The 71738-nt window shown below is 39.8% G+C and overlaps 4 protein-coding genes and 1 pseudogene across 10 annotated transcripts; all 5 read left to right on the plus strand.

Moving 5' to 3' along the window:
• Positions 1 to 1956, plus strand: part of LOC115662565 (protein ACCELERATED CELL DEATH 6-like) — a 2649-nt pseudogene extending 693 nt beyond the window's left edge.
• A 31114-nt stretch (positions 1957 to 33070) lies between these two features.
• LOC115662842 (protein ACCELERATED CELL DEATH 6-like) lies at positions 33071 to 35208 on the plus strand. Its single transcript, XM_056315409.1, has 3 exons — positions 33071 to 33615; positions 33843 to 34384; positions 34477 to 35208. The coding sequence occupies exons 1-3, from the start codon at positions 33099 to 33101 to the stop codon at positions 35191 to 35193; spliced, it is 1776 nt and encodes a 591-aa protein (XP_056171384.1). The 5' UTR covers positions 33071 to 33098; the 3' UTR covers positions 35194 to 35208.
• A 3235-nt stretch (positions 35209 to 38443) lies between these two features.
• LOC115662844 (zinc finger BED domain-containing protein RICESLEEPER 2-like) lies at positions 38444 to 43262 on the plus strand. 7 transcript variants are annotated; one of them, XR_008817392.1, is made up of 4 exons: positions 38444 to 38628; positions 38810 to 38867; positions 40105 to 42410; positions 42498 to 43262. XR_008817392.1 is itself a non-coding variant. In XM_056315652.1 (2 exons), the coding sequence occupies exon 2, from the start codon at positions 40463 to 40465 to the stop codon at positions 41864 to 41866; it is 1404 nt and encodes a 467-aa protein (XP_056171627.1). In that variant the 5' UTR covers positions 38444 to 38867; positions 40105 to 40462; the 3' UTR covers positions 41867 to 42456. The 7 variants fall into 7 exon arrangements, 1 of the variants encoding a protein (XP_056171627.1); XR_008817394.1 differs by having other exon boundaries at positions 38837 to 38867; XR_008817391.1 differs by lacking the exons at positions 38444 to 38628; positions 38810 to 38867 and adding an exon at positions 39278 to 39505.
• A 3361-nt stretch (positions 43263 to 46623) lies between these two features.
• Positions 46624 to 48978, plus strand: LOC115662845 (protein ACCELERATED CELL DEATH 6-like). Its single transcript, XM_030584933.2, has 3 exons — positions 46624 to 47279; positions 47492 to 48039; positions 48132 to 48978. The coding sequence occupies exons 1-3, from the start codon at positions 46649 to 46651 to the stop codon at positions 48819 to 48821; spliced, it is 1869 nt and encodes a 622-aa protein (XP_030440793.1). The 5' UTR covers positions 46624 to 46648; the 3' UTR covers positions 48822 to 48978.
• A 13446-nt stretch (positions 48979 to 62424) lies between these two features.
• Positions 62425 to 68236, plus strand: LOC115663579 (protein DOWNY MILDEW RESISTANCE 6-like). The gene is made up of 4 exons (XM_030585571.2): positions 62425 to 62842; positions 63331 to 63578; positions 67052 to 67376; positions 67851 to 68236. The coding sequence occupies exons 1-4, from the start codon at positions 62645 to 62647 to the stop codon at positions 68097 to 68099; spliced, it is 1020 nt and encodes a 339-aa protein (XP_030441431.1). The 5' UTR covers positions 62425 to 62644; the 3' UTR covers positions 68100 to 68236.
• Positions 68237 to 71738: the final 3502 nt, after the last annotated feature.

Genomic DNA, 71738 nt, shown 5'->3' on the forward strand with positions numbered 1-71738 from the left:
ACAGGGGACTTGGAGGTTCTCAAGCTCTTGCTGGAAGCGCCAAACCCAGTCAAAACACTGTACTTGGACTCGGAAGTTTTGAAGATCTTGCTGGAAGTGCAAAACCTAGTCGAAACAGGGAACTTGGACTTGGATATGTTCGAGTTCCAGCTCCGACTATGGATTCCAAGTTTTTTTGGCATGTCACCTGCACATGTCGCTGTAACGTACCGGAAAATGGGTAAACCCTACTTTCATTCTCTCGCACATTCTTTGACCTTCTTGTTCACTCTTTCCTTTTTTTTTCTTTTTTTTTTTCATTTTGTTATCCATTGGTGGTGGAAAAATCAAGTTGCCCGAGCAAAGTATAGTTTGATGAGGCACGGGTGTGATAGCTTACTATCCTAAGGGGCAAGATTGTGAGTCAACTCCCGATACTTTGGATCGTCTAGAACGGGATCAACCTCCTATTAACGAATTACAGGACTTTGCGTTCATCCCAAAATGATTAACTTCTTGCGTTGGATTTAGATATGCTGACAGAGATGTGGAAAAAGAAGCCGGGGCTATTTCGATTGAGAGATGAGGGATACGGCACTCCACTCCATTTCGCAGCGTACACGAATTATCTTGATGGAGTCAAGTTCTTGATTGAGAAGATCCCATTAAGCGCCATGGAGCAAGACCAGGAGGGCTATCTGCCCATCCATGTCGCTTGCATGATGGATCACGTGAGGATCGTCGAGTTGCTACTTCAACAATGGCCAGACCCTGCAGAGTTTCGAGCTAGGAGAGGAGAAAACATTCTTCATATTTCAGCGCAGCACGGATGCATTTCAACTGTCAAATACTTACTGAAAAGTCCGAAATTCGGTCACCTCATAAATGCGAGAGATTTCGGCGGGAATACGCCTCTGCATCTGGCTGCATTGAACTGGCAACCTTCGGTCTTACTTCTTCTTGCACGAGAAAGAAGAGTTGATCTTAAGCTGGTAGGTGAGAGAAACATGACGGCTCTAGACATGGTAGAGGAGGACATGAAAGAAAAGGATGCTCCACTTCGGAAGGTACGGCCTTTTACACTTTTGTCGCGGGTAGTCATACATTGCAAGTTGTTGCATCATTCAGGGACAGACCTAGAAAATAAGTTCGTGCAGTATGTGATTTAGTGTGCTCTCAACTAGATCTGCAGTTTAGTCTTGGCCACAATCATAATATTTTGGTTTCTTTGTTTATCCTTTGACTCACTACTTGCAGAGGTTAACGCGGATAATTTTGGCATCCGCTGGAACACCGAGAAGTGGAGAGTCAGCTATCTATAAGGGAATCGGTTGGAGCCTAGGGAAAGAAATGAAGCCACCGGAATTGGATAGACTCAAGGAGGAGGCAAATACTCGCATGGTCGTGGCGGCGCTCGTAGCCGCTATGACTTTCGCATCTGGTTTTTCCGTTCCCGGAGGATACAATGGTTCTGACCCAAATGCTGGAATCGCCATATTGCTCCACAAAGCCATGTACAACGTCTTTGTGATTTGCAACTCCGTTGCCATGTATAGCTCGATCATCGCACTCGTGATCCTCCTTTGGACATAGATTAATGATCCTTATGTGGTGCAAAATGCCCTTTCGAAATCAAGACTCCCGTTGTTGGTAGCCCTTGCCGCGATGCCTCTGGCATTCATGGCGGGTGTCTACGTTAGCATAACCAAACTCGCTTGGCTTGCAATTGTTGTCTTGGTCCTGGGTTCCGTCGCCCTCTTCATTATCTTAAGCTTCTACCTTTTGTTGTATATCCCGCTTGGGTGCAACCATCCTCTCGTCCATCGCTTCACTGACTTAATTATCTTTGTGGGCATTTCAATGTCGGGGAGTGTGACTGCAGCCAGTGGGACAGCGGGACGAGCAACAACATCTACCGATGCCAACCGTGACGCTGGTGACTACCGCCTCTACCCCAGAAGTCATATCCCTACTTGAATCTATTATCTTCCCACTAATTATGTGTCCATGTCTACACCTGTAGCTCCCTCTTAATTACATTAGCTGCTGCTGTTTCAATTGGGCTGGCATACCCGTCTGTTGTACGAATAAGTGAAATTTACAATTTTAGTCACCCAAAATACTTGGTGATTAGTCTCACATTCCCGTCCCTCTCTTGTTGATTTTGTTTTAGTTTTCTTGTTCTTTTCTTATTTTTCTTCTCTCTGATCTAGATCTGGAGCTCTCTTCTCCCGATCTAGATTTAGATCGAGAGAGATCAAACTCTCATATCTAATTCTTGATTTAAGAGCTGTCATCTCCCGATTCAGATCTGGGAGTTTAATAATGTTACGGGGGATTTCATACCCATGTGCTCTGTTCGTGTACAGTTTCTCTACCTCCAATTTCAATGGTGATGGCAAGAGCTCTAACGTCTTGCTAAACTACGAAGATGTACTTTTACCAAATATTAGATCTGTATTTGTTGAACTTGTTTTGATTGTCTCCGTGCGGTGATGATGTAGAGAAAGCCGAACCTATGCACGCACTGCCAACTAGCAACATCGTAGTTATTGAATTAGGAATTTCCGGCGTATGCTCATCACTGACGATAATAAGAGATCCACTGATCGGCAGCCGATTAATTTAATTGACAGATCCATTCTTATGGAACGAGTATGTACTTAACCCTGCTGGTACTTTGTTGATCCTTTTTGTTTCTTGGATTTGGCTTTGTTTTGTAGTATTTTGGGCTTTACACTACTTCGATTTGCTTTACTATTGAAGTTTATGTACTTCTTATGTATTCTTTAGTAATGACTATAATTTTATTTCGACAAAAAAAAAACTTTCGTGATTACTTATTCAATGATATCAATACGTAATGAGTTTGGTAAAATGGAGTTTTGGGATTGAGCTACATCATCACAACGTCTATTCCCCCTCACTTCCCTCAACATTAGCTAGACACATTGATTTACATTAATTAGATAAAAATTAATACGATATAAATAGCTAATAAATCTAAACTCACCAACTAAGAAACATAATTTGTTTTTCTCTTATATATTATTGTCGTGACCAACCTACGATTTTTGTAAACATTAAAAAGAGGGTATCGCCTGGTACGCGCTAAGTCTAGATTTGGGACTTAACTCGGGCTCTCCTAAGCTCATACCATATCATGACTTAGGATTTAGGTTTTTAACCTGCAAATGATTTTTATCTAGGAGTCGCCACTAATCAATTTGGGGTTAGTTGATTAGAACCCAAGTAAGGTGACGGGAGAATCACCCTACTCCTACGAACCAGAGATTAAGTGAATTTGGAGACTTGGTTACACTAATTGAGTGGCCCTTTCGGTACCTTTCATCTTGTTCACTTCAGAAAATATTTGTCAGGTAGTTTGGATTAATTTTAGGACCTATCTCCTAACATGTGGAGTGATCAAACGAGTCCACAATCATTAACGATTAGCAGTCAAGATAAATATGCAGCCTAGGGTTCTAATCCTAATTTAAGGCAACAAAATTCAAAACGCAACAATTTATGCAATTATATTTAATTTAAAAAAAAACAACACGCGTAATAATAATACAACAATAGTAGAAAATAACATGCAAAATAACATCGGATAGCCCTATAGGCTTGTCCGATTTAAACATGATCATTAATCAAATAATTCACATAATTTAGAAAAATATTCAAAAATACTAATTTCTAAACTTTATTCTTTTTTTAAAGAAATAAAAAAAGATTTTTTTATATTTTTTTAGAAATAATAATAATAATAATCACGATTACAAAAAACAAAAAAAATTGATTTTTTGATTTTTTTAATTAAAATTTGTTAAAAAAATTTTTAATTAAAAATAATAAAAATATTAATATAATAATCAAACCGAGTTGGATTGGGTCGGCGGATCCAGGTCGGGTTGGGTCAGCGGATCCGGGTCGGGTCGAAATCGACCCGGGTCAACAGATCCGACCCAAGTCGTTGACCCGGGTCCTAGATCGGATCGGACTCCTCGCCTGACCTGGATTCGACTCGAATTTGCCCTTCACAGACCCGGCTGCCTCCCCTGTTTTGCCTTGCACCGTGTGGGCTCGCCGGAGGCGGCTGAGAAGCCGCTCGTCTCGGCCTGGTAACGCCTGCTCCGACGTTCCCCCGGGCAGCCCGGACCGATACTTGACCTCACCTGAGTCGCCATTCGATCACCCGGTCGCCGCCCGACGACCAAAACTAAATAGGCTTCATTGAGGCATTTCAACAAACACCCAGAGTGCGCGACCGAAACAAGGAAATTTTGACCTCTTTCGGGACTCCGACCGGCTCGCTCCCGACGGCGAGTATGAACCGGGATGAGGATGGATATGGACCGGGATTTTTGCCTAACGGCCGGCACAAGTCCCGGCCACTCAACTCACAAAAACAAGGGAGAGACAAGGGAAAACAGGGACCAGGTGGACTTACAGGTCGAGGACGTCGGCTCGGTGGATCTCCGGCGGCTCTAGCTCACCTGAGGAATTCCTGGGGCTGTGTTCTTCCACCTGCAAGCCAAAGATCGAAATTTTTTTACACAATCCCTCTCTTTCTCTCTCGGTCTCTCTCTATGCCCTGTTTTGGCTGCCAAAAGACCGTGTGAACCCACCCTTCTCTCTCTCTTCTCCGCCGCTTATATAGCCACCGTCGGTCGCTGATCTTGCCCAGAAGTCAGGGTCTTAATGGCGCTGCACCGGCTAACCTGCTCCGCGACTTTGGTGGCCGCGGAAAGTCCACAATCTCCAGGCGGCCGGTTGGGGCTGAAGCGAACAAAGGAGAGAGGAGAGGGGGACAGTCGGGCCGGCGGGGGGAAGAAGAAAGGAGCGGGCTAGGCCCGCGGGGGAAAAAAAAGTGAGGGCCGGGTCGACCCGACCCCTACCCAGCCCATTCCAATTTTAAAAAAAATAATTAATTTTTTTTAAATTTTTTTAATTAAAAGAGGAAAAATATATTCTAATATTACAAAATGCACTATGTGTATATGCAATGCAATTGAAACTAAATGATTTTTTTGCTTTAAGAATTAAGGACATTAACCCCTCAATTTTGTGTAATTAATTTTGGGCAATTAAAAATAGGTGTCAACAATTATTGCCGTATAATTTTTCTATTATTAAATAAATAAGGGCTATGAGAATTGTGTAAGATAATATCTACTTTTATTTTCAAGTTGTCGATTTACCAATAAATTTATTTATGCACATTTTTACTATATTATCTCGTATATATTTATTGCATTTTACATATAAAAGAGGATTTTTTTCAATCAATGAGGATAATTAATTAGCTTATAGCTATAGCTATTTTATGTAGCTTTATTTTACTTTTAATTTGTTTTGTGAAAATGATGAGGTCAAATGAGTTGAGAGCTCAAATGAGTTATGAGAAGATGCACTTCTCTTCGAGGGCTAAGGTAAATTTAATGGGAATAAACTATTTCAGTACATCAAGGTGCTTGCAACGATAGGTGACAAAGTGAAAAAAATAAACTAAATATAAATTAGTAAACCAATGTAAAATACAATTTTTCGAAGCTAGGACAACTATTTAAAAAGTCTTAAAACTATTGTACGACGGCCAATTCAGTCCTAAATTTTTCAGTTTGACCAATTTAGTTATAAACCTTTTGACAAATGTAGTTCCGGTCAATTTTGGTCGAAAATTGTTGATACAGATGTTGGCTGTGCCACGTTGCGTGGAATTTTGTTTGTTTTTATTTATGTTTTGAAGCTTTTTTCTTTTTTCTTAAAAGATTAAAAAAGGAAAAGGAAACAAAAAATTATAAAAATTATAAAAAACTCAGAAAAATTTGAAATATAAAATTGCTAAAATTGTCCACATCGACCGTGGCACGTTGAACGGCCGTCGTTCACGTCAGTAATTTCTGAATAAAATTGGAAGGAAGGACTATATTGACAAATCATCAAAATATTTAGGACTAAATTGATCAAATTGAAAAGTCTAAGACTGAATTCGTATCCGTACAATAAGTTTAAAACTTATTTTTGGTAATTTTCCCCAAGAATGTTAATAATGTTAATCCGTTTGATGATAGTTTAATTATTTTTAACACTTGGAAGCAGAGTTATATCTGCTTAATAATTTTTACTCTGTCAAGATGGAAACAAAAATCAAATCATTTTCACAAATGAACTAACTTTCGATGACCCCGCTCACAATTTTCTACTTTTTTTGTCATTTTTGAGAAAGAACAATATTTTCACAACAAGAATCTCTTTTTGAATGGCAAAATCACCGTCAAATTTATGCTGCGTCAGGCAAGATTTTTTTTCTCGACCAATGAAATGGGTTTTAGCATCTTTTCAATCTAGAAACGTGGCAAAACTCATTTTCATTAAAGCAAAACAGTAATTCTTTTCCCCCTAGTTCATAAGATTTTTTTTTGGTCAAACCCAAGTTCATAAGATTGAAAGGTTGTTCAACGAGTGTTTAAATAGTCAGGCTTGTGCTCCTAGATTATTGAAAAAAAAAATTAGCTCCAAAAGTAAGAAAGCTTGATAAGTGATTATAACAGGCACGTCTAACGCCTTCAGATTCGCTTGTGAAAAGCCATGTCATTAAACAACACTTGCTAATGCTCTCATATTTAAACACATATATTTCCTTCAATTCCTTCCAAATATATAATAAAATTTGTATCAAATTCAACATAGGAATTGTGAAGAAACAAACCTTAAGTCAATGAGAATGAATAGTAGATCGATGAAATCATTCAATTATACGACTAAATGAATTACCTAGTTTTATCTGTTTGAGAGAAAGTAATCTTCCGATTCATGTCTGTTGACACCTAAATTTTGGCGTATCATTTAGTCGTAATTTGTATAGAAAATTAGGGATTAAATTTTTAACCCCTAAACAAAAATATTTAGGTTGCATAACATATAGTTTAAATTCATTTTAGATTAATTACATTTTGCATCAGATCGGCGATGACGAACGAGCTTAAATTTCATCGAATGGGACTCGGCTCGCTTGGAATGCAAGGGCCGGGAATTACAAGTCAAACGAGCTCGGTTGTTTTAATTTGAGCTTAATTCAGCCCATTATCCTTAATTAATTCAGCCCATTTAAATTAAATTAAAATCTAAGCCCAAGCCTAAGCCCATTAGGACTAGAGAGCCCATCTAATTGACCTAGATTAGTGTTATATATACATCATTAGGTCAGGATTTTAGGGGGCTTTCATAATTTTGAAGATCAGAGTTTTTAGAGAAATAGCTTGAGAGAGAGAGGGGCCGTAGCTTTACAGAGAGAGAGACCAACAGAGAAAGAAAGTTGACGCCCATTCTTCATCAGCACCTCACCTTCATGCACGCGGAAGTGGATTCAAGTGAAGTTTTGTCCCTGTGCTCTCGCTACTTCACGTTTCTGCATCCTCCACAAGCTACCACGCACGGCATGCTCAACAACCGTCACGCCTCAACATTCCAGCGAGGTTCCTCCGCGACAAGCAACTTCACCGCAGCAAGTCTAGTCCAAGCAGCATAGCCACGGAGCCCAGCAAAAAACCCCGACGCATCCTGTTGGTCAAATAACTTCTCGGCCGTGGTCCGCCGTTGTAACTCTGTGCGGTCCCCTCCCGGCGTCTCGGCACCCGATCATCAATTCCAGCGGTTTTGGATCGCACCGGTCACGAGCCTCACCACGCATCGTCCCTTCCCCGACGCACGCGCGAGTTTCCATCCACGGCCGGGACTCTCGCTTTGTGCGCTTCAGCAAGCACCGCCGCGACAAGCCCGTGCCGCGAGCCTCGTCGCGGCTAGACAGAGCCACACACCGCCGGCCCACCACCGTGAGCCGCCCTACCGTGCCGAGCACCACCGCGAGCGCCATCGTCGCCACCACCGCGCGCTCCACCGCGCCCGTCGCCGGACGCCACCGTGAGCCGCCGCGCCGACGCCGCGTCGCCCGTCGTCCGAGTCCATCCCGATCCGTAAACTCGATCCCGAGTCGATTTGAATTTGGGAATTATCTGCAAATTAGGTAATTCAACATTATCCGATATTTTCAGAATATTTAATTTCCTAATATGGGTGTTTGAATATTTCGTGAATATCATGTGGATATTTAGATATCTTAGGATAATGTTCGATATATCCGCAATATTTTTAAATATTCAAAATTAGGAAAACTTCCTAATTTAGCAACGTATCTGGACGACTATCCGACCTTATCCCTAAGGTTCGATACGCGGCGATACGGAAAATTATTATCCTATCCATAACCACTTGGGTACGATAATGATTTTTATCCGCTTTCCAAATTTGAATAATCGGCTTTCCGTCGATATCTATAACCCTATAGATATGACCGATAGTTTGATTTTTGTGCCTAATCCGAGTTTGAAACAAATATGGCGGATCGCGTGGACGTTTTGAATGTGGTTGCTATCCTTGTTTATTTAATTGCTTTCCTTTTTCAAATAAACAGAAAATTCAAAAAAATATTAATTAGATTTGAATTAGAGTTTTCACATGTCTAGGAATCCTAAATATATCTAGAAGATAGAGTAGTTATTTAATTTAAATTAGGACTTGAGATGATCTATTTCCTAGTTTAAATTAAGTAATATTCTAATCTTAATAGATTATTCAGGTTATTTTATTATTTCGAATTTTAACAAAAATCCTAAAAAGAAATCATGCTAGGGTAGATTAAGTCATCATAGTTTGCATGTTAATTTAGGCATTTTTATTATTCCGAATTTAAATTGAGAAAATACCAAAAATAATCATTCGTCTTGTCATTAGAAATAGGTCACGTCGTCGCGCGACATATAGTTTGCATGCTAGGTTGCATTAATCGCATGTCATTTTCGCATGTCATTGCATATAGGCTAGATTTCATTTAAATAAGTGAAAATCCAAAAAAAAGAAATTGAGTGAATTGCTTGTTAATTAGAAATCATATTAGGGTGTCAATGTGATTTTCTAGCTAACAATGCAGATGCTTACGTTGCTTCCAGGTAAGTAATTCTTCCAAACTTGCAATTTATTTAATGCTTTCTGGGTGTTAAATTGGTGGTTTGCGCACTCGCATGAACACCTCACATGTTAGTAGCTAAGTTGAAATGGATCCAAACTGCCTGCCAAAACATTTTTGAAAAGAAAAGGTACCGAAAGGGCGTTAGACCAGATCTAGCGTAATCAAGTCCCCGGGCTTAGAATCTCTGGTTCGTAGGAATAAAACATATCTCCCTATGTTTTATTTAGGTTTCTAATCAACCTACCATAAATTGATTAGTGGCGACTACGAGCATAAAAACTTTTGCATGTTAAAAACTTAAACTCTAAGTTGCGAATTGGTAGGGCTTGGGAGGGCCCGAGTTAGGCTTAGTCTTAACAATCCATTAGCCTGAGAGAAATTTTAGGTCGCGACAATGTCCAAAGTGTAAATTCTTTTTCTGCCTGTGTTATCTTAATCAAATGCAACTTTGAGAATCTGAGATGTTGAGGGGTTTACTTTACTTGTGTTAAGGCCTAAACCATTTCACTTAGCTAAAATGTCTTGACCCATCTATCTATGATTATATATATTTGGAAGGATTTCATATGCCATAATTATTATTATCATCTTCTTTTTGTGTGTGGTGGGTTAATTTGTGTCTCGCCGTCTCCAAACGAAAAATCACCTTTTTCTCAATAAATCGATTCCAATGCAACATAAAAGATACATGAAAGTAAAAAAAAAAACAAAATCAAGGTTGCAATTGCTATAAAGCGAATACAAGTTTTTAATAAATAACTGCATACTCTCGTGCAAAATTTGATCTTAAATAAACTTATAGATTTGAGGATTTTCTTTATCCTGATTAAGCGTTCTAGAAAAATACTATTAATTTCTAGGCGCAATGCATAAAACACAAAAAGAAGTCCTTCATTGATCAATTTGTAACAATTTGGGTCATACCACGTGGGTCAAAGCTTCAAAAGGAGTACTTTAAGTAAGAGAACCGTATAAGGAGGTGACCATTTCGGGTTTTTTGTTAGCTTATAAAGTTGTTTCAATTTTTTGTGGGTTTTATCAGGTGGACATAAGAGGCAAAGGCCGCAAAGAGTTTCCTTACATGTGCTTATTCAGGTTTTTTCTTTCTTTTTTTTTTTGGTTGACCGTACTGAAATTTACCAAGAATGGCAAAAGTTGGTAGACTAGTAGATGGACAAATACAGTGCTCCTACCTCCTACCAGACAAGCGCAAGAAAAAACGATATGTTGGGAGGAGGGGCTAATTGAAGTTACTTAAGAGTTGAGACAGATCAATCGATTTTCACAGTTTGATTCACATGAATTTCGCTATATTTAAGAGAGAATGAACCCATGGAGAGGAGTTATGATTAAAAAAATAAAAATAAAAGCCTGCATTTCTCCGGATTTTATTATTATTCCCGGTTCTTTTGTTTAGTGGATTAATTTTCTCAATTCGTGGATTACTAATTTAGGGTGAAAGTTCCTTTCAACGATGGGGTCAATATTATTCAAGGTGAGTCAATAACATTCTCGAGATTGATAAAAAAAAATTACATAATAGACTCGTTTTATCATGGACAAAATCAATCATTGAGTAGAAACTTTATTAAAACTCAGGGTGTGTATGTTTCATTGAAAATTTTATGATAAATGAAAATATTTTTAAGGAAAATTTTTAGTTTTCATTTGTTTGATGATTTAAGAAAAATGATTTTCTTCTTGCTAGAATGGAAAGTCGTACTCCCCAAATCTAAGTCTATTGTTTTCAGTTCATGGAAAACTTTTTTCATAGATCGATTAGTTTTCCGTAATCGAAACATCGGAAAGTTGAAAAGAAATTTCTTATAAATAGTTTTCCTTAAAACAAATGGACCCTTATGTTTTTTAAAACACTATTGTAACAATTAAAATTACTTGCTATACCAATTTATGTATGTTAAGTTAGATCGAATAATATTTCTATATATATAAATCTGTTTCCATAAAGTAATGAATGAAATAACGTTTTGCTAATATTATAACTTTTACGGGAATACTCATATCCATGGTTGTTTAATTTATACCTGTGCAAGGTGATAGCACGGGCTTATCCTCTAGTTTGTAAAATGTTCTAGTCTGTAACCCAATCAGTATACATTCGGCGAAGAGGGCTTGCAATAGAGAAACCAAGAAGAGCGGGATTTGTGACCAAATCAGTCTTCCAGGTGGTGCAAAACATGTAAATAAGCTTTATGTTCACTTAGGTAAGGGCATCGTGGAATGACTCACGCGTTAAAACATTGTACAAAATGCCTTTAGGAATAGATTCAGTACTCATTCGGCTTCGTTGAGACGAGAATCACTATCACTTTGTTCTTGTCTCATCATTCTCTCCAAGTTGCAGGAAAGTTCAGCATCTTGTATATGTTGTAATTCAGTGGCTTGTAATAGTCATCCTTGTAACCTTTGCTGCTACGTAACTTGGTACGCAACAAGAACAAGTCGAGACACTGTAGAAACTAATTTTCCATTCTTCTATGAGCAGATTTTAGACAAGACCTGCTTTTTTGTTGAAATCTGAGTGTGCATTGTTATCGTCCTAACTTAGTTCCAATCTTCCAATATCACAGGAAGCTTGTTGATGAAAAAAAGAGGAGTGCTTGGCTGCTTTCTCGTAAAAGAGCACAACAATGAAGAGGGCCTGCCCTGAGAAGACCAAGAAATGCTGGATTTGTATCCGTAACAGGTGGTGCTGTAGAAGAACATGTCAGCAAGCTATATGTCCCTTTTAGATATGAAAATTACGATTTTGGGGGTTTTCAAGCCTCTTGGAAGCTGATACGCCGATCCACAGGTATTCCAAAACCTTTTTCTTCTTTCGATATGTAGGAAAACTGTACAGTAGTTTCCACAAAAGTAACTTTTTTTCCCATTCCACCAAGAGGTCCAAAGCGTCCAAGGCTCAAATAAAACCTCGACCATATATGATCTAAAGGAAAGGAAATGCATTTGAGACAATGATCTTAGCCGAACATGCCGGAGATAGATTGCCAACCAATACCTTGTGGTCAACGAACACCTGCCACTAACTGATGACTCTAGTCGCGTCGTCATTCTCAGAAGAAAAACTCCTTTCTGCCCTCATTATCATGCCCGAACTATTCTTTTGTAACGGGGTTTCAAGTATTGAGACGTTATAAGGGGAAAAGGATAAACCACAATACTCAAGTCAAGGTAAATTTGATGAGTTGGCCGGGCAACTGGATAGAGAGGAAAGAGGGCATTGCTATTCTTTATTAAATGCAGTGTGGACAATGGCTGCTCGTACCGAGGAGAGAAAATAATTTTTAAGTCAGACACATCAGTGCATTAAGCACATGATTCATTTGTGCGAGGAATGATAATAATAAGACATGCCTCTTTTCTAGTCAGTGAGGATAAGGAAATTGCTAGTAATCTGAACGGTGAAAATTCAGCCCAGTCAGACTATCTGGTGGAGCTCGAGTTTCACTAAAAGTTTTCTCTGCTTCTTCCTGCTGGTGAAATTATACTCGATTACCCGAAAATTTGCCGAACCAACTTCAAAGGAGATCGGGGCATTTATCCAGAAGCGCAGAAGATGGACATGAAATTATCAATAGAGAGGACCCTTAATTGTGGAAGCAGAGAAGGCAGAGGTTGGAAGCATTGTTGGGCACCGATATGAGCCAAAAGCGATACGAGCTAACGGAGTACAACATGATGGATCCTCTGCTGCACACAGCGGCAAAGGAGGGTGACATCAATAAATTCATCAAGGCCCTGTCGGAGTGGAGAATTAGCTATTTGCGAGCCATCTGGTTGGACACTGGCGAAAGACATGGGACTGCCAGAATTGGACAGACTCAAGGACGAGTGGAATACCCGCATGGTCGAGGCTGCCCTCATGGCTGCCATGACTTCCACTTCTGGTTTCGCCGTTCCTAGAGGATACAATGGCTCTGAACCTTATGCCAGGATCGCCATACTGCTCAAGAAAGCTATGTATGGTGTCTTTGTGATCTGCAACAGCATTGCCATTTATAGCTTGATCATCGCACTTGTGATCCTCCTGTGGTCTCAGATAAACGATCCTTACACGGAGCGAAACTCACTGCTGAAAGCGAGGCTCCTGTTGTTGATGCCTCTTGCAGTAATGTCAGAGGCATTCACAGCAGGCGTCTATGTGACCGTGACTAAACTTGCTTGGCTTGCCATTGTCATTGTGGTCATGGGAACCATTGGCGTCCTCATCATCTTGAGTGTCTATCTCATGTTGTATGTCCTACTTGGGTACACTAATCCTCTTGTTCGTCGCTTGACCGACTTAATTATTGTCGCTAGTATTTCGTTATCGGGGAGTGTGACTGCTGGGAGTGTGGTATCGGAGCGAGCAACCACATCTTCAGGTGGCCCGTGTGACGATAATCTCTGTCTCCACCTGAACAGATGATTAACCTGCAGGGTCATATCCGATCTCCTCTTAGAATCTATGATTGTCTCGCTTATCATTTACCAGGTCATTAGCATAGTGCTTGTTTGGTTTGGCTAGTCAATTTGTAGTAAGAATTGGTGTGTCTGCAATTTTTAGTCATCCGAATTGTCCTACCACTTCCTCGGTTAGGCAAGTACGAATTTCTAATGCACCAACAATAAAGACCCATCTTGTTTATTACTTTCGATCTGTTGCAAGAGAAACCTGCAATTAGGAGTGTTCAGGAAAACCGAGGATCGATAATTGAACTGAACCAGACTAACCAAGTTAATGTTTTTGTAAGGTCAGAATTGCCTCTTCAAGAGGACGTAATTACATTTGATATGACGGAATGAAAAAGGAGGAGGAAATGGAGTGGAAAAAAGAGTGGAATAGAACGCAATCGATAGGATGACGATCTTGATATCTTTGTTTGGTTTAAGTATGAATGCAACATAATAAGTTTTCTTTTGTTTGATTGTAAGACAAAAATTCTGGAATAGAATGGGATGGAAATTTAAAAAGAAAATAAAATTTAGTCAAATTGCTCTATGATAATTTTAAAAAACTTTTCTCAAACGTATATAAAGGTTAATTAGAATAATTATCAAAATCATTAGATACTTTCATATGATATACTTTTATGATAGATTAATATAAAGAAATAACCAGCAATATGCACAGATAATATAATTATAGTAATTATATTGATTAAATTATTTAATTCAATATTGTCAATAATTGTTTGATATTCACAATATCTATTACTATTAATTTATTCAATCAATAATTTAGTTATGCATAATTATTTAATATTAACTACTAATTTTCGAAGTTTCTGTGGAGAAGGAATGCCCATCCTATTTGGAATGAGCACTCCTTCAGATCTAGCTCCAGACATTGGAGTTGAACTAAACCTTGAATGACCGTCTCATTCTTACCTGATTCCTTTGTACCAAACATACCATAAGTGCTTAAATAAGATATCTTGTAACATTCGAAGTCCCATATTGAATAAGAGAAAATTTATAAAGTGATTCATAAGTCGAGACCTATCGCGTGGTGTCATCTTAAACACTCTTTCTTGGAGCTTGCCACCTCATGGCGAGCCAAGTCGTTTTCGTATAGTGTTAGGCTCAAAGTCCACAACCTCTACTGTAACATGGGATGCAAGAAAGAAATAGAATAAAATGTGGGGTCTCACAAAAAAATAAAAATAAAAAGGAGATGTGGGGTCCACTTGAAAAGCGAAAAACATGATACTGTCTCAACTTTTCTTAAATGCTATAATATACCCTTTCTACAACTCTATATTTACAACATCATTGGGATTATATATAGGCATGACCCCTTAGAAATTGTCCATTGAATCTCATATACTAATTGAAATAAATTTGAATCTCAAGATTTGATGTGAATCACGGGGGGTCTACTATTTTTAGTGATTTAGATTCAGAATGTGTTTAAATAAACTTTTAGTTTTTATATTTTACTTAATTTAATATTGGGACATGCGTAATTTAGATTTTTATTTATTTATTTCTAAGCACTTGAAACTTCCACGGTATACAAAGTTTGAGATGTAGATTCACATGTATTTCTTGTATAGTTTTCAAAATTTAGATAATATTTTAATTTTAACGAAAAAGTAAAATAAAATATTTTTATGAAAATGTAATTCTAAACAAGCAAGTCCTTGCTAAAGTTGTGTAACGAGTTTTTCCCACATGGTGGCCTAACTGACATTACTCGTAAAGGACAAAAAGGACAAAGAAGCAATCATGTACGGACCACTGATTTAAGCCTTCTCTTTTAATAGTCTTGTGAGGCAATCGATTCTTACGGTAAAGGAACTCTTATCTTTTCACTTTTCACAATTTGTTGCTTTGGAATTAGATTTTTGTTCGACGTGAAATATCTAATTTTTTTAAAATAAGATAAATTTGTAAATAATATCTAGAACTTTGACGAGAAAGTGTGTTTTGCTATTTCTCTAATTTTTTTTTGCTTTCTTATTTCTGCTCGGCGTAGGAAACATTTGTGGCAGAAGTGAACATGTTACCTAGAGGGGGAGCTGATGTTGGCTAATAGTATTACCTAGAGGGGGTGAATAATATTAACAAACTTGATTAAATATTGCGGAATTGATACAATCAAGTTTGATATAAGCGTAAAAGCTGATATAAGCAGTAGGTGATAGACGCAGGAGCATGTCATATCAAGTAGTGCAGTGTACTTCTATCAAGCATAAATGAATATAAGGAGGGAGATAGAGAATGATGCACTTAAGGCTTTATACTGGTTAGACTTAGTGTAAGCCTACGCTTACTGTCCCAAACTAACAAGTGTGCCGTTTATACCCAAGTGCTTCTTCTCAAAGCTAGTTCTGATTTTATCCAACTCACTATCTCACACCTATGTACCGATTATAATAATGACAACACTTCTCAAGATATTACAATTTCAATATACTCGAAAAGGCAAAGTAAAAATGTAAAGCTTTATTTGAATTTGATTTTTGCACTTTGAATCTTTTGTTCTCTTCTTGGCGTCTTGTTGATTTTCTTTTATCCTCCTCAACATCCAATCTTCCCATTAGACAATTTTCAAAAGGATCAATCTCTAAACTGACTGTTGAACGATTGTCTAGTCTATCAATTTAGTCGTTGGAGTCAATCAATCAGAGATCTCGTATATTTGATTGCCCATACAATCAAATCTTTGGTTTTCCAAAATAGAGTAGCTCGGCCTATGGAAATTAACTTGTCTCGAAGATGATTGTCAATCAACCAAGATATCATGCATAATGGATATCTTTCGCATAGATAATCTTCGAGATTGATGATCAATCGTTTTCTTTTATATAAGGAATCCATACTAGATCACAAGTTCTCAATTAATAAGATGTAATAATTCGTCTTAAGATATTATCGTCAAAGCGCGAGACAAGGTTGTTATCTTGGGTAGTGAAGTCGCTTCACTTACATCAACAGTCCCCGATTATATCCAGCATCTCGCAAATATCAAACTCCCGCTTATATCAGGCTTTTGGTGATATCAGCATTCGGTTATATCAAGTTTCTTGGTTATATCAACTGTATCTCATTAGGTACTTCGAGTACAATGTGATGTGGATCCTCTTGATTTTTCACCCTGGTACCTCAAAGTCTTTATGAATTCCATATACTTCTAGACTTGTTCATGTAGGCCCTTCCGGCTATCAAGCTTGTAAGGACTCATGGATTGTTTTGTCAACATTAAAATAGATTATGAGGTTTTCTCAATCGGGGCAATCCCAATGAAAGGGTAATAGATGTATAAATACCTGTGACACATAATGCAGTTTTGTTTGAGGGATTAGAAGCATTATTGAATCCGAGCTAACTATGATTTGAATGCGAAGAAGATAAGAGTATGAATCTCGTGATGATTCGTATCACCGAAGAAAAAGTTGACTTCAAAAAATTCATCGAAGCCCTAGAAGATGAATCTAGAAAACTAGGTAATAACATTGCATAAAATTATTCAAAACTTGAATATGAAGGGAAAAAGCGACAAGTAAAATTATAACTAGATAACCCCTCCAATCCTTCTACAAGGGCCGATGATTGGATGGATTACACACATGGTCCTCATAAGGCTAGAACAAGGACATCGAGTGTCAAATTCGTAGGAAATCACTACAAAAAAACTGGATTTTTGCCACGAAAATTTGCGACGAAAAAATTTTCGTTGCAAATTTGCGACAAATTTTCCAACTAAAAGTAAAATTCGTTGGAAATTTCCAACAAAAAATTTTTCGTCGTAAAATTCGTTGGAAATTTCCAACGAAAAAATTTTCATTGGTAAATTAGTTGGAAATTTCCAACGAAACAAAATTCGTTGGAAAATTCGTTGTAAATTTCCAACGAATTTTTTTCCGTTGGAAATTTCCAACGAATTTTCCAACGAATTACAAAAAACCCGGTACTGTTCTGCATTTTTATATTCGTTGGAAAATTTGTTGGAAATTTCCAACGAATTTCAATTTTCCAAGCAATTATTTCAGTGTGTGCAATTTTCGTTGGAAAATTCGTTGGAAATTTCCAACGAATTTTCCAACGAATTTCAATTTTCGGGCAATTATTTCATTGTATACAATTTTCGTTGGAAAATTCGTTGGAAATTTCCAACGAATTACAAAAAAAACCGGTACCGTTCGGCATAAATTCGTTGGAAAATTCGTTGGAAATTTCCAACGAATTTTCCAACGAATTTCAATTTTCGGTCAATTATTTCATTGTATACAATTTTCGTTGGAAAATTCGTTGGAAATTTCCAACGAATTTTCCAACGAATTACAAAAAAAACCGGTACCGTTCGGCATTTTTAAAATTCGTTGGAAAATTTGTTGGAAATTTCTAACGAATTTTTTTTCGTTGGAAATTTCGTTTGTATATAATGAAATAATTGCCAGAAAATTGAAATTCGTTGGAAAATTCGTTGGAAATTTCCAACGAATTTTCCAACGAATTTCAATTTTCGGGCAATTATTTCATTGTATACAATTTTCGTTGGAAAATTCGTTGGAAATTTCCAACGAATTTTCCAACGAATTACAAAAAAAACCGGTACCGTTCGGCATTTTTAAAATTCGTTGGAAAATTCGTTGGAAATTTCCAACGAATTTTCCAACGAATTTTAATTTTCCGGGCAATTATTTTAGTGTGTACATATAACCCCCCCGCATCAGGTCCTTGGAGATCGGGCAGCGGTACTCCTCGGGGCAGGCCAGCGTCCGGAGCGAGAAGGACGACCTCCTTCGCGCCCTCAGCTCCCGCAGCGCGAGCAGGGCATCCCTGGCCTGGTCGATGGCCTCGGCGCCGCACTCCTCGTCGTCGGCGATGATCCTGACCAGCCTCTGCAGCTCCTTCTTCACCTCGGTGGCCCTCGCCGCCGGATCGGCGTCGAACACCCCGGTCTTCGCCATCGCCGGCAGCGCTTCCCGCTGATCGGAACGGCCGGAACGCGCGCCTAGAGGGCGGGAACGGGTACGGGAACGGGACCGGCGGGCATCATCCTCGGGGCAACTTCTCCGGCGCCACCGTCCGGGCTCCTCCTTCCTTCCTCCCTCCCTTCCTCCTCCTTCTTCCTCTTCCTCTTCTTCCTCTTCTTCAGTGAAATCCTGCGGGACGGAGAGAAGGAGGAGAGAAGGAGAACCACCGCACAGCACAGCACTCTCTCTCTCTCTCTCTCTCTCTCTCTCTCTCTCTCTCTCTCTCTCTCTCTCTCTCTCTCTCTCTCTCTCTCTCTCTCCCTCGCCATGGCCGGCGAGGCTGCCACCCATCCCGCCTCACCGCCACCGTCCAACCGACCTGATCTCTCTCTTCCTTTCTCGGCCGCGTGAGCTACTTGGAACCGCCGCTCGCTGGTCCGCGGGCCTCGCCGGCCATGGCGAGGGCCATTTTTCGGCCAAAAAAAAAAATTTTGAAATTGAAATTTTTCGACCAAAAAAAAAATTCGATGGAAAAAAACTTTCCACAATTTTTCGATCAAAAAAAAATTTGTAATTTCCAACGAAAAAAAATTCGTCGGAAAAAAAAATTCGTTTCCAACGAATTTAGCCACGAGTTTTCCAATGAAAAAATTTTCGTCGCAAATTTCCAACGAAAATTGAAATTTTTCGTCGGAAAATTTTCCAACGACCTATTACCAACGAATTTTTTTTCGTTGGAAAATTTGTTGGAAATTCGTTTTCCAACGAATTTTCCAGAATTTTTCGTTGGAAATTTCGTCGGAAAAAATCAGTTTTTTTGTAGTGAATGCATCCAATTCTTCATTTTTATTTTGTTCGTATTTGAATTCATAATAATAGTAAAAGAGAGATTTTCCTGGTCAATAGTACCCTCATACTGACTAGCAAATATCTATGTAAAGTATCAAAGTTGGTGTGCAAACACTACTTGGGTGCTTTATTCTTCCTCTTAACCTAAAGCAATCGTTATGCTGGAATCTCTTTTTATTGGACAAGTAAAAATCCAGGATGAAGTAACTTTGAAAGACCATCATATAGAGAAAATCTTTCTGTGTGTGTAGGTGAATACATACTACATCTTATTAAAGTCATTTGCTTCAAGTTCGGGTAATCCCAGTCACAAGGTAATGAATGTATAAAGACCTATGGCAGATAATGTAGTTCGGTTTGAGAGATGGGAAGCATCATTTCTTGGACCGAATTTGAGCCAACTAGAAATCTGAACACGCAGAAGATAAGAGTATGGATTCTGCGCTGAATGCATATTGACGCAGAAAAAGGTGACTCCGATAAATTCATCGAAGCCCTAGAAGATGAATCTAGAAAACTAGCTAATAATGTTTCATAAAATTATTCAAGACTTGAATATTAAGGGCAAAAGTCACTAGTAAAATTATAACAAGATTACCCCCTCTACTCCTCCAAGAGGGGCCGATGATTGAATAGATTACAGGCATGGTCCTCATAAGGGCAGACTAAGGTCATCGCGTGCCAAGTTAGTAGGAAATCGATTCAATCCTTCATTTTTATTTTGTTCGTATTTATATTTATCAACTAATCATCTAATAACGTTAAAAGAAAAATCTTGCTGGTCAACAGTGTCCTCACAACAACTAGCAAATATCTATGTAAAGCATCGAAGTTGGCGTGCAAACACTACTCAATTAGGTGCTTTATTGTTCCTCTTAACCTCAAGCAATCATTATACTGGAATCTCTTCTAATGGACAAGTAAAAATCAATGATAAAGTTCACATATTCCGCACCTTGCACTTTAACAGACCAACATATAGTTAAAATCTCTCTCTGTGTATGCAAATACAAATTACATCTGATTAAAGTCATTTGCTTCAAGGGCAATCCCAGTCAGAGGGTAATAGATGTATAAATACCTATGGCAAATAATGCAGTCCTGTTTGAGAAATTAGAAAAATTATTTCTTATACCGAATCCAAGCCAACTGCGATCTGAACACACAAAAGATAAGAGTATGAATCCTGTTCTAAGTGCATGTTGCCGTAGAAAAAAGGTTATTTTGACAAATTCATCGAAGCCCTGGAAGATGAATCTAGAAAACTAGGTACTAACATTTCATAAAATTGTTCAAAACTTGGATATTAAGGGAAAAATGGTCAAGTAAAATTATAAGTAGATAATCCCCTCCTTTCCTCCAACAGGGGCAGATGATTGGATAGATTACACGCATGGTCCTCATAAGACCAGACCAAGGACATTGCATGTCAAGTTAGTAGGAAATCCAACCAATCCTTCATTTTTATTTTGTTTGTATTTGAATTCATCAATTAATCATGCAACAACGGTAAAGAAAGATCTTACTGGCTAACAGTGTCCTCACGCGGACTGGCAAAAATCTATGTAAATCGTTGAAGTTGGCGTGCAAACGCGACTTAATTACGGTGGTTTTTTCTTCCTCTTAACCTCAAGCAGTTGTTATGATCCATGATAAAGTTCACATATTTCGCATCTTGAACTTTAAGAGACCAATATATAGAGAAATTCTTTTTCTGTTGTTGACACCTATTTTCTAATTTTTGCCCAAAATTAACTATGCAAAATTTAGGAGTTAATTTTTTAATCAATTCCTAAAACAAAAAATATATTTTTTTATCTAATTGCATTGCATATAGACATTAGGCACATTTACATTAATAGGGCCTATTAGAGCATATTTTCTTAATTAACTTTCAAAAAAAAATTACAAATTAATTACAAATTAAAAATTAAAAAAATCCGGGTCGGGCCGGGTCGACCCAGCCTCTTCTTTTTTTCTCCCCCGCGTGGGCCTAGCCCGCTTCCTTTTTTTCTCCCATCCTCGCGGGCTGGACCCGGCCCGGCCCAGCTCTTTCTTTTTCTTCTCTCCCCGCTACCGGTCTTCCTCGTCTGTCTTCACCTGTTTTAGACTGTCGAAATCGACGGACGGCCGAGCGGCCGTGACGTCCCCATCGAGGCAGGTAAGGGAGCAGCAGGGGGAGGGCATTGATGGCCAGTCCCATCCCTCCCCCTTTCCCGATCTCTCCCCCTCTCCTCTTCCCCTCATGGTGGCCAGGAAAGTCAAGCAGAGGTGCAGGACTTTTTCCTCCCTGCACCGGCCTAGGATGGCCACCAAAGTCGTGGCGCAGGCTATGGCCGGCGCAAGACCATTAAGGTTGTGACTTCTAGGGCGGAGCAGGTGGCCGGCGTCACCTACAAAGGCCGGAGAAGAGAGAGAGAGGAGGGCAGTTTAGAACAGAGCACAGTGAGAGAGAGAGAGAGAGAGAGAGAGAGAGAGAGAGAGAGAGAGAGAGATTGAGAGAGAATTAGAGAGAAATAGAGAAGAGAGAGGAGGCTTAGAGTGTTTCCAGGTTCCAGTAGCCCTGTCGCATTCCGCAGATCAACCGGGAGCCCCCCCAAGGCAAGCTTCCGACCGGTAAACTCTCCCGGTTCTGTTCGCCCCTATTTGGCCCTGCTTTTGTGTGCGGTTTGGCTGGGACTCACACGGGCCGTTTCGCGCGAATCTCGGCCCATACCGTCTCTCCCTGTAGCTCGTATGTCGTCACCGAAGGTAGGCACAGGTCACCAAAGGACGCTGGAGCTCCGAAGTAGGTCGAAATCCCTCATTTTTATCTACGCACGCCATATATTTGTTGAAATGCCTCAATGAGGTTGAGTTGTTTTTGATCGCCGGCCGGCAAGTAGGCGATCGGATGGCGAGTCAGGCGGCTGGGGAGGCTAGTGGCGACCTTTAGGGCTGAGAATCAGGTCGAAATCGGCTTGGGTCGGCCGGGGGGACGGTGAATCCCGCTTGGCCGGCGTCCTCGCGTTCTTGTGCACGCGAGAGCCGATCCGACCCAGTTCTTAACCTGGGTCAACGATTTTGGATCGGATACGTTGACCCGGGTATGTTCCAAACAGACCCGACCCGGTTATTATTATATTAATATTTTTTAAAAAAATTTTAAAAAATATTTAATTTTTTTCCGTATTGTTATTATTGTTATTATTATTATTATTATTATTATTATTATTATTATTTCGAAAAAAATGAAAAATATATATAAAAAATCTTTTTTTAATTATTTCTTTTAAAATTAGGAAATAGTTGGGAAATTAGTATTTTTGAATATTTTTCTAAATTATGTTAATTATTTGATTATCAATCGTGTTTTAAGTTGGGTAGGCCTATAGGGCTATACAGTAGTATTTTGTATGACATTTTTACTACTGTTATATTATTATGCATGTTGTTTCTAATTAGAATATAATTGCATAAATTGTTATGTTTTGAATGTTGTCGCTTTAGTTAGGGTTAGGACCCTAGGCTACATATCTATCTTGATTGCTAATAATTAATAATTGTACACTCGTTTGATCACCTCACATGTTAGGAGAAATGTCCTAAAATCAATTCAAACTGCCTGACAAATATTTTCTCAAATGAACAGGATGAAGGGTACCGAAATGGTACTAGTCACTTTAACTAGAGTAACCAAGTCTCCGGACTCATTTAAATCTCTGGTTTGCAGAAGTAAGGCAATTCTTCCATTGTCTCACTTGGGTGTTTAATCGACCCACCCTAAATTAATTAGTGGTGACTCCTAGATAAAAATCACTTGCAGGTTAAAAAAAAAAACCTAAACCCTAAGTCGCGATATGGTATGGGCTTTGGAGAGCCCGAGTTAAATCCCGAACCTAAACTTAGCACATACCAGGTGAGACCCCCATTTTTATGCCAAAAATCTGAAGGTGGGTCGCGACATCTGTGTATAGGTAAATACATACATATGATAAAGTCATTTGCTTCAAGTGGGAGGAATCCCAGTCAGACGATAATAGATGTATAAATACCTAAGGCAGATAATGTAGTCCGGTTTGTGAGATTAGAATCATTGTTAATTTGACTGAATCCGAGTCAAATGCGATCTGAACGTGCATAAGAAAAGAGTATGAATAACATGTTTAATGCATGTCGCCGTAGAAAAATGTGACTTCGACAAATTCATCGAAGCCTTGGAAGATAAATCTTGAAAACTAGGTAACAACATTTCATAAAACTATTCAAAACTTGAATATTAAGGAAAAAAGTCACGAGTAAAATTATAACTAGATAATCCCATCACTCCTCCATCAGGGGCTGATGATTGGATAGGTCACACGCATGGTCCTAATAAGACCAAAACAAGGACATCGCATGTCAGGTTAGTAGGAAATCCATCCAATCCTTCATTTTTATTTTGTTCATATTTGAATTCATCAATTCATCATGTAATAATGGTCAAATAGAGATTTTGTTGGTCAACGGTGTCCTCACATCGACTAGCGCATCGAAGTTGGCGTGCAAACACTACCTAATCAGGGTTCTTTATTCTTCCTCTTAACCTTAAGCAATCTTTATGCTGGAATCTCTTTCAATTGGACAAGTTAAAATCCAAGATAAAGTTCACATATTTTGCACCTTGAACTTAAGAGACCAACATATAGAGAAATATTTTTTCCGTGTAGGCGAACACAAACTACATCTGATGAAAGTAATTTGCTTCAAGTGGGGGCAATCCCAATCAAAGGGTAATGGAAGTATATACCTGTGGCAGATAATGCAGTACGGCTTGGGAGATTAGAAGCATTATACTTATACCGAATTTCAGCAAATTGCAGTTGGAACATGTAGAAGATAAGAGTATGAATCCGGTGCTGAATGCATATCGCCGTTGAAAAGGCGACTTCTACGAATTCGTCGAAGCCTTGGAAAATGAATTTAGAAAACTAGGTAATGATGTTTCATAAAATTATTCAAAACTTGAATATTAAGGGACAAACTCTCAAGGAAAATTATAAGTAGATAACCCCTCACTCCTCCAATAGGGGTCAGTGATTGGATGGATTACACGCATGGTCCTCATAAGGCGAGAACAAGGGCATCGCTTGTCAAGTTAGTAGGAAATTCATCCAATTCTTCATTTTTATTTTATTCGTATCTGAATTCATCAATTAATCACGTAATAATGGTAAAAGAAAAATCTTACTGGTCAACAGTGTCCTCACGCCAACTAGCAAATCTCTATGTAAAGCTTCGACGTTGGCGTGCCAACATCACTTAATTAGGGTGCTTTATTCTTCCTCTCTCAAGCAATTGTTATGCTGTAATCTCTTTCTATTGAAATAAGAACAGCAAGAGTGCTATAACTTTTGCACTGTGCTCACTTGAGCATGATAAAAAAAAATTTCGCTCACTTAGGTGCCACATCGGAGTAAAATCGATTATTTGAGTGCAATTTCCAACAAATCGCCCTACATGGATCATTTAATTAATTTTCCATCCCGACGGGGATTTTTTTTATTATTTTAAAATTTTCTTTTCTCTTTTTGCCTTCTGTATCGGTAAGGGTCGCAGGCCGCGAAGGTCTTGGGTGAGGCCATCACCGGCCGCGGGCAAGGGTCTTGACCTTGTTGATCGTGGTGAGGGCCTTCGCAGCTTTGTTGGTCGTAGACGAGGCAGCCTTCGCCCAGTTTGGCAAGGGCCTTCAAGTCCTTGCCCACGGCCAATGAGGTTATGAAGGCCTTCGCCAACGGATGGTGGGGCCGCGAAGGCCTTGCCTAGGGCCATAGTGACCTCGCCGGTCATCTGGGCAAGGGCCTTTGTGGCCCCACCAACTGCAGGTGAGGCGGCCTTGCCCAAATCCGGCGAGGGTCTTTGTGCCCTCGCCCAGCACCTTTGTGACATCGCCGGCTGCGAGCGAGGCCTTTGCTACCGGCGAGGGTCGCTGGTGACCCTTGCCGGCTCATAAAAAAAAAAAGCAAAGAAAAAAATGGAAAAGAACAATAAAATAAGAAAATTTTTTAAAAAATTGTTTACGTCAGCGCTAGCGATGCCACGTAAGACGATCGACATCCACGTCGATTTTCTGGCGGGGCAAATTGTGGATGGCACTTAAGTGATCAATTTTTCAAATTTGTGGTACTGAGCGAAAAAAGAAGTTATGGTACTTAAGTGAACGCAGTACGAAAGTTATGGCACTATTGCTATTCTTATCCCCTCTCAATTGGACAAGTAAAAATCCAGGATAAAGTTCACATATTTTGCACTTTGAACTTTAAGAGACCAACATATGGAGAGCATCTTTCTCTGTGTATATGAGAATACACATTATATTAGCAAAAGGACATCAGAAGTGCCATAAGTTGTGTACGAAGGACACTTTGGTGCCATAACTTTTTTTCAGAACACTTTAGTGCCAAGTCAGAGAAAAAGAGATAACTTAAATGCCAATTTGGTCGAAAATTCGACGTGGCATTTTTTATTATTTTTTGACGCCGACGTGGCTCGCCGGAGGATGAGTCAGCGTGTACAGTCAGCATTTTTTATTTTAAATAATTTTTTTCCTTTTTTTTTTTTCTCTTCTTTCCTTTTTCCTTTCTTTTCTTTTTTTTCTTTTCTCCCCTCGCCGGCCGGTTGCTGGTTGCCGGTTGCCGATCGCCGGCGACTGGCGAGAGGCGGCCTCGCCCATGATTGGCGAGGGGTGGCCTCGCCAGATCTGGGCAAGGCGACCCTCGCCCATGGCCGGCGAGGGGCGGCCTCGCCAATCGTCGGCGAGGGTCGCCTCGCCCGAGATCTGGCGAGGCCGCCTCTCGCCGGCGGCGGCGCGAGGCCGCCTCGCCCATGGCCGGCGAGGGGCGGCCTCGCCAGATCTAGGCGAGGCGACCTCGCTGGCGACAGGTGAGGCCGCCCCTCGCTGGCCATGGGCGAGGGTCGCCTCACCGGTCGCCGACGAGGGTCGCCTCGCCCAGATCTAGCGAGGCCGCCCCTCGCCGGCCATGGGCGAGGCCGCCCCTCGCTAGTCGCCGGCGACCGGCAACCGGCAACTAGCCGGCGAGAGGAGAAAAGAAAAAAAAGAAAAGAAAGGAAAAAGGAAAGAAGAGAAAAAAAAAAAAGGAAAAAAATTATTTAAAATAAAAAAAATACTGACTGTACACGCTGACTCATCCTCCGGCGAGCCACGTCGGCGTCAAAAATTAATAAAAAATGCCACGTCGGATTTCCGGCTAAATTGGCACTTAAGTGATCTCTTTTCCTCCGACTTAGCACTAAAGTGTTCCGAAAAAAAGTTATGGCACCAAAGTGTCATCCGTACACAACTTATGGCACTTCCGGTGTCCTTTTGCCTATATCTAATTAAAGTCATTTTCTTCAAGTGGCGGTAATCTCAGTTAGATGGTAATGGATGTACAAATATCTTTGACAGATAATGTTGTTCGGTTTGAGAGATTAGAAGCATTGTTTCTTTGAACGAATTCGAGTCAACTGCGATCTGCACGCGCAAAAGATAAGAGTATTAATCACGTGCTTAATGCATCTCGCCGCAGAAAAAGTTGACTTCGACAAATTCATTGATGCCTTGGGAGATGAATCTAGAAATAAGGTAATAACATTTCATAAAATTATTCGAAACTTGAATATTAAGGAAAAAGTCACAAGTAAGATTATAACTAGATAAACCCTCGACTCCTCCAATAGGGGCCGCTGATTGGATAGGTTACACGCATGGTCCTTATAAGACCAGAACAAGGACATCGCGTGTTAACTTAGTACATTTATTTTCATTTTGTTCGTATTTGAATTCATCAATTAATCATGTAATAACGGTCAAAGAGAGATATTGCTGGTCAACAGCGTGCTCACACTGACTAGCAAATATTTGTGTAAAGCATCGAAGTTGGCGGGCAAACACTACCTAATTTGGATGATTTACTCTTCCTATTAACCTCAAGCAATCGTTATGCTAGAATCTCTTTCTAATGGACAAGCAAAAAACAAGGATAAAGTTCATATAATTGCGTACCTGGAACTTTAAGAGACCGACATATAGATAAAATTTTCTCTGTGTGTAGGGGAATAAAGACTACATCTGATTAAAGTCAATTAATTCAATTAGGGATATCCTAGTCAAAGGGTAATAGATGCATAAATACATGTGTCAGATAATATAGTCCAGTTTGAGAGATTAGAACCATTATTTCTTAGACCGAATCCGAGCCGAATTCAATCTCAATGCGAAGAAGATAAGAGTATAAATCCAATGTTGTATGCATATCGCTATAGAAAGAGGTGACTTTGACAAATTCATTGAAACCCTGAAAGATGAATCTCGAAAACTTGGTAATAACATTTCATAAAATTGTTCAGAACCTGAATATTAGGGGAACAGGCCACAAGTAAAATGATAACTAGATAACCCCTCCACTCCTCCAACGGGGGCCGATAGTTGGATGGATTACACGCATGGTCTTCATAAGGCCAGAAGAAAGACATTGCGGGTCAAGTTAGTAGGAAATACATCCAATCCTTCGTTGTTATTTTGCTCGTATTTGAATTCATCAAGTAATCATGTACTAACAGTAAAAGCGAGATCTTGCTCGTCAATAGTGTCCTCACACTTACTAGAAAATATCTATGCAAAGCATCAAAGTTGGCGTGCAAACATCACCTAATTAGGGTGCTTTATTCTTCCTCTTAACCTCAAGCAATCGTTATGCTGGAATCTCTTTCCATTGGACAAGGAAAAATTCAGGGATAAAGTTCACAATTTCACACCTTGAACTTTAAGAAAGCAACAAATAGAGAAAATCTTTCGATGTGTGTAGGCGAATACATACTATATTTGTTAAAGTCATTTGCTTCAAGATCCCAATTGGAGGGTAATGGATGTATAAATACCTGCAGTAGATAATGCGGTCCGATTTGAGAGACTATAGTCATTATTTCTTAGACCGAATCTGAGCCAACTGCGATTTGAACATGCAAAAGAAAAAAAGTATAAATCTTGTGCTAAATGCATATCGTTGCAGAAATAGGTGACTTCGACAAATTCATCAAAACTTCGGAAGATGAATCTAGAACACTAGGTAATAACATTTCATAAAATTATTCAAAAGTTGAATACTAAGGGAAAAAGTCACAAGTAAATTATAACTAGAGAACCCCCTCCCCTCCTACAACAGGGGCCGATAATTGGATGGATTACGCTCATGGTCTTCATAAGGCCAGAACAAGGACATCGCGTGTCAATTTAGTAGGAAATCCATCTAATCCTTCATTTTCATTTTGTTTTTTTTTTTTGGGTAAAGATCATTTTCATTTTGTTGGTATTTGAATTCATCAATTAATCATGTAATAACTGTAAAAGAGAGATCTTGCTTGTCAACAGTGTCCTCACACTAAATAGGAAATGTCTATGTAAAGCATTGCAGTTGGCGTGCAAACATGACTTAATTAGAATGCCTTATTCCTCCTTTTAACCTCAAGCAATTGTTATGCTGGTATCTCTTTTATTAGACAAGTAAAAATCCAGGATAAAGTTCACAGATTCTGCACCTTGAACTTTAAGAGACCAAAATATAGAGAAAATTCTGTGTAGGCGAATACAAATTACATCTGAGTAAAGTCACTTGCTTCAAGCGGGGCTATCCCGGTTAGAGGGTAGTGGATGTATAAATAACTGTGGCAGATAATGCAGTTTGGTTTGAGAGATTAGAACTATTATTTCTTAAACTGAATTCGAGCCAATTGCAATCTGAACGCACAGAAGATAAGAGTACGAATTCCATGCTGAATGAATATCACCACAGAAAAAGGTGACTTCGACAAATTCATCGAAGTCTTGAAAGATGAATCTAGAAAACTAGGCAATAACATTTCATAAAATTATTCAGTTGCTTAAATAATTTTTCCAGTTTCTTTTTTTTTTTAAGGAGTATGAATCTTGAAAGAGTACTTCAATTAGTCACCTGACCACTTTCTTTTCTTTTTTTTTTCAGTTGCTTCTGTCTAATAATAACTTGTTCATAACTACAAAGATTAGGCCAGGTAAGCAACCTAAAGAGAGTAGGTTTGCTTTTGACACATTTGTGAAGTGTAATTTTTCTCAGTTCTTTCAGAAGTATTAGTATCAATCGAGTGTGAGTTCTTTTTTTTTTTGCCTTTGTTATCCTATCACATGCAACTTTGAGAACCAAAATTAACAGAATATGAGATATTGAGGGATTTACTTTACTTGTATTAAGGCCAAACAATGGCCTAAACCATTTTAATTATCTAAAATATCTTTACTGATCTATCTATCTTTATATATTATAAAGGATTTCACATGCGATATTTCAAATTTTTTTTCTTTGGAGGGGGGAGGTGTCTCGCTATCTTTAATTTCTGTCAACTTTAGGGAAACAAAAAAAAATCTTCCAAGCTTCACTTATTCTACTAAAAATAGAACTAAAGAGGGACTGAGTATGATTAACCCACATCATATGAATATCTCTTTTGTGCCCATCTAGTATGATTAATTAAAATTTGTCTAAAACATTGCGACGGAGGGCTCCTATATTACGAGGATTTTTTATGCATGGAAAGACCTCGTACAACTTGGGAAAAAAACGGGGATGCTGGGACCAGACCCGATTAGTCTCGAGCCAGGCCCATCTAATTTGGAAGACACTTTAATTCGTGGAAAGAGCTAGACAACATTCTATTTGAAGAAAGGGAGAATATAGGATGTGGGTTCTCACTAAATAAAGAAAGGAGATGCAGGGAATCCACTTAAAAAGAGATAAATTTGATGCTCGACAAGAGATATGACATGAACCCCATGCCAAACCTGTCTCAACATATCTTTAATGCTATAATGCGGCCTTTCGACAGTAATATTTACTACATCATTGGCACTTGGATATTTAGGCGTCACCCTTTAGAAATTGTGCGGCGAACCCAATACACCAGTTAAAATGCATATGAATCGTAAGATTGATGCAAATCATGGGATAGCTTCAAATTTTAGTGGTTCAGATTTACAATGTCTTTGGATACACTTTTACTTATTAGTTTTTACTTAACCTAAATCTTGCGTCGCGTGTATTTCGCTAAGAGTATGCCTCTCGAGGTGAATATCCAAAAAAGTCTCATTTATTTATTCGCATTGTTGGCTTGCATGCAGCACAATAGAGTCAGTAAAAGGCGGGTCTATGACAAAATTCATAAGATTGGCACAATAGTACTATCTTACTATTAGTGTTAGTGTTAGTCTAAAGTATCAAATTGCTTTCTAGAATGGTATAATGTTTTCGAAATGCAGGCCAAAATCGTCACTTGAAGGCGCCAATATGGTTTGGAAAATAACAAACCGAGGGGGAGGAAAAAACACAGAAAGTGGCCCAATGATCAACGTGAAATTTATTAACCATGGGAAAACTACAATTTTTAGCGGTTCGGATTTAGGTAGGATTACACGCATGGTCCTCATAAAGCCAGACCAAATCAAGGACATCGCGTATGAAGTCAATAGGAAATCCATACAATCCTTCATTTTTATTTTGTTTGTATTTAAATTCATCAATTAATCATGTAATAACGGTCAAAGAGAGATCCTGCTGGTCATCAGTGTCCTCACGCTAACTAGCAAAAATCTATGTAAAGCATCAAAGTTGGGATGCAAACGCTACTTAATAACGGTACTTTATTCTTCCTCTTAACCTCAAGCAATCGTTTTGCTGGAATCTCTTTCTATTGAACAAGTAAAAATCCAAGATAAAGTTCACATATTCCACACCCTGAATTTGTAGAGACCAACATGATTTTATCTGTGTGTGTAGACGGATACAGACTACATCTGACTAAAGTCATTTGCTTCAGGTGTGGGCTATCACATTCAGAGCGTAATGGATGTATAAATACCTGTGGCTAAACATGTTGATTTTAATCATATGGCAATCAACATATTTCGCACCTTGAACCGTCCCATATCGGGCAATTCCATGTTGATTTTTGTCCCAATTATACGAGGTATTTCCCATATCTATCAACTTTGAGGAAATAATTGTTTTCCAAGCTTCACTTATTCTACTAGAAGTTGAAGTAAAAGGGGATTTGAGTATGATTAACTTGCATAACATAAATGTCTCTTTCGTACGCATCTAGTATATTTGGTATAAAAAGAAGATGCGGGGACCGCACCCATTCAGAAGATAACTTTTATTCACTGAAAGGGCCTAGGTAACAGGCTAAACATGACGCTGAAGCCTCGCGGAATCAAAGTCCGCACGCTAGTACTCTTCCCATTCAACGCAGGAAAGAGGGAAAATAGGATGTGGGGCCTCACTAAAAGAAAAGGAAACAAAGTATGGTACCGCTAAGTGACGTAATACGAACCATGCCCGGAGGAACCTGTCTCTACTTTTTTTGAATGCTATGATGCCCCCTTTCATAAATTATCTTTACAACATCAGTGGGATTTGATATTTAGGTGTCACCCTTTAAAAATTGTCCGGCGAACCTGATACATTAGTTAAAATAAATATGAACCATAAGATTTGAGGTGAGCCATGGGGACCTACTAATTTTAGTGATTCGAATTTAGTATTTATTTGGATAGACTTATACTTTTTACTCTTTCTTGGATACAGAAACGAGACTTCTTGGATATTCATCTCGAAAGGCATACTCTCAGTCTTAGCTAAATATGCGCTTTGCAAGATTAAGATAAATTGACTCACATGCAACAAAAAATAAACATGAAAGTGAAAAAAAATAAAAATTGAGGCTGCAATTTCTATAAAGGAAATACAAATTTTTATTAATTGTTTAATAAAAAACCGAATTTTCTCTTGCGAATTTGATCTTAATTAAATCGAGATTTCTTCTTTTTTTTAATTTCCCCGTTTTGAATTTCATCAAGAATATTGCTTCAAAATGAGGGCTGTCATGTAAATTCATAAAACATTTGATTGTGAATTTATTACAATTGCAAAAGTTGGTAAACTGGTAATACAGTGCTCCTAACTCCAACAAGACTGGTTGAAGAAAAACGATATTTTGGGAAGAGAGGACAAAATTAAGTTGGTTGAGAGTTGAGAGTAACCAATCGATTTGTTCAATGTGTATCATGTGAATTTCGCCGTATCTAAGAAACATCGACCCCATTGTGTGCGAGATCATTGAGGATGAGGAGTATTGATTTGAAAAAATTCTGTCATTTATTCGGGTTTTATTATTATTCCCAGTTCAGATAATTTTTTCTCGATTCTTTGATCACTAATTTAAGGTGAAAGTTCCTTTTTACGGTTGTCTTGGCATTATTCAAGGTGAGTCTATGACATTCTTTGAATTGATCAAAACAGTTATGAGGAGACTCGTTTTATTAATGATGGAACGAACGGAATAAATCATAGTGTAGAAATAAAATTGAAACTTTCTTCTTTGAACAGCATGGGTCTCACTATTTTTGGACACAATAATTAACGTAGTCCATTTGACTAGTACTCGACAATAGCTTCTTGGGCTGATCACTAATTGACGGGTGGGTCTTTTAATCAATGACATTGGCCGAGGTGAGTCGCATCGCGGTTGATGTAAAAACTTGTGCCTTTATAAGAGTGAGTGGTCTCTCTCTTTTTGCATTCTTACTACATAAGGGGGGAAGAGACCAAGAAAGACTCCCGCAGTCCGAAATGGCCCACGCTATAAGCATCAACAATAGTGAAATGAGGGCGGCGCGAAATGAAATGCTTGAAGCTTTGAAGGCGAGATACGTCCCGGCTCCAGATAATCAACAACAGGTCTGAGATGGTGATCTAAACAAAATTATGGATCGTGACCTTTATAAAGCCACGATAGATGGGGATGCCGACAAATTCATTGATGCATTAAAAGCTGTTTCTGAGTCGAGGGAACTAGCTTTATCGCTAATCTTCGATCAAGTCACCCCCTCCGGGAATTCATTGCTTCATGTAGCAGCAAGCTCTGGGAACGATGATGTCGTGGAGCTCATTCTCACTCATTTTCCTTACCTCGTGACCCGGAAAAACTCCTCGGATGATACTCCGCTCCATGTCGCCGTTCAAGATGGAAGGCTCAACGCGACAACAAAGCTGATTAGCCAGAGAAGAGACTCCGACATTAAATACTGGAAGAACAAGGATAGTAAATCTCCGTTGTATCTGGCGGTCGAAAACTGCAAGTCGTCAGATGCGAAAGATCGCAGGGGGGCGCGCTTGGAGATTCTTCAGCTTCTCTTGAAAGAATCTGCCCGAGATGAAGATTACGCAGTCAAGATACAGGGCATGTCCCCAGTTTTGGCCACACTCGAGGACTGGTTTTCAGGTAATGGATATTTGTTTGTGTAGTTCTAGTCCATGAATGCATAGATGTAAGTAAATTGCACTGCTTTTTGCTCTTTTTAAAAAAAATCATAATCATCCAAATTGGAGAAAAGCTTGATTAATAGCTTTCGGTCAAAAGGCAAATAACTCTGCAGGAGCTAACAGCAACAATTATCTAACGAGTTAATTGCACCCCAACCTAAAAAGTGCTATGGCCTATAATATCAGATGATATATTGAGAGAAATTGTTGATCGGCTTCCGAAGTTACTTCACGTGCGCGATGAAAACGGGGGGACACCGCTGCACTCTGCAGCATCGGTTGGAGATTTTGAGGCAGTGGAGCTCCTGCTGGAGAAATGCCCTTATCTCGCCCTTCAAACGGACAAAAACGGCTCCTACCCGATTCACATCGCTTGCGAAGACAGCTGCCCAACTACCAAATTAATGAAGGCCACGTGGCCCGACCTGGCAGAGATAAAAAATAATAAGGGTCAGAATATTCTTCAAGTTGCAGCCAAGGCCGGGAACACCCTCGCGGTCCTCGACATAAGCTGGTATTGCGAGAAGGCCGTCATCAAGAAGCTGGCGAATTCGAAAGATTTCGATGGAAACACGCCCCTCCATTTGGCATCGATGCACAACCATGGCCCAATTATGCTCTATTTGACGAGGGATGAAAGAAGTGACTTGGGGCTTCTGAACAACGACAAGTTGACCGCCCTGGATGCAGTCATGCAATCTGGAAGCTTGTCGACTAAATATTCAGCGGTAGTGTAATTTTGACTGCCGGCCGTGCTTACTGTTAACTGAATCTAGTCTGCTCATAATTGATGACTAATTCTCCGATTTGACATTTGCAGTTACTAGGGCGTGCAATTTTGATTACCGCGGGTGTACCGCGAAGCAAAGGCCGAGATGCTCGGTCACCAGGAGAACAGGCCCAATGGATGAAGGACCCGATCAACACTCGATTGCTAGTGGCCACCCTTGTGGCCACCGTCACATTCGCCGCCGGCTTCACCTTGCCCGGTGGATATAATCAATCTAGTGATCCACGCCCAGGAACGGCGACCATGCTGCACAACAGAGAATTTCAGGTTTTCGTAATTTTCAACATGTTAGCCATGTACAGCTCCATCCTTGCGGTCGTAGTCCTCCTTTGGGGTCATATCAGTGATTTCTACCTAGCAGAACAAGCTTACCTCACAGCAGGGCCATTATTGTTGATGTCACTCACTGGCATGTCAGTGGCATTTTTGGCAGGTGTAACTGTAGCAGTGAGCAAACTTGCTTGGCTCGCTTTCCTTGTTCTGTCCACCGCAGTCTTTTTCCTTGTGATGCTAATAATGGTTTTAGCAGCCTTGATATTCCCATTCTCCAAGACTGCTATGCGTATTGTGTCCCTTTTGCTATATGCTTGTTTCCCTACCAAAATATACGGTCCATCGTTTAAGATACAAGAACCAGCCGGCTTGGACGTATCTCTTCTATTAATTATGAATAATTATTGGATTTTTTTCTTTTTCCTTTTTGTTGAGCAATACCTTGTATATACTTTTGCACTGTACCATGGGTAATACAAGTTAACTACGAATTCTCTCACTAACAAGTCCAAATCCTAGTTGAGGCATCCTAGACAGGGGCCGAAGAAGAAGCATAGCTACGAACTATCCGCAACGAAGAAGTCTGAAAGCCATTGCCGATTTCAACATCCGTTTATCTATTTGTAGATCCTATAGTTGTGGGGAGCGGATGTCATGACAATTTCAGTTGATTCACCTGCATAGATTGTGTCAGGTCAATCTTAATTTTGTGGGAATGCGCAGAAAAAACATGATTGTTTTCAGTTGAAAAGTATCTGGCACTTGCTTGTCAGAGCGTTTTTTCTTGCCATCCTTGTGTCAACAAGTGTTTCGAAGTGATTTTCTCCTTTGAATATTTTAGCATCAATTACAACCATTTAAGTGTATAATAAAGAGGGTGTGGGAATGATTATTGACCACTTGATCAATCTTTGCTCTAGCAGACTACTACTTGCAACTTTCCTTTTTACTGCAAATCCATCTTGCAATTCGATGCATATGGGACATTATTCTGCTCCGTCGTATATTTCAATTATGACAGTCCTTCTCAAAACTTCATAAGACTATATATTCATCATCTATTTATTGCGAATCTTCTATTGTGTCCGATTAATTCTTTCCTATAAAAACTCTTTACAACCTTCTATCGATTCCTTATGATAAAAAGAGAGTTCCCACTCGTTTGCTTTTCTTTTTTTTTTTTCCCATTTCCTATCTATATATCTCTTAATACATTAACGCGGAATACCAAAAGAGAAACCCACGAGTGTTCACTGCAAAACGCCACGTGTCAATCGAGTAGCCAACTCTTGAGCCTCCATTTATTTATTTATTTTTCATTTTTTTAAAGTGTTCTCCCCTTTCATTTCTCAAACAAATATAAGATTTTACGTAGCTTAATTTTTTTCCTTTTTTTTTCCTCTTTATTTTATTATTTTTAAATCTAGATAAAGACAAAAAAAAATTCAACTTTGTTTTTTAAGCAGATAAGTGCACTTTTAATTTATTTTATATTTTCATGCCAATCTATTAATGTGCCAATTATTAGTTTATATTCTTTTTCCTTTTGCTTTTATTAATGTCGTTAACGATTTTTCTTAATTTTGGTGTGTGTAATTTTGCAATGTGTAATTTTATGGATTTAGGTTTTGGGCATGTTGAATAGGAATAATCTTTGTAATTTGAGGAATTGAGGACCTTGCGTTAACTTTTTATTGCTATTTGTGATAAGTAGTGATTGAATAACTGGGTCGAATTCGGATTTCGGGTTCAAGCATTACACTTATCTTTTCAAACTTCAAAGAGGTCATTATTGTTTAATTTCTTTGAATTGCAAAAATTTCTATATATTCCATTTTACAAATTTCACAGTTATTGGTTTTTTCATCGTAATGATAATTCTTCCCAAAATTCAAATGACCAAGAATATAATCCCTTGGAAGCTTACATCCACAATAGTAAATCCTCAAATTCATCTATTATTTTTGGGAGGATTGAATATCCTTTAATAGAGAGCAATACAATGGATTACAGTCATTAATTTGGTAACTACAACTACCGCACAACCCAGCATAATCTCCTACTATATTGGGATTAGGATGATCGGCATCCTTACCGTTCCAACAACTATCATGTTTATTCACTCTTACAATGTGACCCGATTTGTTCACTATTCTAATACCTAATCACTGAATGCATCCTTAATATTTTACATTCTTAAGATTACAAATCTTACAAAATATCTGTTTTGTGACTTTTCATTTTATCGTTTTTATTTATTTATTACGTGATGATGCCATTAACCAAGAGGTTTCTCAAATCTCCATATCATTTTACTACTTCATATTGGGGGCAGTAATTACCAAATTGAGGACATAAGTACTAGCAGTCCAGAAGAGAACGAATGCAAGTAGCTAGCCATTTAACACGAGTCAAACCTTGATTTGCAGAACCCTTTTTTTTTAATAAAAAGAAAAAGGCATACTTTGAGGAAAGAAGCTGCTCGATCCAATCTCCTTTTTCAAGTGGATATTATGACGTCCATGCCTTCAAGATAATGACGAATCTATGTTAGCAATATGTACAAAAAAATTGGAGAGGGACACCACAGCGCAGTTGTGCAAATTGCACTATGCAACAAGAAAACATTAAGATCTGTATGTTACCACAAAACAAAAAACTTCAGCACCAAAAACGCCTGAGAAAATCGATTATGAAAGATCAATCTTCTAGACCCTGCACAGCTGCAAATGGAAATAAAGGGAGAAGTCCATGATTAGATTATTTATCCCCACAACCAACTTAACAACAAGCAAACAACGAGCAGCAGCATAACGTTCTAAAAATGAGACCCCATGTAACCGAGAGAAGAGCAAACCATTCCAAACGAGAATCTCCCTGCACATCTTATCCAAGCCTATTCCTAAATTTCTTCTTAAGAGTAACAAAAGCTATGGATGTTTGAATCAGCATAATGTAGATTAAGAAGAAGGGTGTCCATAAGTAAATTCTTTCCTATGACTCGGTTTGACGAAACCCACAAAGCAGTAAAGAAGACCTGAACATGCAATCGATTCTAAAGGTCAATGGGAATAGGAATAACCTGGTAGGAGTGGCGGAGATTGCGCACACATGGCAGAAGCGTGACTGGTGGTGCTGCGGCGTGGTAGTGGAGGCGCCCGCCAGCGAGATTCAGCGACAAGGACAGAGGACAGCTAGCAGTTCTTAACGTGTTGAATGAGTTTGGGTATCATCAGCATGAAGAGCAACACGGTCCGCAACCTTCTTTGAACTTGCATTTTGGAGAGACCTGCTCTCGCTTGGTCACTAGTCCAAAGCTCGAGGTCACCACCGCTGAGTCACAGATTATCTGCATCTTGAACAGGTACTCCTCGGAACAGAGTCCAGCTTCGTCATGCCATCAAAAACCTTCCTTGCAAACTTGATTCCCCCTCCACAGTGCAACCAATGGCAATGGAATTTAGAAGATGGCGACAGAACGGAAGAAATTAAAACGAAACAGAGACAAAAAGGCAAATCAGGAAGGTATCGAAGTCATATTTAGATTTAAACGGATACGAAAGGGCCAGGTAGGTAGGGGTGTCAAAAGTACCCGCTCAAACACGATCCAAACATGAAATTTTTATATTGGGTCGGGTTGGACCTTAACTTGTTTGGGTAATAATATAAACAAGACTTCAACTTGTTTTGGATCTACCCGAGCCTGCCCGAAACAAGCCTACTGGAAACAAACAAGAACCATTTGATCTTCTTGCTCTCAAGGGCCAAGCCCACCCGAAACCTATCATCTTCTTCCATAGCTCCGCTTTCTCTTTCTAGCGGATCTCGTCTCCTCCCCAGTCTGGCTTGCGCCACCTCCCTCGATCCACCGTCATCGTCATCCCCTCCCAGGCATCGAGCTCAAACCAGGTCAGTCCCCGCAAACCCTAACTCCCTCCCGATTTCGTGAATGAAAGCGGGTCCATCGTGCGTCGCCAACCGCTACGTCAGGTAGCGGATTCTGAATTGTGGGTCTTTCGAAGTTTCGCTTTTCCAATAGCAAATTGTGGGTTTATCGCTGATGGGTGCGGGTTTGCTGTTCGATGTGAAGCGAATTCCGTGGTGGGTTTCGCGATAGCTGCGGCGAGAGCTCCCTCTCCGCTGTCAAGGTCCCCATCTCCCTCTCTTCCGTACTTTCGCTTCGCGCTGGTCTAGGGTGTCGTTGGTCTAGGGTTTCGCTGGATCAATGCTACTACTGGAATATGGTTGCTGATATGAATCTGCCATTGGTTGTCTCCTTATGTTGTGATTTTCCTCTTTTTAATTGATAATTAGTTTTTTCTGAATCGCAGTGGAGCAAACATGGAGCCAACCCACAATAAAAGGCACACCACCTGCTCCAAGGGACGGCCATAGTTTTACTAATGTTGGTGACAATTTGTTTGTGTTTGGTGGGACGGATGGACGAACCCTCTCGTGGATTTGCATATACTGGACACTCGTAAGTCACATTTACCTTCTCCTTTTGCCCCTGGTGGCCATACAGTCTTGTCGACTAATAATCTGTGCATCTTTTCATTATACTTGCAACAGCAGAAGTTGGGCTCTTTTTAATGTAGCTCACGAATATGTTACATAGCTTCTCATACATGGATATCACCAATTACAAGGGGAGAGGCACCGGAGGCAAGGCAGGGTCATAGTGCAGCACTTGTGTGTAGAAGGCTGCTCATATTTGGTGGGTATGGAAAATCTCCTGATGATGAGGATGAAGTATATTATAATGATCTCTTCATATTGAACACAAGTACATTCTTTTTAAAAGTCGACATTTCTTCTTTGCTTCTAGTCCAAATTGACATCTATTTGTGAAATTTCCCTGTCTGTGCGTATGAGAGGTGGGTTTAAGACTTTACTTTCCATGAATGTTGTGTCCTCCAACTTATTGAAGTACTATACTTGTAGCATGCGTCATCAGTTACTACCGCTCGTCAAATGTTTATTGATTTAGATTGCAGAGTTCAGTATTATCTTCCTTGGGTAGACAAACATACTGTTTCATGCTCACAGTGATTGACTGTCAGCTAGTCAGCTTTTCTCCAGTTGAGTGATGGACTGTAGCTTGAAGGTTAGAGTGGAATAGCTTTTGGGAAAGAGGAGCCTTATGTTGTTTGCTTATTCCCCTTTCATCGCATTGCATTGAACATATATAGTTCTTTAAGTTCATGAAGGACGGTAGCAATATACTGAAATATTGTTTTGAGTTGATGTTTCCTTAAAGTGTTCCTCTCACTTGATTTGTTGTAATAGCTTGCTAGAGACATAAGAAACTTGTTTCATTGCTTCTAATTGAATGAACTTGTGACTGCATTTTCAATCTGAAATTTTCTCAACTGGTAAATGAAGAACTTTGAGTGAGGTCCAAGGATCATAAAGCTGTTTACAATCAGACTCTTGTGACGATAGTGGTGGATTTGAAAGCAGGGGTTCTAAGTCATTGATCTGATAGTTTGACGTCCAGCACTGCTTATAGGTATGTAATTCATGTCGCAGTGGCCTACCAATTTGCTATGCTCGTGATGCCTCTATGTTTGAATTTCATCTAATTTTTTGTATCCATGACAGCTTTCTGAGTCACTTCTTGTATATGACAAAGTTGTTAATGCTTGCTTTTGAGATAGACTTTACTTTACTATGTCAACTTTCTATGGCAATGATGGTTTTTGTTGATTTTGGAATGTTAATTATTTTTGCTGATTGCTAGATGTCTTCGTCGACGGATTCTAGCCTCACAAATAGAAGGAAGAGATCCATTATGTGGGATCACTTTAAAAGGATTCCATGTATAGACAAGAATCAAGAAAAGGCTGAATGTTTATATTGCGGGGTCCACATTGGTTGTTCTAGTACTCAAGGGACTAGTTCAATGCATCATCATTTAGATAGATGTAAGGAATATCCATATGCAAACATCGAGAAAAGGCAAAAAAATGCCTCGGGTCAACCTGTTGGGGTTGGTAGTTCACCATGGAAATTTGACCAAGATGCTAGTAGAAAAGAACTAGCGACCATGTTCATTCTTGGTGAATTGCCCTTTAAGTTTGTAGAAAATGAGGGTTTTCGGCGATTTGTGTATAGAATCCAGCCAAAGTTCTCACTCCCTACACGTAACACGTTGAGGAGTGATTGTTATGCGTTGTACATGGAGGAAAGAAGAAAATTGATGAAATATTTTGCCAACACATGTCCTAGAGTTTGTTTGACGACCGACACATGGACCTCTTGTCAAAATTTGACTTATATGTCTCTCACTGCTCATTTTGTTGATGCTGATTGGAAGTTGCAGAAGAAAACCCTAAATTTTTGTCAAATCCGGGGTCATTCTGCCGAGATAATAGGAAAGGCGGTTGTTGAAAAATGTTTGACTGGTTGGGGGATTCAAAGTATTTTTTCCATTACCGTGGATAATGCAAGTTCAAATGATTTGGGAATTCAATACTTGAAAAGAAGACTTAATTCTTGGAACACTCTGGTATTGAAAGGTGAATTACTCCACATGAGGTGTTTTGCTCATATATTGAGTTTGATTGTGAGAGAGGGGTTAAAAGACATAAATGATTCCATTGTTAGAATACGTTCGGCTGTACGTTATGTGAGGTCTTCTCCTGGGAGGTTGAGGCGGTTTAAGGATTGTGTTGAACTAGAGAATATTGAGTCCAAGAGTCTTGTATGTTTGGATGTGGAGACTCGTTGGAACTCGACATATATGATGCTGGAGGCGGCTTTGAAGTTTCAAAAAGCTTTTTTCTTATTGGAAATTCAAGATAGCAAATTTGTTGAAGAACTGTCCAAGGCGAAAGGGTTGCCTACTAGTGATGATTGGGATTATGCTAGTCACCTTTTTCCTTTCCTGAAGTTGTTCTTTGATACGACTTCAAAAGTTTCGAGTTCTTCTTATGTCACTAGTAATGATTTGGCAAAGGATGTCTATGGGCTTTTTGGGATGATTAATGAATATTGTGAGAATGAGGATAAAAGTTTGCAAGAAATTGCTAAAAGAATGAAGACCAAATTCAATAAGTATTATGGCAATGTGAACAATATCAATCTTAATTTGTTCATTGCTTGCATACTTGACCCTCGACATAAGTGGGAATATGTGAAGTAGTTGATTAATGATGTTTATGAGAGCAAGCAAGCAGAAATTTTATGTGATAAGGTAACATCATCGCTGACATCATTGTACGAGCAATACCGCACTGGTAAATGCCCCCAAGGCAACTTGAGATTAAAGGGTACAAGAACAGTAAATGTGTCAAAGTCTCCAGTGGTTGGTGCGGACTTTATGACTGCAAAGTATCTTAGCCAAACGGGACAACAAATTTTGGAAGAAAAATCTGAATTGGATAAATATTTGGAGGAAGGATGTGAACGTTATAGCCCCGACTTTGATATCTTAACTTGGTGGAAAGTTAATTCTTCAAGATATCCTATCCTCTCTTCCATTGCTCGAGATATTTTGGCCGTACCGGTCTCGACTGTAGCATCAGAGGCCGCATTCAGCACGGGAGGTCGTGTACTCGATGTCTTTCGTAGCTCCTTGACCCCGAGAATGGTGGAGGGTCTTATATGTGCTCAAGATTGGCTACGATCCTCTCCACTTTCACTTTCAATTGAGGATGACTTAGAAGAACAAGAAAATTTTGAGTCAGGTCAGAAAACATAATTGTGGAATATTTGTTCTTTTCTATATTACAATGGATACTTAAGTTCTCATTTTGATTGTGAATTTAATGCAGAGTATTCAACTACAATTATGGAGCCGAACTCGATATCGGTTTCTCTTGATGATTGATGAAGTTGGAAATTGGTACTTGCTAAACCAATTTTTTTTATTCTTATTGCAAATTTACTTGTATCTTGAACAGAGTTTGCAAATTTACTTGTATTATTGTAGTGGTTACTATATGGCAATGCCTTGGTGATTACTTGACCCCCTCAGAAATATCATCTCCAATGGGTCACTCATCATCGCAGTTCTTGATGCAGGACAGGCATTGTATAATCATAATAAAGATTGAGTTATCTAGCTCTTTTAAGTGTGTTAGGCTAATTCTTGACAGCCTTTCTCAATGAATTTCCATTTGTGTTTTCCCAAACGATGTTGTTTGTTTCTCGATCGTTGTCCAGGTCTTGTCAATTGCTTCTCTAGCTTATTTATGCAGCTACTTGGAGTAGAAAATAGACAGGTTCATGTGGACACTCTAAAAAACAATTGGTGTTTCTTTTGTTTTTGCAGCTGCTGTTTGCTCGGGAGTCCTTCGTAAAGACCAAGCCAGCGAAGGAGCATGTGGTCGCCGGATGGGAGCCGAAGGTCAATGCAGCATGAATCGCTGCTTCTGCGTTATGAGCGTTAGTTGAACTTTTGTTATGGAAGTGTGGTTGAGGCTTGAGAGCTCTCTGCCTATTAGTTAAGCCAATAAATATACCGACTCATCTCACCCTTGTTGGGCTTATTGTTTTGTCAACGAAGCCTTATCAATGTACTTAGCCCCCTTCTGTTCTATGTTTTGTATCATTTCAATAATAATTACTAAACCTCTAAACCCGAACCCGAACCGACCCGACCCGAACCCGACCCGATTGTGCGATTATATCATGTTCGGGTCTTGTTTTGGGTCGGGCCAAGCATATATATATTCATTTGTTTCGGGTCGGGTAGGGTATCATGAAAACCCGACCCGACCCGACCCGTTGACACCCCTACAGGTAGGTGTGGCACTTGGTTGATGGATTTCATAATCATCGAGTTCGTTCCGTTTGTTGCTGTTCCTAACCGCCATTGATGAGTTCTTGAGGCCCTGTAATTTCTTGGTCTGTTCTTCCAGCTTCAATCCTGAGAGCTCGTGGTCGCTCGCTCCATCATCTTGTTATTCAATATGGGCCTAGTTTTATTTTTCGTGGGCTGAGGTGATTGCTTGCAAATTGGATTAAACTGAACCGGAGTAGTGGGCCTGACCCGATTTTAGTGGGCTGCCCTTTTGGTCCAATGGGTTGAAGTCTTTTCATTTTTTTAATTTTTAATTATTTTTTTAGTACAAAAATGTATATTTAACTTATTGGCAAGAATTCAGGTGTCAACCGTAATAATCAAGGAAAAAGTTTCACACATTCTCTACCCCGTCAGACGCAATATCCGTGCTCGGGAATCCTCCGCCCATTGATACGATTAGTTGAGCATCAACCATCGAGTACTCTCGCATTGTCCAAAAGAAACCAATTCATATTCTTGTTTCAACCTCACCATTTGAAAAGCTCCTCTGGTGGTGGTAAGCTCAAAATGTTCTTGTTCTTTTTCTACCACATTCTCTGCAGAAGTTCGTTTGTTTTGTTTCTTAAGAATTTCTTTTCCAATGGATGCCGAAGAAGAGTTGGATGCGACAGTTGTCGACTTTGCAAAGAGTTTTATTAAATTCCTGAAATTGTGATGGGACATGAATAATTTTGGGGGAATTTCAGGCGCACAAGGTTGAATTACCGGTAGTGCTATTGTCGTCCCAGAGGAATACAATGCAATCTCTAAGCAGAAAAATCAAATAATGCTTTCAAAGAATAAAAGCAATGAAATTAAATGTTCACAGGAAAATTCAAAGTGACAAAAAAACCAAATCCTTCCTCATTTTATTACGGGCGTAACTGCTAAAGTGGCACAAATAGAAATCAACACTTACGATCCAGTCAATATTCAAGAAGCAATTGGGATATTGCAAATTGAATGTCAATAACGTCCATTGATACGAAAGGCCTTTGACACATCATGGACAAGGTAGATAAATGTATGATTGTGTCCAATATGAGAAGCTATCTCATTCTTGAAGCATCCAATGGCCAATCCTTTGCACTATACTCTCACTGTTATGGTCATTAGTAGGTTCAGGTTATACTCCCCACTAGGTATCGTTGAATTAAAATGTAACAAATTTATATCTTTCAACAAATCTCAGTCACTCAACATTTTCTCCACTACCACCATCAAGACACACTAATCACGAGAACAAGAAGCAACTGTTCAAAGTTAAAAAGAAAAACCACTAACTTGAAAAAAAAACAAAAAAAATCACAAAAGATCAAATTGCATTCGCACCAAACCCAACAATATGACTGGAAAAGTGTAATATAAAGCCCCAATTTTCCATCTTTTTTCCTTTTCCTTTTGTCTTTGCTTTTGCTTTTTTCCAAAAGGCGACCATAAATTTCCACGCTTGTTCCACTCCTACTTTGGCTAAATACTTCCCAACAAAATTTTGTGACCATTTATCCATTGTGGGTCTCCCCTATTAGCTTCCTATTCGGACTGACTGGTCTGGTCCGATTCCCGGGCAGTCTAATGGAACCAATGAATTAACAATAAGTAGCTACATTTTCAGCGAAATACACTGATGGATATTACAAAGAAGTTAAATCTATGGCACTTCAAGAGGAGACGCCGGTTTTCGTTTTGAGCAATAAGAGGAAGAACTCAGACATAACTTAGAATAAAATGCTGATAAAATCACAAAAAAGCTTATTCAGCCCAGAAGGTCTAAAAATACCATGATCACTTATGGTCTCCAGTGGCACCAAACAGTCCGTTACATGTTGAGTGCACTGCACCTTTTGTATCCATTGAAAAAACAGCACGTGGATGCTGTCCTGCAACCAGATGCTAAGGATCTTTCATTCCTCAAGCTTCCTCCACGCACGACTCAAACAAGAACACTTACTGCATGCCAACTAATATTACCCAGCACCTTCCACTCAAGACTTGCAAAAACCCAAGTGTCCTCCATGAGAGGTCAAGTTCCTCCAACAGATTGTCTCGAACTATACAACTACAGGGAAACTCGCAGCTCATAAAGGATACGATTTTATAGTTTAGAAACACTAGAAAGGCATCTCATTAAAATTACATTTGAGTTCAATTTGCCCATCGGTGCGGTAGGTCCGGTTCCCGAGAACCGGACCGAAAATCACCGGTTTCAATTTTATAGAATCGGGAACCCAACATGCGCCCTTGGGAACCACCTAGAACTGGCTGATTAGGGTAGTACGTGTTGCTCATCCCTACTTTTTACTTTATTAAGAAAGAAACAAAAATCAAATCATTATCACAAATAAATTAACTTTCGATGACCCAGGTCTCATATCTTTTTTTTTGTACTTTTTAGAAAAACACGATATTTATCATGACAAGAATCTCTTTTTGAATGGCAAAGTCACTGTCATATTTATACTAAAGCAACCAAGATTTTTTTTGTCGGCCGATATAATGGCTTTGGCATATTGTCAATCAAAAAACGTGGCAAAACTCACTTTCATTAAAGCAACTCTCCTGTGATTCATTTATGATGGTGTTTTATTATTATTCCCAATTCTTTTGTTTAGTGGATTGATTTTCATCAATTAGTGAAGCTCCTTTTTGTACTGGGGCCACCATTATTCAAAGTGAATCAATGATATTCCCTGAATTGATCAAAACAGTACAGGATAGATTTGTTTTATTAACGATGAAAAGGTCAGAATCAATCATAGCGTATAAATTATATTGAAACTTGCGTTCTTCTTTAACAAACTTGTTTTATTGATTTGTTTTATCATGAAAGTTTATGTACTTCTTATGTATTATTTTGAGCAATGAATATAATTTTCTTTTGATAAAAAAAGAAGTCTCACTGTTTTTGGATAGGGTGAAGACATGGTTTGTTGGACAAAGACTTCACAATTTCTTGGGGTGATCACTAATTGACTGTTGGGTCAAAAGTCAATGACATTGGCCGAGGTGAGTCTCATCGGCTGCTGGGTTCATGTGAAAACTTGACCTCTATAAGGGCGAGTGCTCTCTTCCTTTTTGCATTCTTACAACATAAGGGGGGAAGAGATCCCCCCCAAAAAAAAGCTCCTGCAGTCCGAAATGGATCACCGAAGTGAAATATGGGCAACCCAAAACGAAAGGCTTGAAGCTTTGAAGGCGAGATACGTCCCGACTCCAGATAACCAACAACAGTTCGGAGCTGGTGAGTTGAACAAAATTATGGATCGTTACCTATATGAAGCCACGAAAGAAGGGGACGTCGAGGAATTCATCGGTGCATTAGAAAATGTGTCGAAGTCAAGGAAACTAGCTTTGTCGCTTATCTTCGACCAAGTCGCCTCCTCCAGAAATTCATTGCTTCATGTTGCAGCAACCTCGGGGAAAGATGACCTCATTGAGCTCATTCTCGATCATTTCCCTTACCTCGTGACCCGAAAAAACTCCTCGGAGGACACTCCACTCCATGTCGCCGTTCGAAATGGAAGCTCAAAGGCGACAGAACTGCTGATACGCCGGGGAGCAAACTCGGAAATCAAATACTGGAAGAACAAGGATGGTAAATCTCCGTTGTATCTGGCAGTCGAAATCTGCAAGATTTGTGATTCAAATCCCGAGGGGGTGGGCTGGAAGATTCTTGAGCTTCTCGTGCAAGAATTTGCTCGAGATGAAGCTTACGCAGTAAAGATCGAGGGCATGTCACCAGTTTTGGCTACATTTGATGTGACATTAGGTAATAGATACTTTTTATGCGTCGTTCGTCGTTCTAGTCCATGAATGCATAGATGTAAGTGAATTGCACTGCTCTTTTCGCTCTTTTTCTAAATTCATATTCGTCCAATTTGGAGAGAAAGCTTGATAATAGCTTTTGGTCAAAACAGCAAATAACACTGCAGGAACTAACAGCAACAGTTATTTAAACGAGTATGACCTATAATATCACAGGTTTATTGAGAATATTTATAGACCGGCTGCCGAAGTTACTTCATGTGCGCGGTGAAGACGGGGGGACACCACTGCACGCAGCAGCATCGGTTGGGTATTTTCGGCAAGCGAAGGTCCTGCTGAGGAAATGCCCTTATCTCGCCCTTCAAACAGACAAGAACGTCTCCTACCCGATTCACATCGCTTGCGAAGGCAGCAGCTTCTCGACATTCGAAACGTTACTAGACAACACGTGGCCTGACCTGGCAGATATAAAAAACAATGAGGGTCAGAACATTCTTCACGTTGCAGCCAAGGCCGGGAACGACCACATGGTGCAAAAGATACTCAAGGCACGCAGCAAGCGCGTCATCATCGAGAAGCTGGTGAATTCGGAAGATGTCCATGGAAACACCCCTCTCCATTTGGCATCGATGCACAACCATTGCGACGTAATGCGCTCCTTGACGAGCGACAAGAGAAGCGACTTGCAGCTTGTAAACAATGATGGATTGACCGCCCTGGATGTGGCCATGGAATCCGGAAGCTTGTCGATGAAAAATCCAGCGGTAGTGCAATTTTGGTTGTGGGCTGTGTTTACTCTCAACTGAATCTAATGCGCTCGGGATTGATAACTAATTCTCTGATTTGACATTTGCAGTTACTAGGACGTGCAATTTTGATTGTCGCTGGTGTACGGCGAAGCGATGGTCGAGACGTTCTGTCATCAAGAGAAGAATGTGCTGGAGCGAGCAAATCATCTCCCGCTGAATGGATGAAGGACCAGGTTAATACTCTATGGGTAGTGGCCGCCCTTGTGGCCTCCGTCACGTTCACTGCGGGCGTAACGTTGCCCGGCGGGTACAATGCTTCCAGTGATCCCCACCCAGGAACGGCAACCATCCTGCACAAAGAAGTGTTTCAGATTTTCGTGATTGCCAACACGTTAGCCATGTACAGCTCCATCCTTGCGGTCGTAGTCCTCCTCTGGGGTCTCAGTAGAGACTTCTACGTTGCGGAGCTAGCTTGCCATTCGGCAGGGCCATTACTGCTAATGGCTCTCACCGGCATGTCCGTGGCGTTCTTCGCCGCCGTAACCGTAGCAGTGAACAAACTTACTTGGCTCGGGAGCCTTGTTCTGTCGGTCGGAGTCCTTTACCTCGCGATGGTCATCGGGGTTTTAGCAGCCTTGATATTCCCATCCTCCAAGTCTGCTATGCGCATTGTGGTCTTTTACTATCTGGCCGTGACCCTATCGGCATCTGCAGTCCGGGGATTTGTCAGATTTTGTGTTACTAATTTTCCCTTCTTTATGGAAAAAATTTGCAACCGTCCATTTATTCAATTTTAACTGGGAATCGTCCATTGCTATCCGGACTTTGGTCCAATCAATAGTCAAAGTCTGCGGGTCGTATATTCCAATCATGGCAGTTCTCGAAACGTCATCGGACTTGTATTCTGTATGATTAATGGTTCTTTCAATTAGAAACTATTCAGAGTCTTCTCTATTCCCTTTGATAGTTCCTACTTTTTTTCTTTCTTTCTTTCTTTCTTCCTTTCTTTTCCGTCCTTTTCTCCTCAGTTTCCCTATTAATACATCCATATATATCTATATATCTTCTAATGCATTGACACGGGATACAAAGAGAGAACCCACAAGCATCCACCACCGTAAAATACCATATGTCAATCGAGCCGCCAACTCTTGCTCCTCCAATTTTAAGATTTCCTTTTTTTTTTCATTTTCCCAAAGATGTTCTCACCCTTCACTTGCCGAACGAACATAATATTTTTACGAAGTTGAGTTTTTCCTCCTTTTTTCCTGTTTATCATTTTATTTTCAAATTTAATTAAAGAAAAAAGCTTTTCTATTTGCCAACAAACTTAAGATTTAAGTGTACTTTTAAATTCTTTTATATTTTCACATCAACCTATTAATTTACCGTTTATTAGCTTATATTCTTCTTCTTCTTTCTTTTTTCTTTTTTCTTTTTATTTATTCTATTAATAATTCTTTCTTACTTTTGGTGCATGTAATTTTGGAATGTGTATTTTTATGGAATTACGTTTTGAGCTTGTTGAACAAGAATAATCTTTGTAATTTTGAAGAATTAAGGACCTAGCAATCAACGTTCTATGGTTATCTATATGTTAATTCATGATTGAGTAACGTGATCAAATTCGGATTTCGAGTTAAGGGTGATCATCGTTTATATTCCAATTTACAAATTTCAAAGTTTTAGTCTTTTTCTTTGTTCTAATAATTCTCCCCAAAGTTGTGTTTAATGAAATTATAAACAATAAATTTATGTATTGATGTCCTCACAGTATGGATACTTCAAATTTTCGATTTTTACTTTGCAGCTACTGGAATCGATATTTTCTCAATATTAAATTGGATAAGTACAGTTGTTTTCCTAACACAATAATACAGTGAAAAACTGTAAACTCTAGTTTCAATAGTCAATAAATTTTCATAGCACATGAGATGCAAATTATTATGGAGATTGTTAGAAAGTACAATCTAAAAGCAAAAATCACATGTCTATAAAGAGTGTGTAACATTGTGGAATTTGACCATGGACGCACATACACGGTGGAATTTGATGATAGACGCATATGTAGAGTGGAGCAGAATCTGATTCTTGTACCATGTTAGAATATCCGACTCAAAATCTTAAACCAATAGATGGAGAGCAACCGCATGTATATAAAGAGTATATAACCTATATAGCATGCAATGTGGGATATTTAAGCAATTACTATATTATCCAAATTATTTATTCTCTTTAAATGGTGTTACATTCGTTGATTATTTTAGTAAGCTTGTAGTTCATTTCTATTCACATAGCGATTTGGAATATGGTATTTAATTATGTTAATTCTATTTCGTACTTGGCCGTTTCATTTTGATATCAAGACTTTCAATTGGTGCGTTAGACGCATTCCCGAAGGACATCACATGTCTAGTTTAAGAACTTAATCGGAAATCCATCCGATCCTTTACTTCTTCTTATTTGAATTCATTCAGTAATCATATAACAACTGTAAAAGAGAGATCTTGTAGGTCGTTAGTGTCCAGGACATATCTGAGTGAAGCATCGATGTTGACGTGCAAACAAGATGTAATTGGAAAACATTTTCTAGTAAATCATTTTTCCGGAAAATAGCAATGTCTTCTTCTGTTTGGAAAAAATTAAAAAATGAGTTGAAAAATAATTTCAGCTGTTTGAATAGAAAATTGGTTTGTGGTTTTCGTTGTGGATGGAATTATCTTTTCAGGAGCACCTTTTTTAGATAGTTGTGTTTCAAGATATGTAAGATAGGTTCCATGTTCCAAAAACTGAGAACCGGTCTCGACAAGGCAAGTTCCAAGTTGGATCGGAACCACTCACCCCTAAAGCTATGGTGAATGGTCTCTTTGACACTTGGTACTCTGCACCAGGCAAACGAGGAAGGAAAGTTCCCCATTGTATTTGGCAGTCGAAGCCGAGCACTCGGAGATCCTCACACTTTCGCTGGCCGTTCCATTTGGTTCATCAAGGACTCAAGGCATGTCCCCCGTTCGTGTCACACTAACTCACTGGAATCTGGTTAACGTTTCAAGTTCCAAAATGAGATGCTGTCATTGCAAGCACTAATCCAAGGATAAGAAAAAGCTCATGTGCTCGAATCAGTTTGGATCTCCGGTCCGATCGTTCATCGGTCTGACTAATTGACCGGTCTCACCCGTACGGTCAACGGTTAACCGAAGTTGGGTTGGCGGGTCAAGTTCTCGGGTCTGGTCAGGTCACCCAAGTCAACCTACGTCAGCAAGTCGCAGACGTCACGAGCATGTGCATCACACTCGTTGGGGTTGTTATGCACGTGGGCTTGTGGCGGCATCCCCCGGAGGCGCGCCACCTATCAAATTTCTTGTCTCGATGACTACTATCCGTTAATGTAATCAAAATTAATTTTCACCGGATAAAAATTCCGAAAATGAGCCAAATCTGAAAGTTTTAGACCTAGACATGGCGGCTTGATACTACATGTAAGCCGCGAAGACGGCACACCAAAATCCATAATTAGAAACTAGAACATAGTAATCAAGAAAAAGGGTTTTGAGCATCAAATTAGGATCTATCGTTCTTGATACGGAATAGCGACGATCATAAGCACAAATGCTTCTTCTCTATTATCCTCAGTATCATTGGCTCAATGAGACTGCCCTAAACGAATAGCGTTCTATTACTGTTCCTTATGTTAGGGTTAGAGGAGAGACTTGAATAGAGGTGGCCACGGACCGGTTTTGGCCCGGAACCGGACCGGAACCGGCCCGGTCAAACCCGGGCCCGGCCCGTTGACCGAGCCCGCGGTTCGAAACCGGAACCGGCCCGTGGCATACGGGCCCGGTTCCGGTTCCAGAAAAATTTGAACCGGCCCGGAACCGCTGCGAAAAAAAAAAAAAAAAAAAAAAAAAAAAAAAAAAAAAAGCTGCAGGCAGGCTGCAGCACAGCCTACATTGTAGGCCATGCTGCTGCAGCAGCAGCCATGGCCTCCATGGCCCGGCCATGGCGGGCCGCGCGGAGGTCGCGGCGTCGGGCGAGGGGCCCTCGCCGGGCGTCGGCGCGGCCGCCCTCGCCCGGGTGGGCGAGGCGGCCTCGCCCGGCAGCCGGCGAGGCTCGGCCTCGCCTGCAATCGGCGAGCTCGACCTCGCCGGCGTCAGCGAGGCCGGCCCTCGCTCGGGCCGGGCGAGGCCGGCCTCGCCGACGCCGGCGAGGGCCGCCTCGCTCGAGGCCGAGACCTCCGCGCGGCCCGGCTATGGCCGGCCGCGGAGGAAGAAAAAAAAAAAGAAAAGGAAAAGGAAAAGAAAAAAAAAAAAAAAAAAATCAGAACCGGCCGGTTCCGGTTCACACTTGGCCACGAACCGGAACCGCCGGTTCCGAACCGGAACCAGTCGGTTCCGAACCGGAATCGGTCGGTTCCGAACCGTGGCCACCTCTAGACTTGAACACTATTTATAGAGTTTTCAGCCGCAGACCCTCTTACCACAAGCTAGGCTCTACTCGGCCTACATTAGCCAGCGCCATATTAGACTAATTAAGTATTTTTATATCTTACTTTATTAGACCAAGTCCATAAAATGGTAAATTATAATCTCAATTAATGTAACCCCATAAAAAAAAACTCTTACATCCCACACCCTCCATCACCTGCCGTCGTAGGACACTTCCCCACACCTTTGGCCATTGTGAGTTCTGTTGCCCAACCCCAGCTGTTACCCCCAACTGCAGAGCCCCACTCTCTTTGTTTTCTTTGAGTTTGTGCTCGCTCTCTCTCTCTCTCTCTCTCTCTCTCTCTCCGTGCCACCCACCGCGCACGATCTCAGCACCAATGCATCGCCCACCCTCGGCCACCCTGTAGCACGCGGCCTCAGAATGGCCGAAAAGATGGTGTCACCGTCCGTCCTGTAGGGAGCTAACTTGGAAATAATTTCCAAATAGGCCAAATTGGACCGGTTTAAAACCCTGAGCCAAGGCATGCATTTCTTTTCTTTTAATCAGCAAAGTGATAAGGTTAATGTTTTCTGAATCCTCTTCCAGAAATCCCCACTATGACGAGCAACTTTGATTGTTTCAGATATTCCTGCCGTTAGGACTGAGTATCAGACATTTGTGGACATCCTGAAGTCGAGTGGTAAAGGGGTAACACTCGAACCTGTTGGCAAAGGGGTAACACTGTCTTTTATGAGGCCACAAATTCAAGTCATGTTATGAGTGAAACTTTAACTAGCTTGCGTCGTGAGCATTTTCCATCTCACATCGAGAGACGTTGCGCTGATGTCCCTTCCCCACCCTTTCACTAGTAAAAAAGGCTTCGGGATTTGTAGAAAACTATCATTAAGTATTGAGTTATAGCAAATTTCAAGCAAATTAAAACGAGTACTGCTAAATGTGTTAAGAATTTATTGAGAAACTATTACTAAATGATGTCGCATGTGGCATGTCATTAAGTATGTGTACGGTTGGCAATAATGATACATAGAAAAGAGGAAAGAAAATACAAATAAACAATATTAAAATAGTTTTTTTTCTCTTATTCTCCAAGCTTCATTTATTCTATTAGAAGTAGAATTAAAGGCTGACTGAGTACGATTAACTTGCATCATATGAATGTCTCTTTTGTACACAGATAGTAAACTTGGGAAAAAATTGTCTAAAACATGGCGATAGAGGGCTTCTATGGTACAAGAATATTTGATTCATGGAAAGACCTTAGAATAAATGGGAAAAGAGGAGGTGCCCGGGGACCAAATCCGATTAGTCTCGAGCTAGGCCCACCTAATCGGGAAGCTAATTTGTTAAAATATCTTGAGCTAGGTCTCACCAGAAAAACGAGTACTGAAATTAGTCACCTGACCACTTTCTCTTCTTTTTTTTTTCCAGTTGCTTCTGTCTTATAATGTAATAAAGAAAGGTAATAACTCCAGAGATGGCATCACTTTGTTCATGAATACAAAGAACAGGCCAGATAAGCATCCCAGAGGGAGTAGGTTTGCTTTTGACACAACTGTCAAGTGTAATTTTTCTCATTCTTTCAGAAGTATTAATGTATAGGTGAAAATTCGTTTTTTCCCTTTGTTATCCTATCAAATGCAACTTTGAGAACCTAAATTGACACGATCTGAGATATGGAGGGGCTTACTTTACTTGTATTAAGACCAAACAAAGGCCCAAATTTTTTTAATTAGCTAAACTATCTTGTGTTTATACCATCACCCCTGGTAGAGCCTGAATAGCGTCATCTATTTTACGCAAATAGTATGTGCACTCAGTTATCGACTTCCGCTGGTAGCTAATTAAAGAGAACCTAAATCAAAACCGAGATTACACCGACAATTACACAACCATCATCAACTCCAGCTAACAAATTGTGAAGAGAAACTGGAGTGAATAAAGACTGAAACAGAGATAAGAGTTTGGAATCAAAGAACAGTCGGGCATGGCAGGACGCACCTAGGCTAATTGAGCTCACTGGAGGATAGATATAAACATCAAATTTATATGGTCACTAGACGGAAGGAATACATCAGAATGAAATATCTTGGTTCGTCAATTTGAAGCAAATCTTAGCAATGACAATGTTGTTGTCTCTTGATAAATGATGGACCAAAGATTCGGTGAATTCCGTTGCCTTTTTTATTTTGTTTTCCAATAATAAAACATGTTGTAACGCACAAAAAGAATACATCAAATATGACTAAAAATTACCGATGACCCTTCTTCTCCGGATGACCTCCAGAAAAAAAGTACAAAACATTTGTTTAAGCATAAAAAGAAGCACTAGAATATTAATAATGTTAATCCGTTTGATGATAGATTAATGATTTTTAACACTTGAAAGCAGAGTTATATCCGTTTAATAATTTTTACTCTATCAAGACGGAAACGAAAGTCAATTCAATATTCACAAATGAATTAATTTTTACTCTGGCCGCTACTGTCATAGGCTCTTCCATAAGCCCCCACCGTCGTTGCTGAGTCGCCCTTTCTCTACCCCATGTGCCACGATCGGGCTTGGGCTTGCAGTGCTGGACCCAAGGCGGCCTAGCCTATCCGGCCACAGCAATATGCCAGATCCGATGTCACTCGAGACCGGGTGGTGACGCAAAGGGTTGCGACCCGACAGAGATGGCCCTCCTCTATTCAAGGACAAACGAGGAGGACTGGCCTCGCCAGCGTCACTGGAGGCGAGGCCACGACACGGGGGTGGTAGGTTGCGACCACCATGGCCTTGACAAAGCAGGCGAGACATAGCACACGAGGGCCGGCCAACGAGGCATGACGGCAAAGATGTGGCGGTGGATTTGGCGACACCAGAGCATTAATGGCAGAGGTGGAGGAGGAAGAGAGCAAGGGAACCGAGTATGTTTGGTATTTGGCATAAATTGCTCTAAGATACAGGGGTATTTTGGTCCATGCATAACTATACCGGGTACACTTACCCCCTAAATCAAGATGATCCCAATCCATTTATTTATATTTATATGTTGTTTTACAAGTTATTTCACATCCTCGTGAAACTAAGAATGTCACGAAATAAACTATCTAAGAATAGCTTTCTATATCACATTAAACATTCTCCAATGACCCCCACTTCTTGTGCACCATATCAAAACTCTTTAGAATAACCCAACTTAGGGAGTGTTAACTCGAAATGATGCTCACAAATCCATAATTAACCATACAGAGGCTGTGTGTAGGCCCTGGTTGTATGAAGTGTACCTACAATAAGTCCATGGGCATAAGTTGTAGTTATCCTTAATATCGGTGTACCTCTTTGTGTATCACATGCTTGAGGAACGATTATATTCAAGAAATATTATGGACAAGCTGTTATAGTTGAGCTGGTATAGGTGACGAAGTGTTTTAGATACAAAGGAGTAATCCGATGCAAAATACAATTCTCGGGACAAGTGCGACTAAAGTACTAAAATTTATTACGAAAGTGCAATTGAGTCTAATAATTTTTAAATAGTGCAATCAAGTTTTACGGCTTGTCAAATTAATACATTAAGGCTCCGTTCGTTTGGCGGAAAATATTCTCCTTTTGGAAAATATTTTCCCGGAAGTCATTTTTCTGGAAAATGTTTTCCCGGAACATAATTTTCCGGTGTTTGGCGATCAATATGAAAAAGTTTCGGAAAATATTTTTCGCCGGCGACCGGCGGCGGCGGCGGCGGGTGGCGACCGGCGGCGGCGGGCGGCCGGCGGCGGCGCGGCGACGGCGGCGGCGGCGGCCGGTGGCAGTGGCGCGACCGGCCGGCGGCCGGCGGCAGCGCGTGGCGGCGGCGGCGGCGCCGAAGCGGTGGTGGCCGGCGACCTTAGTGAAGAAGAAGAAGAAGAAGAAGCTCCGGAAAATGATTTCCGCTTTTAAAAAAGCGAAAGTCATTTTCCATGGACTAATTTATTTTGTGAGGGGAAGGAAAATATTTTTCCACGGAAAACGTTTTCCGCCCCGAACACGGAAAACCCGGAAAATATTTTCCGGGAGAATATTTTCCGCCAAACGAACGGAGCCTAAAATTCATGTGTTAAGCTCCATTCAATTTGGCTAACGAAATATACTGATGTAATTTTTTATATTACTTTCTTGAGACATGTGGTCCCAATGTGGTGCCTACCAAGCGCCACATCAGAAATTTTTTTGAAAATTCAAAATATAGAAAGGATAAATAAAATTATTAAAAAGGAAAAAGAAAAAGAGAAATTGTCAGTTGTTCACCTTTACAGTGTGGAAAGTTACTGAAAACAATAGGAAAATTACGTACTTCAATTATTGGTATGTTGATTTTTAATTTTCCACATGAAAAGGTAGTGACCAGGTCGAGAATATCTTTTTTCGGTGGAAAGAGACTTTCATCAAACAAAAACATTCATGGCAGTGGGGGCACACCCCATCAGCATCAACACTCGCCAAATAATTTAGCAAGAAAGGTACATCGTGGAAGTCGAAGATAACAAAGTCATTTTTCCAAATTCTTCCCAACTTTCCGGACTACTAACTTTGGGGTATTGGTAAAGCGAGAAAAAATTTGGTGTATTGATATATAAGCGGGCATGAGTTGAGGTTTCTGGTAGAATTTTCCAGATCCCCGTAACTTCTATTTGTTTCTATGCCGCTACGTAAGATTTTTAATTGCCGTCTTGGACAGAATTGTGATAGAGCGTATTCTTATCATATTGATACAAATTTGAAGGCTTTGGTGATATAATAAAAAATCTAGAATATCGATGCTATATTGAGCATAGTTAACAGTTTGGGTTAATACCACGAAAAACCCCAAATTGATACACTCGTGATAAATTTACCCCAAATTATTTTTTTTACCAAAAAAAACCCCAAACTGGTACACCTGTGACAATTTTACCCCGAACTATTTTTTTGACCACCAAAAACCCCAAACTGGTACACCTGTGACAATTTTACCCCGAATTAATTTTTTAATATTATTTTTTCGATTATTTTTTATTTTTTCTTTTCTTTTCTTTTTCCTTTCCTTTCCTTTTTTTTTTTTCCTTCATCTTCAACCTATGACCGGTCGCCGGTCTGTCGACTGACCAGAGGTGGGGGCTGGCGAGGTTAACCTCGCCGGCCACTAGCGAGGGGTCCTCCTCACTGTCGCTGGCGAGTTTCAGCCCCGCCGGCAACTGGTGAGGTTGGCCTTGCCCAAAAGCGGCGAGGGGTCGTCCTCGCCGTCGCTGGCGAGGCTCAACCTTGCCGCTTCTGGGCGAGGCTGACCTCGCCAGTTGCCGGTAGGGCCGAGCCTCGCCAGCGACGGTGAGGAGGACCCCTCGTCGGCAACTGGCGAGGTCGAACCTCGCCAGCGGCCGGCAGGGCCGACCTCGCCGGCCTCTGATCCGGCGACTGGCTATAAGTTGAAGATGAAGGAAAAAAAAAAGGAAAGGAAAAAAAAATAAAATAAAAAATAAAAAAATTCGAAAAAATAAAAAATAATATTAAAAAATTAGTTCGGGGTAAAATTATCGCAGGTGTACCAGTTTGGGGTTTTTGGTGGTCAAAAAAATAGTTTAGGGTAGAATTATCACAGGTGTACTAGTTTGGGATTTTTTGTTGTCAAAAAAATAGTTTTGGGTAAATTTGTCATAAATGTATCAATTTAGAGTATTTCGTGGTATTAACCCTAACAGTTTTAGGAAACAGTTTAGAGTTTTAGGTGACATTTTCCCTTTCCTGAATACTTAATTTTTCTTACCTTGAGTAATTCATCGCGTTCGTTTTCTCTCTTTGGGTCCAGGATTTGATTTGCCCGTTTCACTGTCCATATGGTAGCGGGATCTTTTCCATTTGTCGAGAAGTAAGAAATGTCGGCTAGTAGAGAGCTAAAAGACAAACAAACATAAAGACAAGTCCAACGTTCGGTACAGGGAATCTTCTAGCCTCTGTCCCCATCGATGACAAAAGAACATTCATGTGTTTATTAAGGCCTTATCAACGAATACCTCTGAAATTATATTCCTCCGTGTATCAGAAGATATTTGTAGACTTCATGAAACAATATTATTACCCTTTTACCAACCCAAAGAAAAAACAATGAGGATAAAATCATTATGTCCAAACTCTGAGCAAACTTCATTTATACCAAAAAGGCTTAGCAAATGCATCGAGTGTGGTACCCCAGTGATAAAGGTATAATACTATCTTTCATGCGATTACAAATTTAAGTCATGTTGTGAGGTTCATACACTTATTAATAGACTGAGTAGTTGTGGGTCAAATCAGATATTCTGTAAATGGGCGTGGATTCTCAATGCTACATGTGTTAAGAGTTTGCTAAGAATTTTTATTAAATGATGTGGCAACTCGTGTGCCTTATGCATGTCGTTAAGTATGTGTACAGTAAGCAATAATGACACATACGAAAGAAATTACGGATTGGGCAAGATTAAAAAAGTCCAAAAAATAGAAAAATAAAAATCCTCAATCTTCATTTATTCTACTAGAAGTAGAATTAAAGTGGGACTGAAGTATGATTAACCTGCATCACACGAATGTCTCTTTTGGACGCATCTAGTAAAATTGGTGAAAAATAATCTAAAGCATTGCGGCAGAGGGGCTCTTATGGCACTAGGATATTTTATGAAAAAGGAAATTGCGGGGACCGGACCCGATTAGTCTCGAGCTAGGCCCACCTCATTCGGAAGATATTTTTGTTCATGGAAAAGACCTAGGCAACAAGCAAAACTTGATTCATACGCCTCTGCTCAATCAAAGTCCCATCACCTGAACTGTACCCTTCAATGCAAGACGGAGAGAATATAAAGTGTGTGGGGTCTCCCAGAACAGGAGATGCAGCGGCAGACCCGATCACTCTCATGCTAAGTAGGGGTGATCGGTTCCCGATCCGATCCGATTTCAAAATGAAACCGGGAATAGGATCGAGAGAACCGATTCTCAATTTTGAGAATTGCGAACTGGACCGGTTGGTTCTAGGACCGGGAACCGGACCGGACCGTCGGTCCGATTCGGTTCCGGTCCGATCCAATAGAACCGGTCACTTAGAGTTTAGTTTTTTTTTTTTTGGTTAAACATTTAAGGTTTGGTTCACATTTTACTAATTTTGTCAATGAATTTATGTCAATGAAGTTCACTTAGGATTTAATTCACATTTTACTAATTTTTATTAATGAATTTTATGATAATGAAATTCACTTAGAGTTTAGTTCACATTTTATTAATTTTTTTAAAGAAAAAAATAACAAATATATATATTAAATAGTCTGTCCGGTCCGGTCCGGTCCGGTTCCCCCTTGAAACCAGGATTGGACCGCCCGAAAACCGATTCTGCTTTTAGGAACCGGGAACCAGATTGATAGTCTCGAGAACCGAACCGAACCCATCGGTCCGGTCCGATTCCGGTTTGGACGGTCCAAGTTGCTCACCCCCAGTGCTAAGGCCCACTTGAATCGGGATATATTTTTCCGTTCATGGAAAGAGAGCTAAGGCAACAAAGCTAAACTACATGTGCCACGTCAGAATTTTTTTTGAAAATTCAAAATATAAAAAGGATAAATAAAATTATTAAAAAGGAAAATTATTAGTTGTTCACCTTTACAGTGTGGAAAGCTACTGAAAACAATAGGAAAATTACGTACTTCAATTATTGGTATGTTGATTTTGAATTTTCCACATGTAAAGGTAGTAACCAGGTCGATAATATCTTTTTTCGGTAGAAAGAGACTTTCATCAAACAAAAACGTTCACGGCAGTGGGGCCCCCACACCCCATCAGCCTCAACACTCGGCAAATAATTTAGCAAAGAAAGGGACATCGTGGAAGTCGAAGATAACAAAGTCATTTTTCCAAATTCTTCCCAACTTTCCGAACTACTAACTTTGGGGTATTGGTAAAGCGAGAAAAAATTTGGTGTATTGATATCCAAGCTGGCATAACTTGAGGTTTCCGATAGAATTTTCCAAATCCTCGTAACTTCCATTTGTCTATATGCCGCTACGTAAGATTTTTAATGGACGTCTTGAACAGAATTGTGACAGAGCGTATTCATATCATATTGATACAAATTTGAAGGCTTTGGTGATATAATAAAAAATTTAAAATATCGATGCTATATCGAGCATAGTTTACAGTTTTAGGTAACGGTTTGGAGTTTTAGGTGACATTTTCCCTTTCCTGAATACTTAATTTTTCTTACCTTGAGTAATTCATCGCGTTCGTTTTCTCTCTTTGGGTCCAGGAATTGATTTGCCCGTTTCGCTGTCCATATGATAGCGGGATCTTTTCCATTTGTCGAGAAGTAAGAAATGTCGGCCACTAGAGAGCTAAAAGACAAACAAACATAAAGACAAGTCCAAACGTTAGGTACAGGGAATCTTCTAGCCTCTGTCCCAATCGATGACAAAAGAACATTCATGTGTTTATTAAGGCCTTATCAACGAATATCTCTGAAATATTTGTTAACGATGCTTAATAGAAAAATTCGATTTCCCATTTGTCCAGAGACAATTTAATCTAATGATTCGCATTTTACTCACGACGTTAAGTCATGGTTTAGCATTCAACCAAAAAAACAAGTTATGGTTTAGCAACTTATGAGCACCCGATCCAAGAGAAGAATTGTTTTTTCAAAACATTAGGAAAAAAAAAAGAATAATTGGAGAAGAGTGCCTGAGAAATGGACAATGAAAGAGGCGGTGAATAGCAGGCGATAGGGACATGGAAAATGATCAATCCATTCATTTGGTAAATATCTCATTTGTTGCATGTTGGTCCCTTCCAGAACTCCCCACATTTGACTACGCACTTGCTTGTTTCGGATATTCCTCTATGTATCAGAAGATATTTGCAGACACCATGAAACAATATTATTACCCTTCTACCACCCCAAATAAAAAATAATGAGGATGAAGTCATTGTGTCCAAACCCTGAGCAAACTTCATTTATACCAAAAAGGCTTAGCAAGTGCATCGAGTATGGTACCTCAGTGATAAAGATATAATACTATCTTCCGTGAGATTATAAGTTCAAGTCATATTGTGAGGTTCGTACAGTAAGACTGAGTAATTATGGGTCAAATCGAATATTTTGTAATTTAATGTGCAACATAGTCAATAAACTTTTCATTTATTTAATATGATTCCTAAATTTTTTCCCATTGTGCAACGTGATCCCCCGAACTTTTAATTTGTTCAGTGTGGTTCCTGAATTTTTGGTATATATTTAATTTAGTCCTTGAACTATATGAAAATTATTATCCTTCCATTAACTCAAGTCCAGGGATAATTATAATCTAGTGACTAAATTGAACATGTACCAAAAAGTTCAGGAATTATATTGAATAAATTAAAAGTTTAGTGATGACATTATTTATTGAGGTAAAGTTAATGAACTATATTGAATAAACTAAAAGTTTAGAAATCGCATTATATATAAAACTAAAGTTCAGAAATCATTTATGTCATTTTTTCAATACGCTAAGTATCAAACTTAAAGGATGTAAATATAGCCATCAATTTCATAAGGCATAACCGCCACTTGAATATTAGGTGCATTCAACACTTCACATGGGATGTGCATTGAACCATCCAGAGATGGACACATGGCAATAATGGGCCCACTTTTCAGACATTTTCTCTCTCCTCAGTTATTCCTCTCTCCTTCGTTACTCTCTCTCCTCTCACCATTTTCTTCCTTTCTTTGATGGCGGTCGCCACCGTGTCGGCGTGCTCGTGAGCAGGTCGTCCATGGCTGGCCGGCGACGCTCAATCCACGAAACGTCGTCCATGGCGCCTCAAGAGGCAAAAAGAAAAGGAAGAAAATGGTGAGAGGAGAAAGAAGAACGAAGGAGAGAGGAGGCAAAAAGAAAAGGGAGAAAATGGTGAGAGGAGAGAGAGTAACGAAGGAGAGAGGAATAACTAAGGAGAGAGAAAAGGTCTGAAAAGTGGGGCTCATTATTGCCACGTGTCCGTCTCTGGATGGGTCAATGCATATCCTACACACAGTATTGAATGCACCTAATATTTTCTCATCCTGCTCCATAAATATACACACAACCTTCTCGGAAGCTCACCAAAGCCAGCCATACCCACAAACTCTAAAGGAGCAGAATTCATTTATCTGTTTCTGTGGTGTCGTTGGTCATTAACTTGCGCATGGAAGCTAAAATCATATCCAGCGGCACTCGGTTCACGACGTTGCCGAGAAGCTACGTGAGATCAGAATCCGATCGTCCTCGCCTCTCCGAAGTGTCTGCCTTTGAACATGTCCCAATCATTGACTTGGGTTGCGATGACAGATCCCAAGTCGTTCGCCAAATTGGCGATGCTTGCAGATTTTACGGTTTTTTCCAGGTGAAACTCATTTGTGATCTTTCATTCGCTTTGTTAAGGAGTCAGTTGAAGAGTCTCACGACCACCTAATTTGAATTTAGGCACATTTATTAGCGTTCTACTTCATCTATAGACTTAAGCTTTTTATAAGAAAAGTCATTGTGACTATGGTATCTCGATTAGTCGGACCGTGGCCCTTTCATTTGATCATTTTGCGCCTGGACCTGATTCTCGGCGTTGCTCCCCTATGCTTGGATTACATGTGTCCTAACACGGCCTCGTCTCGCGGTTATTCATCCAATCCGCAATACCCTATCGAAGGCAGCTTTTATCATCCGATTGAATATATCACACACTTAAAGATACGAAAAGTGTCGAGGATCTCACTTGACATAATGATGTGATATAAGCAAGCTTTAAAAAGATATCGTATTCTCATCCCTTGGTAATAATATATATACACTAGAAAATTTTGATTTGGGACTCGGGGGTGTCGTGGTCTTAATTAGGTGATCAACCATGGAGTGTCGACAGAAGCGGTGGAGAGGTTGCAAGAGGTGGCGGGAGAGTTCTTCCGCCTGCCGGTAGAAGAGAAAATGAAACTTTATTCGGAGGATCCTACGAAGACGATGAGATTGTCCACCAGTTTCAATGTGACGAAAGAGACGGTTCACAACTGGACAGACTATCTCAGGCTCCATTGTCACCCCCTTGACAAGTATACCGAAGAGTGGCCCTCCAATCCTCCTACTTTCAAGTATCTCTCTCTCTCTCTCTCTCTCTCTCTCTCTCTCATTTTAAGAACATAATGACCTGTGACGTTATCTACATGCAATCGTAACTGAAAGTTCAGTACTGTCAAAATTTAAAACCCACTAATCAAAAGAATGATTTGAGATTGAAATAAAAAAAACCAATGTGGCCATGAATTTCTTAACTTTTAAACGACTTGGCTTTCCTGAAAGCGGAGTGCACAGGGAGTCAACAGGTATGCGATATGCATTGTGTAGAAAAAGGGAAAAGAATGTGCTCATACTCGAGAAAAGGACGAAGAGTCCCACTCGTGAAACATGAGGTCTTTTTTTGTACTTCTCCAAGAAAGATTTAGACAATTGTTTAAGGTTGAGTGCACAATCTTTATCAGAAAATAAAAAAACGCATTGAAGACACCGATACCTATTATAGTCGAGGTTTCGAGTTAAATTCCCGGCACTCTCTTCCTATCTGTTTAAGCATTTTTTCCCTCCTCGAAATGTCACGGGCTTCGATAATTCCACACCCACATGAATCGACTGTCAATAGGCTTTATCGTCTTATTGGTTTGCGCCACTTTTTTCTCTTCACTATCCCACCACTTTTGGTCTCGACCACAAAAATGAGTGAGAGTTGTTGTCAGATGGAAGATTCTGCCGTGGAATTGGTATGTGCTGCTTCGAAGTAGCGGTAGGGACAACCACCGAAAATGCATTAAAATAAAGAGGAGAAAATAGACGGCCGGAACGTTGACTCGGTTGTCGGTCCTTACATGAGAATGGTGGTCATATTGCGCTCTTGTACCAAGTCGCGATGACGTGATATCGAGTGCTCTAAGGAATGAGCATGAGCTAAAAGAGGGTTAAAGATGTTCTATCTTCGTATTAGTACGTCTTGATTACTTGTACCATTTGCTAGGATATCTAAATATTAATAATGTTTAACTATTGTAACACCATTGATTATTTAAGAATATTTTCTTGCTTAAAAAAAAGAAAAAAACGGATGAGAAGTATTGCTATTGAAATATCGTCAATCATGGAGTGTAATGTGAACGGACCACTATTGTATTTTGTCCTATGGTTAGATTCCCTCAATCAATGGTAACGCAAGTTGGAAAAATAATAGAAAAACCCAAATCTACCTGACGTCAGCCTCCTACGTCCTGATGCTGATGTCATAATTCATCTACCCTACGTTCAATTTTCTATCACATGCAAAATACTGTCCTTCAAGTATACTTTAGTTTCTTCTTTACCCTTCTATCATTGGTTGAATATTCAGTACTTGAGAACCCATTAGAGTCGAGCCAATTTTCCATTTCCTTTACTTTTAGGTTTCGGAAAACATAAAAAAAGAGGTACTAATGGAATATCCAAATTGTACCTAAATCTAATTAAACAAAAGGGTTGGGGGTATAACATTAATTTCAGAAATGTAGAAAAGGAGCAGTGTCAAATTTTCAAAAGTGATCAAGAAACGTAGCTTCTTTGTCTATATGATGTTGGCATATTGTGTCTACATGATGTCGGCCTATAATTGTCACCATGTGAAATCCATTTTCAATTCGTTTATTGTCCCCAAGTTCAATGATGTTAGGCTTCAAAGAGAGAGGATTCACATGGAGATAAAAAGTATGGTAGGGAAGGTCCCATTAGTCTTTTTGAAACTGACGCACTGAGCTCTACATATTCTCGTTCACATGATGTGTGTGTCGATCGGAAAATCAATCTCTGATCGAGAATTCAAACATTGGAAAGTTAGATCACGACAAAGGTATCTATGATAAGAATTCCTATGTAGGGCATTCATCTAATCGTGACTAGTCAACTCAACGTCCTTGACTTTGGTGCTTACGCAGACTAAGAAACAGATGAAGCTGAGCTAGCAGATATATCCCCTAGGCCCCTAGGCATCTCATCTTGCTAAACAATATACCATAAATTAAGAAATAAATTGACTAAAAATATCAATTACGTCTATCCTTGATCGTAAGTTTGTCTTGACAAAGATGATGGATATTGCCGAATCAGCCGAAAGGAGAAAGGATACGTAAGGGATGAAATTTCTTTTACACTAGTCAGCATGCATTAACTCTCAAATATTGTTGTTAACTCCTAAGCTAGGCATGTGGATTAGGTTGATGACCATGGCATGAGCTCAAGTCATGATCTGCGGTCAAAGCAAGCCACTTAAATTGGCACACTTTACATTTATAAGCACGACTATATACAGTTAGATGCTCTCTAACTTTCTTCCGGAAATTAGACTTTGAATTGTCTAGAAGATGTCTGGTCTTAATTTTACAAAAGGGAAAGCTGCCGACGAGGTTAGGTGAAATTCAAGATGGAGAAAAATGGGTACACATTTAGAAGTGCGATGGTAGGTGGATGTTTAATCGGTCAATGTAATAGACTTTGTCACAACCTAGGGGGTGAGCAACTGAGCCGGTTTACAAGGGAGACCGATCTGGTTCTCGTTTCCAAAAATTAGGAGCTAGCCTTGAGAGGTTCGGTTCCCTATGCTATACCTTGAACCAGTTGGTTCTATTCAGGAACCTAGAACTTGTAAGGCCGGTTCCAAGGTGGAACCTAGAAGTCAAATCTAGAGTAGAAGCTAGAACCAAACCAGTTTTGAACCAATTTATCCCTAACCCCAAGTAAGTTCTTTTACTCTTTTCTAAAATAGAAAATATTTTTTGAAATTAAATATGTTGGACATATTATCCTCAAGAAGAAAGAATTGTATTCATGTGTAACACATCCATGTTGTACAAATTAATAAAAAGAAATAAAAATAAAAGAAAAAAAGAAGCCTTGGCAAGTTCTTGAATTGACCTTAGAACTGACCAATTCAGTTCAGGTCGGTTCCACGATCAACGGTTCTTAATTTCAAATATTAGGAATCAACCCCGACAAGGTAGAATCCAAGTTTAAGGTCTAGAATAATCTACTCACCTTATAACCGATCACCATAGTTGCAACCTAAAAGAGTGATGATCAGCATATGTTATCTTTTTATTAGATTATATTTTTTTCTTTCAGGCCTTCCATTTCTTTATTCTCAGTAGAAAAGCCAACCGTAGCCCACAAATAGCACAAGCACGCTTCAAAATTAGGCCCAGCATTAGCCTGAATGGCCAGAAGAGTTGAGTCCACTTCATCTTTAGTTGGATTAACTGAGGAGTCCAAGAATCGGTGGGGTTCCAGCTAAATTTTCTTCATTTCATTGTGATTGTCTTGTGTTTTTTTCCAATGTTCGTTGTATCGAGATTCCCCCAGATATGAACAAGAGGTGATCAATGGACAGGTTTGGAGGGACATGGACCAACCCTCATGAAACTTCAGGCCCCAATCTCACCCTTTAGTGAAAAAACTTTGAAATAACGTATAAGTGATTGTATCTGAAAGGCCTAGTCGAGCTACTAACCACTCATGTCTTGATAACTTTAATTGCCAACGTACGTGCTATCGATAGGGAGTTTGCGAGCAACTACTGTCGAGAAGTGCGAGGTCTTGGGTACAGACTTGAAGAGCTGATCTCGGAGAGCCTAGGGTTGGAGAAGGACACCATAAGGAACATCCTAGGAGAACAAGGACAACACATGGCCGTCAATTTCTACCCACCATGCCCAGAGCCAGAGCTCACGTACGGTCTCCCAGGCCACACTGACCCAAATGCACTCACCATTCTACTTCAAGATCTACATGTCACAGGCCTTCAGGTCCTCAAAGATGGCAAGTGGCTCGCCATTAATCCTCACCCTAATGCCTTTGTCATCAACGTCGGTGACCAATTACAGGTACTTTTGACGAAGTGGATTGAGTCAATCATATGTATCATGTGACTATTGCATGTCTTTTTCTGTTGCGGATGGAGTATAATTTGCACCATTAATATTATGTTGACTTAGCCAATCAAAGATCAATTCGAAATGTATATATATCTTTTCCATCCTTATCTATCGTGATTTATTTCTAACACTTTCAATATCTTGATCACTTGACTATAGTCTCTAGCAAGATGACATGTCTTGACTCTGTCGAAAAAGTAAACTTTAGAAAGAAGTGTGATCAGAGACGTATCTAGGTGGGGGAGATGGTGTGGGGGCCCCGCTTCCCCAGATTCAATTTTTTAAAGAAGTACCTTATGATTTATGATAAAATAGTTACTATTTCTTGAATATCCTAAGTATCTCTAATCTCAGCCCCTTCAAAAGTTTGGTCATAGATTCATCACTAAATGCAATGCTATCAATGTTGATGATGTATCACAGGCATTGAGTAATGGGAGGTACAAAAGTGTGTGCCACCGAGTCGTAGTGAACACTGACAAACCAAGAATGTCGATCGCGTCGTTCCTTTGCCCGAGTGACGACGCAATGATTAGCTCACCGTTATCGCTCCTAGAAGACGGGCATGGGCCCATTTATCGGGACTTCACATATGCAGAGTACTACAAGAAGTTCTGGAGCAGAAACTTGGATCAAGAACAGTGGCTTGAGCTCTTCAAGAACCAAACCTAAATGGCTTGAATTTATTTGTAATTTAATTTGAACCTTTCTTGTTGTTTCACTTGTCACAAAACTAATAAGAAGGAATAAAAATTCCTAAAGGCATAGACTATTTCATATTTTATATAAAAGTTTATCCTACTTTCCCGCGACATGTTGTTTAAACTTTACATAAAATTGATAGTTAAATACTACTGTGCTAATGCTAGATATGACATCCAACAGAGAATATAACATCCTCAAATTCAGTCCCCAGGAAATGGCTATAGATCAAGTTTGCCAAGAGATCAGGGATCGATCTTGGACGCGACACGTGCCCTACTCGTACCTGTAAGCAAGGAGATGAGACTCATTTATAAGCCTTCCAATCTTCCTACACCCTTGATTTTGCTAGATTTGAGTTGTAGATGAAATTTGGTGGCTTGCATGTGTGGTTCTTGATATTTATTGTGCATGAATAGGTATGACCAGACCTGAAAATGAAGTGCATGTGTGTTCTTCAGTTCTAAATGGGTGTTGTATGTCCATTCAAGTTGCTGGGTATGAGTTTTGTTGAATCAAATTTGGTGATTTTCCCATTCGGACTCAATTCTTGTTCTTGTTCTGGAAAATCCATATTTGGGCCCTTTGTACCTCTTCATTTTGTTATTTTTGTGGATAATTTTGTGGACCAAATTTCCAGAAATTTCCCCTTTAAAATTGTTTCAAATATCTTGAAGTTTAACATATTTTAATTTCATAATTTTTGTACTTGATATGAGTAGTACAAAAGCCTAGTTTTCAGATAGTACAAAACTGCCTAGAATGGGTATTTCTATGATGTTCACACTTTCTTAATTTTCTACAAACTTTTCTGAGCCGAGTTTGAACGAACTTCCTTCACAAAAGTTGTTGAGAACTTCTTTCTATATAACATATATAAATTTGGGAATTTTTGGAGGTTATTTGGATTCTGGAAAATGCTCACTTTGAGAAGCAAGGATTCTGTTCCAGCGAACTATTTTTAGTCTATCTTTGAGGTACTAAAAGTTGTGCTTAAAGAAAGATCTAGATTTTGTGTTCTTCATGGGAAATATTTGTTAAGGTCTTGTTTATGACATATTCAAATTTTAGAATTTTCGGAGTCCATTTACTGTGTTGTTAAGTTTGATTTCTAGAACTGTGCAAAAACTGCCGGGTTTTGCCGGATTGCAAAGATGCATAATTTTTTATATGAGAATATTGGAATTTCGATTTGATGTCTTCTTGAGACAAAATCTATACATTCTAAGCCTTCTAATAAGGATAATGGTTTCCTTGGCTGAGGTGTCCCTAAACTACTTGGGACATAATTACCTATTTTTGTGGCTTGACGAACGAGTTGTTTTGAAGACCAAGTTGCCTTAATTCCTATTGAAAGCTAGCCATTTAATGCAAGCTTATGTGTCCCTAAGAATTAAGGCTATCATTACCCTAAAACTTGGAGAGCAAGTTGGAGCGTCAAAACTTGGAGAGCAAGAACTTGGTGAACAAGTTAGAAGGTTTGCCTATAAATAGAGGCACCCCTCCTCTTTTCCTCACCACACACCACCTCTTCTTCCTTTCTCATCTCTCACTCTTACGTCTCTCTCTCTCTCCCTCACCCTCACACCGATCACCTCTCTCTCTCTCTCTCTCTCTCTCTCTCTCTCTCTCTCTCTCTCTCTCTCTCTCTCTCTCTCTCTCTCTCTCGCCCGCCGCCGCCGACCACTGTTTCCCCGTTCGACCCCCGTAGACGTTTTCTTGTGCTTGCAAGTGAGTGAATTCCCTAACACATGGATAGGGCGGTGTATTACGTGGTTGGAACGCAGCTTGGAAAGTTGTTATTGCTTGAAACGGTTTGTTCTTATGGGCGTTGGTTCTTGCTAGCAATATTCATGTGACCATTATTATTGTTGAGATGACTTTGTATTCAATGATGACGTACTTGTTCTTAAGTGAAATTTTCCGTGTGTACACCTATACAAGTTTGTGCTTGTTATTGTATGGTTTGCTCATGATTCATTTTGTTGAGAGTCAAGCACATCCCATGCATCAAAGAAAAGGTTCCCGTCGGCATTGAACGTGAAACATAGGCACGTCGGACCAGGGCCTCTCTTAGGCTTGGACAATATTGAGGAATATCGTTCCAATGTCAAGTTTGGTCTAGGTCGGTGCTAAAGCATAGCGATTCGAGTCTCGGGCCTTGATTCGTGCCCGGCATACCTATTTGTACTCAACCACGGTAAGTCATTTCATATACATGTTTTGCACGCCCTCGGGCTTCATTCTTGAATAGACTAAAAATGAAAAATAAGAACCAAAGTCTTGTTTGTTACCGCATGATCATACAAGGGACTAAACCGTCACTGATGGATTTCAGTTGTAAAGGAACCCCATATGAATTATTTTACGCTGTTCTTGAGCGTGGTTGCATGACGCTTGGATGCGGTAGTTTGTATGATATGTTGATGTTCATAACAATGCTTGTTGATTTACATGTATATATAACAACTAGAGCCTTGTATGCGTGGATTCAGATAGAGGATAATAAATTGGCTTGTGCGATCCATAATGTGAGATCACTAAATGAAATAAGAAGACCGTCGTCACATAGCGTTGGCGGCAATGCATCAATTGAGCCGAGATTCCCCGATTGAGCCAGGATGCCTTGGTTGAGCCCGGATGCCTCGGTAAGCTAGCCTCGGGATGCCTTCGTTGAGCCGGGATGCTTTGATTCAGCCGGGATGCTTAGCATGAAGCTGGATGTCTCGGTTGAGCAGGGATGCTCTGGTTGAGCTAGGATGACGATAAATGAATCTTATATGAGTACCGGTATGTGTGTTTATTGATAAGCCGAAGGTTTCCGGATGCCAAAGGATTTTGGAGGACCCGTCACCCACATATTGAGAAGACATTGCCTGATGAATTTCGACTAAAAAATAAGTGAATTTACGAGTGAATATTTTCGGGTATTTTTGCATGCCGATTGATTGCGAGGCTTCATGTGTAAATTTTCTTATACATCCTATGTGACCGGATAAATGTGAGCTTTCACGTGAACATAGCAAGGGCAAGGTCAAAGTCTTTGTTATCAATTTGCCATCGACGTAAGGCGGGAAAAATATTTGTATGCATTAGTACGACAGTGAGACATCATCTTGCATGGGTATTAGTGAATTTACTCATTGAGTTTTCAACTCACTCCCATTGTTTTCCATAGTTTTAGGATGAGCTCCGCGCTCCCTGTTCGTTTTGTTGAGCCCGTCGAGATGGAGGTTGACATGGAGAAGCTAGGATGAACCCTTGCCTTCACTTGTGATATGATTTTTACGTGGAACAACCTATAGAAAAGGGGTTGTAAAATATGTTTATGTATGGTATAATGGCAATAGTGTGTTTTACCTATTGTGCTTTCCTTGATTTCCAGCTATTATTTTGTTTGGGAGTTTGTTTGTACATGTTTTCGCATGTGCTTATTAATAAGATAAAAGAAACGGGATGGCGACGAGCCTGGAACGTCACGTTAATAACCTCGATGGCGACAGAGAATTATTTCTCCATGTCATGGAGTTCAATAACATGGGAAGAAATTTAGCGACCACCCACATGAGAATGAGAAAGAGTTGTTCAATTATCACCATTCATCTTTAC

This window comes from Syzygium oleosum, unplaced genomic scaffold (genome assembly GCF_021117445.2).
Source record: "Syzygium oleosum isolate NSW1041296 unplaced genomic scaffold, Sole_v2.1 Sole_v2.10, whole genome shotgun sequence".
In the NCBI taxonomy this organism is placed as follows: Eukaryota; Viridiplantae; Streptophyta; class Magnoliopsida; order Myrtales; family Myrtaceae; genus Syzygium; species Syzygium oleosum.

Excerpts from the sequence above, each read along its gene's own strand:
- LOC115662844 (XM_056315652.1), top strand. The coding sequence starts at position 40,463 with ATGTCTTCGTCGACGGATTCTAGCCTCACAAATAGAAGGAAGAGATCC.
- LOC115662845 (XM_030584933.2), top strand. The coding sequence starts at position 46,649 with ATGGATCACCGAAGTGAAATATGGGCAACCCAAAACGAAAGGCTTGAA. Across the intron at positions 47,280-47,491 it reads TACATTTGATGTGACATTAG|GTTTATTGAGAATATTTATA; the intron begins GTAATAGATACT and ends ATAATATCACAG. Across the intron at positions 48,040-48,131 it reads TGTCGATGAAAAATCCAGCG|TTACTAGGACGTGCAATTTT; the intron begins GTAGTGCAATTT and ends TGACATTTGCAG.
- LOC115662842 (XM_056315409.1), top strand. The coding sequence starts at position 33,099 with ATGGATCGTGACCTTTATAAAGCCACGATAGATGGGGATGCCGACAAA. Across the intron at positions 33,616-33,842 it reads ACTCGAGGACTGGTTTTCAG|ATGATATATTGAGAGAAATT; the intron begins GTAATGGATATT and ends CTATAATATCAG. Across the intron at positions 34,385-34,476 it reads TGTCGACTAAATATTCAGCG|TTACTAGGGCGTGCAATTTT; the intron begins GTAGTGTAATTT and ends TGACATTTGCAG.
- LOC115663579 (XM_030585571.2), top strand. The coding sequence starts at position 62,645 with ATGGAAGCTAAAATCATATCCAGCGGCACTCGGTTCACGACGTTGCCG. Across the intron at positions 63,579-67,051 it reads TCCAATCCTCCTACTTTCAA|GGAGTTTGCGAGCAACTACT; the intron begins GTATCTCTCTCT and ends TGCTATCGATAG. Across the intron at positions 67,377-67,850 it reads ACGTCGGTGACCAATTACAG|GCATTGAGTAATGGGAGGTA; the intron begins GTACTTTTGACG and ends GATGTATCACAG.